The sequence below is a fragment of the Elephas maximus genome, chromosome 3, assembly GCF_024166365.1.
Source record: "Elephas maximus indicus isolate mEleMax1 chromosome 3, mEleMax1 primary haplotype, whole genome shotgun sequence".
NCBI classification, from domain to species: Eukaryota; Metazoa; Chordata; class Mammalia; order Proboscidea; family Elephantidae; genus Elephas; species Elephas maximus.
In genome coordinates, this window is record NC_064821.1 from 169677799 (window position 1) to 169730800 (window position 53002).

Here is a 53002-nt window from a genome sequence, read left to right on the forward strand (position 1 = left end):
ACTCAAATTTACGCACCAACCTCTAATGCCAAAGATAAGGCAATTGAAGATTTTTCCAACTTCTGTAGTCTGAAATTAACCAAACACACAATCAAGATGCATTGATAATTACTGGTGATTGAAATGTGAGAGTTGAAAATGCAGAAGGGTTGATAGTTGGAAAATATAGCCTCGGTGATAGAAACTATGCCAGAGATCGCATGATAGAATTTTGCAAGACCAATGACTTCTTTGTTGCAAATACCTTTTTTCAACAACATAAATGGCTACTATATATGTGGGCTTCACTGGATGGGAAACACAGGAATAAAATTGACTACATTTGTGGAAAGACAGGATGGAAAAGCTCGATATCATCAGTCAGAACATGGCCAGAGGCTGACTGTAGAACGGACAATCAATTGTTCATATGCAAGTTCAGGCTGAAGTTAAAGAAAATTAAAACAAGTACACGAGAGTCAAGATACAAACTTGAGCATATCCCACCTGCATTTCAAGACCATATCAAGAATAGATTTGATGCATTGAACACTAATGACCGAAGACCAGACAAGTTGTGGGAAGACATCAAGGACTGCATACATGAAGAAAGCAAAAAGTCTTTAAAAAGAAAGAAAAAATGAAAGTGGATAGCAGAGGAGACTCTGAAACTTGCTTTTGAATGTAGAGTAGCTAAAGAGAATGAAGGAAATGATGAAGTAAAAGAGCCAAACAGAAGATTTCAAAGGGTGGCTCAAGAAGACAAAGCAAAATATTGTAAAGAAATGTGCAAAGACCTGGAGTTAGAAAACCAAAAGGGAAGAGCATGCTCAGCATTTTTGAAGCTGAAAGAAATGAAGAAAAGATTCAAGCCTCAAGTTGCAATTTTGAAGGATTATATGGACAAAATACTGAACGACACTGGGAGCATCAAAAAGTAGATGGAAGGAATACATAGTCACTACAACAAAAAGAATTGGTCAACGTTCAACCATTTCTGGAGGTAGCATATGATCAAGAACTGATGTTATTGAAGGAAAAGTCCAAGCTGCACTGAAGGCATTGATGAAAAACAAGCCTCCAGGAATTGACGGAATACCAACTGACATGTTTCAATAAACGGATGCGGCACTGGAGGTACTCACTTTTCTGTGCCAAGAAATTTGTGCCCATTCCAAAGAAAGGTGATCCAATAGAATACGGAAATTATTGAACTATATCATTAGTATCACACACAAGTAAATTTTGCTGTAGATCATTCAAAAGCAGTTACAGCAGTACATTTGCAGGGAACTGCCAGAAATTCAAGCCAGATTCAGAAGAGTACTGGAACCAGGAATATCATTGCCTATGTCAGATGGACCTTGGCTAAAACAGAGACTACCAGGAAGATGTTGACCTGTGTTTTACTGACTGTGCAAAGGCATTAGACTCAGTGGATCATAACAAATTATGGACAACATTGCAAAGAATGGGAATTCTAGAACACTTAATTGTGTTCACATGGAACCTGTACATGGGCCAAGAGGCAATTATTTGAACAGACAAGTGGACACTGCATGGTTTCGATCAAGAAATGTGTGAGTCAGGTTGCATTCTTTCACCTTACTTATCCAAACTGTAGGCTGAGAAAATAATCCAAGAAGTTGGACTATATGAAGAGGAATATGACACCAGAATTGGTAGAAGACTCATAACAACCTTCGATATGTAGATGACACTACCTTGCTTGCTGAAAGCAAAGAGGACTTGAAGTACTTACTGATGAAGCCCAAAGACAACAACCTTCAGTATGAATTGCACCTCAACATAAGAATATAAAAATCATCACAACTGGACCAACAAGCAACATCATGCTAAATGGAGAAAAGACTGAAGTTGCCAAGGATTTCATTTTACTTGGATCCACAATCAACACCCATGGAAGCAGCAGTCAGGAAATCAAATGATGCATTGCATTGGCCAAATTTGCTGCAAAAGACCTCTTTGAAGTGTTAGAAAGCAAAGATGTCACCTTGAGGATTAAGGTGTGCCTGACCCAAGCCATGATATTTTCAATCACCTCATATGCATGTGAAAGCTGACAACAAATAAGGAAGGCAAAAGAACTGATGCCTTTGAATTACAGTGTTAGCAAAGAATATTGAATATACCGTAGACTGCCAGAAGAACAAACAAGTCTGTTTTGGAAGAAATATAGCCAGAGTGCTCCTTGGTAGCGAGTATGGTGAGACTTCATCTCGCGTAATTTGGACATGTTATCAGGAGGGACAAGTCCCTGGAGAAGGACATCATGCTTGGTAAAGTAGAGGGTCAGTGGAAAAGAGGAACACCCTCGATGAGATGGATTAAAGCAGTGGCTGCAACAATGGGCTCAAATATAACAACTATTGTGAGGATGGCACGGGACGGGGCAGTGTTTCGTTCTGTGGTACATAGGATTGCTATGAGTTGGAACTGACTCGACGGCATCAAACAACAACAATCTTTATGAAAGCAAACTGCCACATCTTTCTTCCAGAGAGTGGCTGGTGGGTTTGAACAGCCAACCTTTCAGTTAGCAGCTGAGTGCTTTAACCACTGCACTACCCAGGGCTCCTCAGGAAACCAGGTAGGAGCACCCACATGGTTCCTAACACAAGGTAGGCATTCATTAGGTGATTGTTAAATAAATGAATGAAGATTAATGAATAAATAGTTTGATACAGTTACACTCCCATAATATTTACCATAGGCAACAGCATCTGACCATAAGCTTACAGGGGACAGGGACTTCGCCCTCTCCCTTTCTTCCTTCCAGCTGTGACTCACCTTTTACTGGAAGGATACTTCCTTTAAAAACCAACCAGGTAGGAGGTATTAAAAGGAGGCATCCTTCCAGTAAGAGGTATGTCAGAAGCTGGAAGGGAGGAGGCAAAGTCCTTGTTCCCTGTAAACTTACAGCCAGATGCTATACCCACTGCCATGGAGTCAATTTCAACTCATAGTGACCCTATAGAACAGAGTAGAACTGCCCCATAGAGTTTCCAAGGAGCGCCTGGCAGATTTGAACTGCCGATCTCTTGGTTAGCAGCCATAGCACTTAACTGCTACACCACCAGGGTTTCCACCAGATGCTATAGCCTACAGTAAATACCATGGAAATGCATCTATATCAAACAATTTATTCATTAATGTTCATTTGTTTATTTGACAATTACCTAATGAATGTCTACCTTGTGTTAGGAACAGTGTGGTTGCTTAGCTGCATGAGTAAATAAGACATAGGGCTCACCATCATTGGTGAAAACAGATAAACAAATAGAAAATTATGATCTGGTGAATTAAGTACTCTAGGAGAAGTTAGTCCAGAGTAACTATTAAAGCAAGTAGAAAAGGAATCCTGCTTGAGAAGTGGGCAGCAATGCGTTTGGATTTATGGATTCCAAAGGAAATAGATGATCAGAGATAGGGAGAACATTTTTTTTTTTTAATTGGAAAAGATTGTTTCCAGAATAGCCAACATTTAATGTTGAGGTATGGTAAAAACAATGGAGAGAGGGGAGCAAGGGAAGTTCAGCAAAGTGATAAAGTGAAGAGTCACCATAAAAGAGAATAAAGTAGCTCTGATACGTTGATAAGATAGGAAGGTATCTGAGAAAGTGAAAGAAAGCAAGATACAAAACTGTGCTTCTGTGCATGTAAAGTACAAGAAATGGGGTTATTTTGAAAATGAGACTACAGGACAAATGTGGAAGCTTGTAAAAATGGCCATAATACTTTTTAGCTTCTTACATCAAGAGGTGGAGGCTCTCCACCCCTTGGATCTGAAATGGCCTTGTTATTTGCTTATAACCCATTGCCACGGAGTTGATTCCTACTCATAGTGACCCTATAGGACAGAGTAGAACTGTCCCACATGCTTTCCAAGGCTGTAATCTTTATGGCACAGAAGAAAGATGTGGCAGCCTGCTTCCATAAAGATTATAGCCTTGGAAACCCTACGGAGCAAGCAGACTGCCACATTTTTCTCCCGCAGAGCGGCTAGTGGGTTTGAACCATCAACTTTTCGTGTAGCAGTCAAGGCTTAACCGCTGAACCACCAGGGCTCCTTGCTTAACTAATAGAATGTGTAAGTTCCAAGCTTTTGCTCTCACACTCTTGGAATGCTGACTGCCAAGTAAACGGGGCAGTCTGCTGAATGATGAGAAACATGTGGCCCTACCTCACAGCCAGGCAATCCCCAAAAGCAGAGTCATCTGGTTGATCTGTATGTATGCATCTCTATGCAAGAGTAAGCCCCACCAAGACGTACCAGCTAATCTCAGCCCAAGTTGCTGGCTGCAGAATGGTGAGCTAAATAAATTGTTGTTGTTTTAAGCCACTGTATCTCAGGGCTGTTTTTTAGGAACAAAAATTAACTGACACAAAAAGGTGGCTTCAAGGGATTTGATTTATAAGTCTGGGTAAGGCCTTACTGGTGAAATACTAGTCTAGATATTAGTTGGAGCGAAAAGGCAAGAGAAAAGGCTGGAGCGCTAAACCACAACCAGAGCGCGATGAGATTTATGTGCCAGAGTAAGGCCTGCAAGCTTTATCCCCTAGTCCACTGCTCCCTAAACTGTCCTTCAGAATTGTGTTAATGGGTCTTCATTACGAAAAGGGTTCCCTGGTTGAATATGTTGGAGAAATGCTTTCTTGGAAAATCATAATTTACCTTATATTGAGAGTTCTGAGAAGTCCTTTATGCTTAACCTGGCATTTCCCAATTATGTTTAATGCAGGAAATTTTTTCCAAGGCTCTCGTATTACCATCCTGCAAAACACTCCTGGAAGGAGCTATAGTAGGCAATGTTTCTCAAATTCTTGAACTATTGATATGTATATTTATTCATATCTTAGAGTATACAGTGCAGGAAACATTGCAGCCCTGTCCAAGAGAAAGGTAATGTGAGTCACATATGTAACCTAAATTTTTTAATGGCCAAGTAAAAAACAGAAACAGGTAAAATTAATATTTTTAATTTAACCTGATCTATCTAAAATATCATTTCAACACGCAATCTATATAAAACTATCCAGGTATTTTTTCTTTCTTTCTTTCTAAGTCTTCAAAATCTTGTATGTATTTCAACACTTAGAACACATTTCAGTTTGTACTGGCCACCTTTCAAATGCTCAGTAGCCATCTGTGGCTAGTGGCTACTGTACTGGACAGCACAGCTCTAGAGAGGCCAGCAGAGAGCTAAAAACCGTATCTTATTTTACGGGTTCCCCATGAATTGCTCTGACTGATTGCGTTTTGGACTTAAAACACTCTTTCTTTCTTTTGAGGGATGTTATAGGGAACATCCTTATGAAATAGGTCTTTGTGTCTACTGTAAGGATGGTGATTCTTACATTACAGTGTTCTCTTTATGAAAGTCCTGGAGGGGAGTATATTTCTGGTCTTAGAGTCTAGAAGATTTGTACGTGTCTTATTTGTTCTGATTTTCTGGACATTATAAATTGTGTGACTAATTTCATTTCCCATTTGTCATTGGCTACCAGAAATATAGAACCAAATTTGTGGCCCATACATAGCAAGAGTACAGTATAGGATAGCATTTCCCAAAATCTCTTTGATGTATTACTAGCTTGTGGAACACTAGTATTACTTGGAACTCGTTTTGAGAAATGTTGCCCTAGCTGATGGAGGAGTCACCAGTCAGATCCAAACGGTGACTCCCAGAGCAATAAAAAAAGATATAGAACGAGAGTGGAGAAGTGACCTTCAATGTGAGAAAATAGTGGGCTAATTCTGGATGTCCGGTTCCAAAGACTTGCCCACCTGCCATATGGGCATCTAGAGCTTCTTGAAGGGGAGGTTTGAAGACCCTGGGCATCACCCATCTGCCCCGTGTTGCTGGGAATGGTGGAGCCTTCCCCATCCCCTGTCCCTGGCCACAGCCTGGTGGAGAAAGTGAGTTGGGGGGAAGCAGCCGGTGCCTGTGGCGGCCTGCACTCCCCTGGCGAGTTTCCCAGTCCTGAGTGGAGCGCTCCGTCCAGCCGGCTCTGTGCCTGAAGGATCCTATGCACTCTTTCCGTTGGATTCTGGCCTGCATTTGTCTTTCTTAACAGCTCAAAGCGCCTGAGGGATGTCACATGCCCCGCCAGAGCCAGTTTTTGAAAGTCTCTGTCAACCTTCAGCGGTGAGGGAAGGGGGTAGTTATGAGAATCGTAGATTGCAGAAGGCGCTGATCCCGGACATCTCCAACGCGCTGAGTATCACTTGACCGTCAATCGCCCCGAGAGTAAGTCCCTCCTTCAGGGAAAAAGGCTGGGGGTTTCCTCCCTGGGCCCGCCCTACTCGGTCGGATCCTGTCCTTGAGGGCCAGTAAACAGGCGGCTTGCGTTCCCCTCATCACCTAATTGGAGATTTCGGCGCCTCTTTCTGGTCACTTCAGCTCTGCTCTCCTCCACCTGGCCATCCATAGCGCCGCCTAAGAGAGGGAAACCAAACCAAACCAAGCCAAACCCAGTGCCATCGAGTCGATTCCGACTCATAGCGACCCTATAGGACAGAATATAACTGCCCCACAGAGTTTCCAAGGAGCGCCTAGCGGATTCGAACTGCCGATCCTTTGGTTAACATCCATAGCACTTAACCATTATGCCACCAGGGAAGAAGGATGAAAAGGGGCGGAAACGGGAGGGAGCGCCGAGGCTCCAGCGCGCGCGCTCGCCCTGCACCTGCGTGGCGTCGCGCTGGCTGAGGACCAGTCCCACTGGGGGAAAGGGGTTGCCTCCAGTCAGCTACAGTCGCAGTCGCGGTCCCGCACAGAGGGTACGGGTGCGAATGGTTCCAGGACCTTCCTGCCCTGGCCCTCCTGGGACGCGCGGGTCTGTCGCCACCTGCGGGCAATGCTCTGTCCTCTCCGCACCGCCTCTGGGCCGCGGTGGGTGAACCAGACATTAGGGACGGCGTCCTGGCTCCAAGGTCTTGGATGGAGTGGGTATTGAAGTCACAGAGGGGCTCTTGAAACATCAGATGGTGCCGTCTGTCCTGCTTCACTCTCCTTTCCTCTCCCTTCAGAGTAAGATCCAAAGGCTAGTGACTGGGCTGGGTATGAGGAGTGATCTGGTGTAGTTGGGCTCAGAGAACAGCAGAGTGTGGGATAAGATCACAGACACCCGGAACCAGACTCCCTGCTTTGAGTCTCAATTTTCGAGCTGTATGACCCTTGGCGAGTCTCTTAGGCTTTCTGTGCCACAATTTCCTCATCTGTAAAGGAGTCCCTGGGTGGGGAAAACGGTTAAGCACTCCAGGACTACTAGTCCAAAGACTGATGTTGGGAGCACACCCAGAGGCACCTCGGAAGATAGGCTTGGCAATCTGCTACCGAAAGGTCACAGCCTTGAAAACCCTATGGAGCACAGTTCTACTTTGACACATGGGGTCACCATGAGTTGGAAGTGACTCCACAGAAAGGAACAACAACAAAGTGGACGTAATAAGCATGACTACCTCATGGAATGGTTACAAATATTTAATGAGTTGTTGATTATAAAGTGCCCAGGACTGGACTGCTCATAGAGGAGCTGTGTATTTGCTTGTTAAATAAATATATTCACAGAAAGGGGACTGGGGGAATAACAAAGGTGATCTTGCCAGTCTTCTTTCCTGCCCAGCCAAGGAAATGAGATAAGGAGCCCTCACCACGGTGGCAGGAGACTCAAGATGAAGACGTTAATGGCCCAGACACTTGTACAAATAACTAACATGCAAGCCACATGGGTCACAGTGCAATCTGGGGAAACCCAGGGTGGAGGAGCTAGGCAGGCTCCTGTTCTAGGGCCAGATATGCAAAATAGGTAAAAATCCACAAGAAGCTAAGTTCAAGTTCTCTTTTTGTAGCTAGCTTACAAAATGACTGGGCCAGCACTTCGTGCAAATCTGGGTTCCTGTTTTATGCTGACTGTTTATGAGAACATTGAATATATAATGAAATATTTGATCACAGCTGAGGGCCCCTTCTCCAAAACTTGGACACATGTGAGAGTAAAAAAGTGCATCAAAAATAAGGTTTTTCATTTTGGAAGTATTTATTTTTTATTGACTAACTTTTATTATACTAATGGATTTATAAAATAGTACTATTAAAAGTATTTTCAAAAATATTTTTCTGACGTATAAAATATATACCTGTACACTAAGCAAAATAAAATAATTCTGAATAATTATTCTTGCTATATATTCATATACTTTAATCAGTTTCTTGGCCGTATTTCTACAACTATGCCACTGACAGTTTTCTCAAGAATGGAGTTTTTTCAATATGTTTTTATTTTTTGATATTATTTTCATAATAGTGTCTGCAATTTTCTAAGCTGTTTTTCATGGTTAATCAATTTAAAAGGGCTGATATCTTCTACTGATTTTTCTTTGTAGATCAGAAACTTTTCATGGAGAAATTTTAATTGGGAAATACTTTCCCTACAAATGTTCAGAGCAAATTCTGCTAAGTGGGGGATATCTTTGATTCTGATTTTCTTCTATTAAAATGTTTAAATATTTCAACTCAAGTATTTTCACAGATTCTGTCTTTTTGCCTCTACCCAGAGCACATTTTTTTTATCAAATAACCTTCATAAGGCAAAATTTATCAAGTTAACTGAGTTTATGACTCTTTTGAATGCTTCATCAAATTAAGATGGTGCTAAATCAGAGAACTCTTCAGTTTCTTTCCATTCTGAGATAGAAAATAAATTTATCTAATTAAAATTGTAGCTGAAAAAATTCTTCCCACAAATTGAAATATTCCAAAGTATAATTACAGAATTTCAAAATTATATTGTATAGTATTTGAGCTCTCCTCCCTTGATTTGCTCAATTATTTCCAAAGGAAATGTTTAAAAGTTCTTCTCTTACAAACATTTCAAAAGTTAAAATTTTTTCATGCTTCATTCATTGAATATTTTGACTAAAGATTTACAATGGATTTTGAATAAAATTCAACCAAAATTTAGAAGATGTATGTATTTTTAAAAAAATTTAATATCATAATGAGACACTCAGATTCATTACAGAATATTTTTATATACACGTAATAGTCAACATCAGCTTTGTCAAAAAAGTTACATACATTAGTTACCCTGTGTATATAAAAATATTTAAAATTTTAACAGCCTTTATTTTGAATAATAGAATATCACAATTTCTTTGCATGTATTCGTGAATGATTTGTGACCCACAATCAATTCCAAGGACATTTCTGCTTTGTAAGTTTTTTTTTTTTTAATTTGGAAAAAACACTGTTTTGACATATTGTGCCCCATCAATATTTGAATTCATACTATCATCTCAAAAGTAATTTTTAATTTTCAATGTGCTTTCTTACTGAATTTACAGTATCATTTATGACAATATCAAATGTTTCATTTTTGATGGCATAAACCACCAAAAGCTTTGCTTCAATTTCAGGAACTGGATAAAAAAATCCAACCATGATTAGAATGAACTTATCTGATATTCTGTCTGAAGCATCCGATGACATGGATATACATTTGATATTATTTAAAAGCTTGTGAAGTTGGCTATTGCTTCAGTTTTGTTCCTATACACAAACACACCCATACACAAAACTTGGAAAAGAAAAAGAGAGAAATTCATTTGGAACGTCAGCCATTTGATCTATCTAAATGAAATTTACGCTTCACTGAGTGATATGAAGAACACCTTTGGCACCCACCTTTGTTAAATCATCCTCTTTAGGCAAAATCCACTTAAAATAATTACTGCTTTTGAAGTAGATGCGATGTTTATTCAGCAGATTTGTGTTGTCTGGTTTTCACGTAGCATCAAACAGTGCCCATGGGGAGTGGTATATATCTCATGAAACTTACACGTTCATTATCAACTTTCTCGGAAAATGGGAAGTCAGTGTGCTTAATTTTTCATTGTGTAGGCACTTTTATTTTCTTGAGCTCATTGCTGACAAGAGTACACTTAAAAAATAAGAAGTGTTGCCAAACAATAAAATAAGGGGTGGCAGATTTGAACCACACAATAAATGACAAAACTCTTGTACCAAGTACATTCAGACTACCCTCTATAAGCTCAGCGGTAGGCCTGTTTGGCTTCCAATTCCCCGAACAAGTTTCACATACTCCTAACCCATAATTTCCCACACATCCTTCTGGGCCCTCTGACTGGTAGCCTGATGGTTTTGTGCATCTCGCAGGCTATGGTTCAGCCCATGGCACAACTGGTTGGTCCGCCAAGGGACTGGCAGGGGAAGCATCATCAATACCACCCTTGTAGTACTAGAGACGAGAGGAGATAGCTGTCCCTAGCTGCTTCTATTACAGCACACTTCAGCTTATCAGTGAGCACCCTATAAGCAGTCATTGAGAGGGAACTGTAACTTAAGCATTTTCAGAAAAGGCCAGGAAAAGAGAGATAGGTTATCATTGGTTGTCTTAGTTTCCTAGTGCTACTGTGTCAGAAATACCACAAGTGAGTGACCATAAGGAACAGAAATTTATTTTCTCACAATTTAGGAGGCTAGAAGTCAAAACTCAGGGCACTGGGTCTAGGAGAAAGCTCTCTGTTGTCTCTGGAACAAGATCCTTGTCTCAGTTTCTATAGCCCCAGTGTTCCTTCGCTTCTTGGCAATCCTCACGTGTACTTCTATCTTTTCCATTCTATGCTGGCTCATCCTTGTGTCTATATCAAACCCGTTGCTGTCAAGTCAATTCCGACTCACAGCAACCCTATAGGTCAGAGTAGAACTGCCCCATAGAGTTTCCAAGGAGGGCCTGGTGGATTTGAACCGCCAATCCTTTGGTTAGAAGTTTTTGCAGTTAGCCACTGCACCACTAGAGTTTCCCCTGTGTCTACGCTGCTCCTTGTATTCCTCAGAAGTGATTAGGTTTAGGACACATCCTTCACTGATATAGCCTCCTTAACATAACACAGAAAACCCTATTCCCAAATGGGAGTACATCCACAGGTATGACATTAAGATTCCAACACGTATTTTTGAGGGACACAATTCAGTCCGTAACCCTGGTGAACGTTCAGATTTAACCATGTGCTAAAGTAAAAATTCTGTGTACAGACCATGGCAGAAACTGAAAGCATAAAGTGCAGGTGTACCAACCCCATTCTACATAACTTTAATACACCTGAGAATAAAAACATTTGATAATAAAATTTAAAAACCAGCAAAGTTGCTAAATGACAGGGATAGTGGAAACAACAGTTGAAAACCGGGACTGTCTGAGATGTTACAGACACCCTCCTCATACTTCAACTAGTGAGACAGGAGGAAGGGCGATTAGCCTCCAGAGGTTCTGCTCACTGTTGGTGCCAGTTTTGTAGAAAAGGTGCAATTCAGACTTCCCCCAATAAGCGGGCATAGCTTTCTTGCTCTGAGAGCTACAGTCTTGCTCAGCATCTTTAGCAGTGTGACTGTTTTGAGGAAGAGTGGGCCGTGGTCTCCTGGAGATGGTAGGTGTGAGATATATAACAATGTGCATGATACATAACAATGTGCATGATACATAACATAGTAATTGCTGCATAATTATGTTATTCTTTTTAAATAGACTAGTAACATCTGTCTCCCAAAGTGCCTGTGAAGATTACACAGAGTCTAAAAGAACCTGCAGACCTGATACAAAGGCCCAATGGTCAGCACTAGCTTTTCCCCAGCTTTCCAGCACCCCTTGCCCTGGCCCTTGGGACTAGGGCAGAATTGTGTGCTGAAATCAGCTGTAACTCTGCTTCCTGCTTCTGGGCAGGTACAAGATGGACACCTTCAGGTTTTTCCTTCTTCCCATCCCTTTCCTCACCTCTTAACTTTTTAATCCCTCGCTTGCTTTGTCCTCTTTGCTCTGCAAAGTTTATAATGGCTGAAACTGGGCGGGTAGGGAATAGGAGACAAGGCACTTCTGAACCCTGGTGGCACAGTGGTTAAGAGCTACGGCTGTTCACCAAAAGGTCGGCAGTTCGAATCCACCTGGCGCTCTTTGGAAACCCTAGGAGCCAGTTCTACTAGGTCCTATAGGGTCGCTATGAATCGGAATCGACTCAATGGCAATGGATTTGTTTTTTCTCCCCCTCCCCAGGCTCTGATCTGTTCAGACCACTTTATTGAGGCTCCGCTGGGCAGGTCCCCAGAGGACAACCCTCAGGAATATTGATAGGTCCTCCCTCTCTCAGTAGGGCCATCACCCAACAGCTGCCCGAGGCAGGCTACCTGGGTCTGTCTTTCTGGGTCCTAAATGCAGCCCCCACAGTCATGTTGGATGGGTGGAAGATCTGCAGGGAGAATTCCTTGAAGCCAGGCTGGGAGGAGCTCTGGATTGTCTTTTCCTCTTTCTTAACCATATCTGATGTGTTATGTCATGGCTGGTAGGCAGCAATCACTACTTACTGGGAGTGGAGACACCAAGGGCAGATTTGATGGCATTCATGAGAGGGTATTTGCCTTGTCTACAGAAAGTGCCCATGAAATCATTTGGGTCAATGACCCAGACAATGACCCCTCCAAAGCTGTTTTTTAGCAACCACTCACCATGGGGGAGAGGGGTGGGGGCCTGTGAGGTGTCCTTGCACAGGTGCAGTGAGTGACTGCAGCAGGCTGACAAGGATCATGACCACTCATGGGGAGAAGGGAAAGCGAGTGGCTTTCCTGAGCAACTTTCAGGGATCAATGGACATATTTTTATACAACAGAAGATTTTAGTACTAGAAGTCAGGGGGAAAGAAGGCCTTAAGCTCCAATCAGCCTTTTTTCTTTGCCCTCTGAAATCACAAACAACCTTCTGAAAAGGCTTGTCTGAGCTGGGGCTTGGGTTGGCTGTGATGTCATAAGAGATATAGAACACTTTACACAGCAAAGTGTCTGCGCAAAGAGAGGATTCCAGACATGAAGGCATAGATGGAAAGGGCCCTGAGGTTTGTAAGCAGTAGTCATATCCTCTCCAGACATGAATATGTAAAGACCAGTGGGCAGAAGCCTCAAGACGCAGGGGATATCTGCCTCCTGACTTTCCTTGACAACCCGTAGGAATTTGCTGTAAGCAAACAAGGAAACACTGTGATCTACGCAGTGGCCTTTGGCAGGAGGAAGAATGCATGCCTGAGGAAGGACAAATAGGAGGGTTGGAATAAGACCAGAACGGAGCAGGTGAGGGAGCCAAAGGAGAGTCTCAGGGAATGGGAGGAGGAGAAGGTGCAGGAGCGAAGGGAAGGAAGGAAGGAAGCCAACTGCTACCAAATAGGACAGGAGGGGCTGCTCCAATTTCCAGGCTCTGTAGCTGGGCCATTGGATCCTGGGCCTTGGCTTACCTCACCATGCCTCTCTTAGATGTCTTCTAGGAATGAGCAGACCTGGGGCAGGTACAAGAGGAGCAGTCTTGACTCAGATAGGCCCCTCTCTGCTCTGGTAACCTGTCTCTCCCTCTTCCCTCCCTTTCCTTCCTGCTATATACCAAGGCCACCACCCCCTTTGCTAGGAATAAGAAAACATAGTTTGAGTCTCACCCCAGCTCTTCTGACCTGATTTTCAGTCTAGTGAGCCAGTGCAGCATTCACTGGACGGAAAGATGAGCCAGGAATTCCAACCCTGTGTCTGCCAGTAGCCATCTGTGTGACAATGGACAAAACAGCCTCTTTGTGCCTTGCAGCTCAAGGGCACCATGAGGGCAGGTCCCTAACCCTCTCCCCAGCCATGCAGACAAAGGGCGTGGAGGGCCTTACCTTAAGGGTAAAGCTCTTGGGGTTGTCATACTGAATCCACTGGTTCCCCTTGTAGGCGTAGGGGACCTCCTGAGAGGTGTTCCACATGTCACTGGTTACTTTCAGGAATGAGCAGATCTGGGGCAGGTGAAAGAGAATCAGTCATGACTCAGGTGGGCCCCTCTCTGCTCTGGTCACTGTTCCCTCTTCCCTCCCTGTCATGAACTGAATTATGTTCCTCCCAAAAATGTGTGTATTAACTTGGTTAGGCCATGATTCCCAGTGTTCCGTGGTTGTCCTCCATTTTGTGATTGTAATTTTATGTTAAAGAGGATTAGGGTGGAATCGTAACACCCTTACCAGGTCACATCCCTGAACCAATGTAAAGGGAGTTTCTCTGGGGTGTGGCCTGCACCATCTTTTATCTCCCAAGAGATTAAAGGAAAGGGAAGCAAGCAGAGAGTTCGGAACCCCATACCACCAAGGAAGCAGCACTGGGAGCAGAGCACGCCCTTTGGACCTGAGGTTCCTGAGCTGAAATTCTCCCAGAACAAGGGAAGATGGATGACAAGGATCTACCTCCAGAGCCGACAGAGAAAGCCTTCTTCTGGAGCTGAGCCTCGAATTTGGACTTGTAGCCTACTAGATTGTGAGAGAATAAATTTCTTTTTGCTAAAGCCACCCACTTGTGGTATTTCTGTTACAGAAGCACTAGATGATTAAGACACACCCTTTCCTTCCTGGGATACACCGCTGCCACCACACCCTTTGCTGGGAATAAGAACACATCATTCCAGTTTCATCCAGCTCCTCACCCTGATTTTCAGTCTAGCGAGCCAGTGCAGTGTGGGCTGGATGGAGAGTCGATCCATGAAATCCAGTCCTGTGTCTGCCAATAGCCTTCTGTGTGACAATGGACAAAGCAGTCTCTTTGTGCCTTGTGCCCAGTTTCCCTTTGAAATGTTCTTATTTGAGAGAGTTTTTGTCTCAGAAGAGTTAACAAGGGGATAGCAGAGCATAATGGTTGAGATCTGAGATTCTGAACCTGGGCAACTTAGGTTTCAACTCAGTTCTGCCTCTTACTAGCTCTGTGACCTTGAACACCTTGAGGGCAAATGAGATGATATATAAAAATCACTTTACAACAGAGCCTGGCTCTCCATTTCCACTCAGTAAATATGAACTACCACTAGTATTAAAAATGCACATAGACTTTGAAAGGCTGATCTTCAAGACGTTTTATCCCTACCACATACTCAAGCACAGTAACACACTCAAAGCAGCCAATCAAAAGGGTACCCTCTATTAGAAATCAGAGTCTGGATTCTTTCTCCATGGAAGTGTCTTCAATCCTTTGGAACAGAGAGAATGGATCTCCCTGGTTCCCTGGGCCTTCTGAGGCCCTTACCTCAAAGTAGGCGAGAGTTCCTACTTTGGTATACGGCCTGGCTGTTCAGGGGCCAGAAGTGGGAGCATCCAGGCCATGTGGTTGGCAGGGTTTATGAGAGTGAAGGTGCGGGCATAAGCACCAAAGCCCACCATCAGCTTCTCAGCAGGGACACCTTGGTTCTTCCAGTAGTTCAATGCATATTCCTGGAAGCAAGTTAAGGAGGTGAGGTGATACCATGAGGAAGCAGTTTAGCACATGCCCAAAGGCTGGTAGAATAGCCTGGGTTTTCTACACAATTTCCTGACAAATGCGGATACATCATCCTGTCAAGCTCCTTCCACAATCCAACCCAGCAGAAAGGAAAGGAGCACCACCCCCCTTCTAGAATGGGTGTCAGAGGCATCCTCAGTCAATAGGCCCATTGTTTAGGTAGCAGAGCCCAGTGTCAACTGGGAATGAATTGTTCTCTCATATCTTTCCTCCCCTCATACTGGACTTAGCATTTGGAGCATGACTGGAATTCAGCCATGTATCATTTGTCTCCCTACTTGGCTGAAAGCCACAGCTCAGAGTTATTTGAGCATGAGATGCCCACCTGGGAGATTTTTCTGTTTCAATTTTTAAATCTCTGTTTGAATTCTTTACTGAAATCATATCCAGTCCTCTTAACCACCTACTAATCATTAGGCAGACATTGTTACAGCTGGCTAAGCCATACAGATTAGAAATATAAACCTCATGGGATAAAAAAAAATGGTGGCGAGAACAGGAAAAAGAGTGGGAATAGAATGGATCATAAAATGTACTTTTAGCACAAATGACAATCATATTTTTAAAAACTTCTCCAATATTTGGGATTATCCCAAACACTATTCTACTTCCTTTGGTGTAAAAGATAAATTGATACACTTAATCATAGGAACAGGGAAGTAGGTAAAATGAGCTAGGTTAAGAGAGAGGAGAAGAACCAGGCCTCTTAGTTTTCTCTCTGATCAACACTTGTCTTCTTCATTCAGCCCATCCAACTTCCTTGGCTTCCCCTTTAGTCCTGGATTAGAGGTTTCATGACTTGCTTTGAAGATATCTGCTAGGACTTGCTGTCTTGAACCTATTTTCCTCACTCACCACATTAAAGTATTTGTAGACTCCCTAGTCATTGAGTTCTGCAAACAGGAGGCTGTCCTCTCCCGTGAAGGCTTTTCAGGAGCCCCTTAGGTCATAGGTCATTGCGTTGATGAGGTCCGCATACCTTGGGCAGTTGGAGAGAAGGAGAGAGGAGGAGAGAAATGACCCAAAGGAAATAAGGCTTTCCATCCTACTCCCCACAAAAGCTTTTAACCTATTGAGGTCAAGTCAACTTCAATCCATAGAGATCGTATAGGACAGAGTAGAACCACCCCAGAGGGTTTCCAAGGAGCGGCTGGTGGATTTGAACAGCCGACCTTTTGGATAGCAGCTGTATCACTTAACCACTGTGCCACTAAAGCTTCTGAACCTACAAAATGTGTTGTTTGTGATTATGCCATAGGGAGATGTATTATTATTCTTTATTCCATTAACCCTTACCCTTATTCCAACAACAACTTGTACATAAAAGACACTCAATCCATAATCAATACCTGCACTCAGACCTTCAAGATTTGTAGACGTGTAAGATCTAACCTTCTCCAAATAACCTTTCACCACAGAGAGCCTTGGAAACAGACTTAGAAACAAGGTCAGGGTTCATGCTGGCTTACCATGCCTCTCCCTCAGTCTCTGGGGTCATCTTACTCCTTTGGGGTAGAACCATCTCCATCCTGAGTACCTGAGCATTGGCCACTGGTATCTGGGCTCCAGTCACTCTATGGGGAGGGTCTCGGGTTTGCTGAACTCTGAGCCTAGGATCCCCGGCTTGGGGTTTACTTACTTAGACATCTCAGGGATCTGGTAGGCAGTCTCAATGGTACCTTTGCCAGCCAACACAGCAGCAGAAATCAGCAGCCTGGGCTTGCTCCTCTGGAAAGCCTCTTGATCAAAAGCCTCATATGTTTCCTGTGAAATGGAGGACACTGGATTCAGGTTGGAGGTTCCCAGCAAGCAGGTGACAGGGTCACGATTCTTATGAAGAAAGCTTCAGAGTGCTCAGTTTAGAATTCTTTGTTCTTATCAGCTGTTGTTGGTCCCTGTGGACAACAGAGAGCTGTCTCCCAGGAACCTGGAAATGTGGAGAATTTGGTTATCCTCCAAGAGCTAAACTTGAAAATTAACAAATAATAGCCAGAGCAGAAAAAAGATTATATTATGAGATAAAAATTGCTCTCAGCCATTCAAAATGTGCATGATTAACTTAATAACTAGAAACCAGTCATGGAAGAAGAGGATATAAAAGAGTATCAAAGGAAACATCTCTGCTCAGTCAGGTTCTGCCCAGAGAAGAGGGAACTCAGACCCAATAATTTTACATCTGGTCCTGGCAACAGGAGTACCCCTACCCTGGCAATACACACATCCACCTATCTATCTGAGTCTGGAGGAGTCCCTGGGTGGGGCAAATGATTAATATGCCTGGCTGCTAACCAAAAGATTGGAGGTGAGAGTCTACCCTCAGGTACCTCAGAAGAAAAGCCTAGCAATCAACTTCCAAAAAAAAACAGCTATTGAAAATTCTATGGAGCACAGTTCTACTCTGACACATGGGGGGTCACCATGAGCCAGAGTCAACTGAACAGCAACTGGATTTTATCAGAGCCTGGAGCAACATGTGTAGATGCCACTCACCAAGGAAATATTTGAGGGATATCTTACTTCCCATGTGGATCTGTACCTAGAGATAGAGAGGGTATGACTGTTTCAGTCCCTTTGTCAGTTATATTTCTCACTGTAAATCTATTAACTGTCATCATGTTATCGTGCACCAGTCTCTCTAACTTGCCCAATGTAAGTTTTCCCTGAAAGAATGATCTGATCTTGTACTAAAGAAATCAGGCTTTGGGCCAGGAAGGATGAGGGCCACACTCTGGGCTGAGGTGTATTCAGCCTCTCTCAGAACCTCTCGCCAGATAGAAAGAGACTTTATCCCTAGCACATTGTGGGCCAGGTCCTAAGTTCTTTGGACTAAGAGGAGAGGGACTCACCTTCAACAGGATCGTAAAGAGTTGCTGTGTGTCTGCTGGGCTGCCATGATTGCTAGGATACTCCCAATCAATGTCCAGCCCATCGAAGTTGTACTTCCTCAGAAACTGTATGGCCCACTGGATGTAGGTCTATTGGCTCTCAGCAGTGGTCACCCTGTTAGAGAATCTGGAATTAATGAGTCATGATCTTAGTGGCAGTGATGGGTTTTGACATGGACTCTCCCAAGAATGAAATTCTCCCACAGGGCACTTTTTGAGAAAAAAATAGTGTACTAATTCCTTCAAGACCCTGCCTTGTCATTTAGCTTTCTGACTATTTGCCTGGACACACATTCAGTTATTCAGTCATTCATTCAACATTTAGTGAGTGATGTAGTGACAGTGGAGAATAAAATAGAGTTTCTGCCCTGGAAGAGCTCATACAGAGGAAGGTAAAGAGGCAATTAAAGTACAGTGTGGTAAGAGCTACGATGTAGGAGCTCTGATAGCCCAATCTGCTAACTGAAAGGTCAGTTGTTCAAATCCACCACGCGCTCCAAGGGAGAAAGATGTGACAGTCTTCCATAAAGATTACAGCCTTGGAAAGCCTAAGGGACAGCTCTGCTCTGTCCTGTAGGGTCACTCTGAGTTGGTATCAACTCGACGGCATACAACAACAGGTATGATGGAGGTGAGTCAGAGTTCAGGAAGAGCTGATCAGAGAAGGATTTTTGAAATGTCTAAACTGAGGTCTGAGAGCCAGGGGCCATCCACTTCAGAGAAACTCAGAGCCCTTGGAATTTAGAAAAGACTGAGTAACCTGGGGCTGATTCAGCCACTAAAACAAGGTCTTACCCCTGGGTTCCAAAATTCCAGCCACCAACAGACAGCAGGGTTTTCAGTTCCATGCTGCTGGAGTGAGAAAAGTACCAATATGAATGGAATTCCACTGGCTAGGAGATGTTAGTCTCTCTGCCTTCACATCCCACACCCAAGCCCAGAGATGCCCCAAGGTCTGTTACTTTGTCTTGGGAGCAAAGCTTTCTATAGGAGCGAAATGCCCTCTTGCCATGGGTACCTCTAGGGCACATTATAAATGCTCACTGAGTGGATTTCCAACTCTGCCAATGGGCTGATTGATCCTGGAGTAGCAGTGAGCTTCTGGGGAAAAAGAGGCAGTATACCCAGGAGGATGTGGAACCTAAAAACAGTTCCTTAGCATAAACATATGTGAGCTGGAGCTAGAGCAAAGAAAGCAGAAAATCTGAGTCCCTCAAAGGAAAGAGCAAGGAGTAGAGGCAATGGAAGTGTTCACATTTTCTGAGTGCCTACTAAATGTCAAGAATTTTGCATGCTTTGTCCCTGTAATCCTTACAATCCTACAAGGCATGAACTATTAATCTCATTTTACCTTTAAGTGAGACTCGGAAAGGTTAAGTAACTTGCCCAAGATGACCTAGCTAGTAAGATAGCAGAGGCGGGATTCAAACCTCCTTTATGCCATGGTATCTCCTGGCAGGCACCCACGTCCTGTCAGCTTGACCATAAAACCTACCCATTAGATTCCCAGATGAACCAAAGTTTCAGTTAACCTGTCTGATGAACTGATCAGATACTCCTGGGTTCTCCTACCTACTAGTTTTGTGGACTAGGGAAAGCTTTTAACCTCTCTATAACTATTTCCTCAACTAAAAAATGGTTTTAATATGCCTAACTCATACGACTTATTGTGAGGGTTAAGTAAAATAATAAATGAAAAGCACCTAGCCTAATGCCAGGCACTTAAAAAAAAAATGCCAGGCACATAGTAACCATCTAATTAATATGCCAAGGTTTTTACTAGCACAGGGGATATTTTAGGTTTTTCTTCAATTAGTAGCTAACTTATAGGTTGCTGGAGGGCATGTATTTCAGCCTGACAAACTTCAGGGGGCGCTATTCACAATGAATCCCTTGTGGATGGTACCTTCTTGACACAGAAAATACAGTGCTGAGGACTTGGTGAGAAAATAATTCAGAAAAATGACAGCAACCTGTCTGCTCTGTGGATAACAATGCTGACAGCTCTGCCAACCAGGCACAAGAGTGATTGCTGACAGCACTCAAAGGCTAAGGTTTCTGGTGTCCATGTGTCTCAGGGAACTTCTGAAATGCCCAACTGAGAGCCTCCAACTCAGCACGGAGTCCAAGCCCAGAACTCACTAGTTCTTGAGGCTACTGATGCCAGCATAGAGGACCTCATCATTCAACTCAATGGTCTTGACTGGTTGCTGGCCATGCCAGCAAAGGCATAGATGATATGTGTGCAGAGGCAAGGGTCTACATTCTCAGGCATGTAGTGTATAATCCCAGGGTGGTACTGGCTCCAGTTAATGAAATAACAGACAATTTTGGTTGCTGTGCCTGAAATGTCAGAGAAGTCAGAGATGGGCCCTGCTCTGAACCATTTCTCCAACCCCCAAGTTACCCTGGCATTCCCACCCTCACATGGGGCACTTACCCAGCTGCAGCAGGAGGGCCAACCCTACAGAGGAAAAGAGACCTTAGTCAGAGGGTGCCAGGACCACCCTTTCCCTGACTGGGAAGGAGTAGGCCTTGGGCATCACTGGCCAGTAGATGGGGCCTGATGGCCACTGTGTTGTATAAATCATTTTCCAACATGGGCCCCCACGTGACACTTTTGAAGAAAGTGGCTAGTGTAGGCATTCAGTGAATGTAGGCAGCTCTGATGATGACGGGCAGCTCAGGAACCAGGAGGATTTGTTGTTATCCTTCCAACAAACCCATATTAAGTACTGGGCTCTGGAGGCAAAAAGATTCCTCAAGGAAATCAATGCCTAGTGGAGAAGTTAAGTCTATAAGCAAATAGGTGCAATGCAATCACAAGTGATAAAATTGTGCGATGCACAGAGTTATCATGGAAAAAAGAGATCATGGAAGACTTCCCGAGACAGGTGATGTTTGGACTGGGTTTCCTGTTCTCCCTCTCGGTTCTTCTGGTATTTGGCCTTCCTTATCTCTATAACAGCACCTGACACATTGAAAAATAATTGTTTACAGTTTTGCCCACCAGAGAGTGAGCTTCTTGTGGGCAGGGACTATGATTTACTTTTGAGTTCCCACTATCCAGGACAGTGCCTGGCCAACACTCCATCAGTATTTGTTGAATTAATGGGCTCATTTTTTTTTTTTTTAAAGATTGGGCAAATTGGTGGGAAAGGACAAAGGAGGCATTGAAGGTGGAGAACGGAGGTTTTGGGCAGATGGCACTTTCCCATAGTGGTCTCTTCACACTGAGATCTAGAACTCACCATTTCCAGAACCAACATCACTCTGCTTCTCAGCTTAGATGATGCCTCTAAATTTTATTCCCTTCCTAGCCACCCAGCCACAACCAGCATGTGCTGTTGTGCCCAGCCCAGCGATTGTTCTCATTGGGCTCCTAGCCACAGCTTGGTTCCTGGAAAAAAGTCAGCCCTTGGGAAACAGCAATTAACTCTTTAAGGTCTTCTCTTCCTCCCTCCCCAATCCCTTGGACTCGCCCCCAGACTACCACATGTAAAAAAAATCTCAACCTTATAATTTTTTCTACTAATTGCATCTGTTAGTTGATTGATCTTTGATCAAGTCCATGCATTGGGTTCCTGCTCTGTGGCTAACACTGAAGAGGAATCACAGAATGTTAGAATGGAAAGGGCAAGCCCAAGTCTTCCATCATTTTACATATGGGGAAATGGCTTTGTCTTGGTCCATCAGAGTTATCTACTTTTCCTCCATTATGGAGTCTTCAGATACTCAGTGGGTCTTCCTTCCTCCCCCACTGTTATGAATGGAATTGTGTCCCCCAAAAAGATATGTTAAAGTCCTAACATCTGGTACCTGTGAATGTGACCTTGTTTGAAAATAAGGTCTTTGAAAATGTAGTCAGTTAACATGGGTTCATACTGGAGTAAGGTGGCTCTTAATTCATTTGAGTGGTGTTTTTATAAAAGAGGAGAAAACACAGAGACAGACAGAGGAAGTACAGCTATGTGAAGATGCATCTACATGCCAGGAAATGGGAGGGGCTACCAGAAGCTGGGAGAGAAAGAAATGATCCTCCTCCAGAGACTTTGGAGAGAGCTTGGCCCTGCTGACACCTTGACTTGGACTTCTAGCCTCTAAAGCTGTGAAAGAATAAATTTCTGTTCTTATAAGTCACCCAATTAGTGGGGTTTTGTTATGACAGTCCCAGGAAAGTAGCATACCTACGATGTTATGAAGCCAAGGAGGCTGGAGAGAAGAAGGAGACAACGCAAGAGGCTTTGGAGCACAAGGAGTGGGAAAGGGGACAGTGAATAAAAGGAGAAAAAGTAGCTGCCCTGAAAGCTCAACTAGGTTTTCCTGGGAAAGGCTCACCACAAGGATCAACTGCTTGCCCATTTTGGTGGTATGTCCTGAACCTGAGTTCCAGGCCTGTCTGAGATCTCACTAGCTTTTTACAGGGAGCACACCAAGCGCTCCTGCCCTGTACCTGGCCCCCTACAGCAGGCAAGGTAAAGACTTAGGAATAAACAGGCAGGGGGTAACGTTCAACTTCCCTTCACCCTCTGAATCTTATCTGTGTTTCCCATCTTGGGTAATCAACCCAATGACACAATGGAGACTCCATGAGAACAACTTCAAAAGTGAACTGGCTATTGACTAAAGGTACATTTAGCAAATGGCATAGCTGGCACACAAATGAGGCTGGCCTGGGGTTCAAAGTCACTGCAGGGTCAGAACAGGCCCCACACGTCAAAAGAGACTAGCTGGATCCTTGGGGAGGAGTATGGGCAATGGAAGTCAGGCAGCCACCATTCCGTGGTTTATCCCTAGGGGGACAATAGTGGGGAGCCCCTGCCTACCTCTCTCCTCCTTGATTCGATAACAGCAATAGATCTTGGGTAGTAGCTAGAAGTTTGTAAGGTTCCAAGAAGTTTGGAGTAATAAAGCATTATTTTTCAAGCTGCTTCTATTTAATTAAAAAAAGCCCTGGTCGTTTGGGGTCTTAAACACTAGCAAGCAGCCACCTAAGATGCATCAATTGGTCTCAACCCACCTGGAGCAAAGGAGAATGAAGAACACCAAAGACACAAGGTAATTATGAGCCCAAGAGACACAAAGGGCCACTGAAACCAGAGACTACATCAGCTTGAGAGCAGGAGAACTATATGGTGCCTGGCTACAACTGATGACTGCCCTGACAGGGAACATAACACAGAACCCCTGATGAAGTGGGAGAGCAGTGGGATGCAGACCTCAAATTCTCATAAAAAGACCAGACTTAATGGTCTGACTGAGACTAGAAGGACCCTGGAAGCCATGGTCTCCAGACCTTCCATTAGCCCAAGACTGGAACCATTCGCAAAGCCAACTCTTCAGACAGGGATTGGACTGGACTATAAGAGAGAAAATGATACTGGTGAGGAGTGAGCTTCTTGGCTCAAGTAGACACATGAGACTATGTGGGCAGCTCCCGTCTGGAGGCGAGATGAGATAGTAGAGGGAGGCAGAGGCTGGGTGAATGGGTGCAGGAATACAGGGTGGAAAGAAAGAGTGTGCTGTCTCATTAGGGGGAGAATGAGTAGGAGTATATAGTAAGATGTATGTAAGTTTTTGTATGACAGACTGACTTGATTTGTAAACTTTCACTTAAAGCACAGTAAAAATTTAAAAAAGATTTACAGCCTTGGAAACACTATACAGAAGTTCTACTCTGTCTATAGGGTCACTATGAGTCAGAATTGACTCAACAGCAAAGTTTTGGTTTGAGATTTCTGTTTAACTGATGATTGCCCAGTTCAAATAAAACCAATAACCAAACCAGTTCCCATAAAGTTGATTCTGACTAATGGCAACCCCATGTGTGTCAGATTAGAACTGTGTTCCACACATATTCAATTGCTGTGACCTTTTGGATACAGATCGCCAGGCCTTTCTTCCGAAGTGTCCCTGGGTAGATTCAAACTGCCAATCTTTATTTAGTTGATAAGCACTTAACCTAACCATTTGCACCAAACAAGGACACCACCCAGTTCACATAGGATGGGAAAAATTCTCCTGGGATAAAGACATTTCTAATTAGGCTTTGATTCAGAAGGAAGAAGCAATAAGACCTGGGAGAAAGTCAGGAGTCATATAAATCAGAAATACCAGTACAAAAATGCACATGAATCAAGGCTTGGAGAATTAGGGTAGTTTAGGATCTGCCTCCCCCTACCCAGCTTCTGACTTTGCTACCCACACAGAAAGGGAAGCCCCCTACAGGCAGCCCACCAGGACACTACGTAACAGGTTTTCAGACCATGTCTAAGGTACCCTAGTCCCAGTCGGCAGTGAGAGGAGCAAAGGAGCAGGCTGCGTTCCTCCAAGGAGGCCTGGATTTACCTCTGGCATTGACACCAGCCACAGGGCATTACCCATACTGATGGAATCCCATCCAGGAGAGGGTGGTGCTGCTGGCTCCACTCCCAGTACACCCGAGAGGAAGTGTAGCCATACCTTCCACTTAGAGATCTCCACTGAGAGGTCTCCTCAAAGGGGTTGTTTGGGGGAGACTGCTGAGCAGGGTCCCTTCCCAATTCCAGACAAACAAGAGGCCCTACTTGCCTTAATCTTCTCCCGGATGTTTGCAAAGCAAATGGTTCTCTCCTCATAATAGGTATACAAGGAGGTTCCGTAGAGTTCAGGGCTTGGAGCCCAAGACACAGACCTTTCTTCAACGGGCTCTTAGGCTTCATGAAAGGCCAAGGGTAACGTGCTGAACAGTTGTCTATACTCTATCTTGTGCCCCAGTGCAACAGCAGGATAATAGGAGTAACTATAAACACTCCAATAATGTTCATGATGTGCTAGCAGTAAATGCCTAAATGTTTTACAAATATTAACCAACTTAATTAACCCTCACAGCTCTGGGAGGTAGGTATTCTTACTACCCTCATTTTACAGATGAGAAAATGGGGGCCAGAGAAGTTACTATTTTTATGCAAATAACATGCACCTTTTAGTTTATTTGCCAACTGTGCCCTCCCCCTGCGAAGCATTTTAGTAAGCATTGCTATGCCATCTTTTTTTTTACAGGTTGCTGTAAAGAAATTAGCAAAGAGTGCTTACCCCTGGGGAGGGGGGCACTGCTGGCAAACAAATGTAGAAAGTGCAAGTTATTTGCATAAAAATATCGTGAATAACTTGCCCAAAGTCATGCAGCCAGTAAGTTAGTGTCAAAGCCAGAATGTGAACCCAGGGAGTCTGATTCCAGACTATGCTCTTAATGACTTCACTCTTCCTCTTCTTGAGATCCTGGATTACCAAGGAACTTAAAGGATTGACCCAAGAGTTAGGGATCAGAGAGGTGCCTCAAGCAAAGTAATGCCTATCTTGAAACTGGGGTGGCATTTAGGAGGACTTTGGAGGCTAACTTCTCTCAGTCTCCACCAGGCTTGCCACCCCCACTCCTTTTTATGTACAACTGATATTTTTTCAGCCTGAAGGAAGGGGCTATTCAAGCCCCCCAAAAAATAAAATACTTGGGAATAAATTTAACAAGAGATGTAAAAGACCTGTACAAAGAAAACTACAACACTACTGCAAGAAACCAAAAGAGATCTACATAAATGGAAAAACATACCATGCTCATGGATAGGTAGACTCAAAATTGTGAAAATGACAATTCTACTCACAATGATTTACAAATACAATGCAATACCAATCCAAATACCAACAACATTCCTTAAAGAGATGGAAAAACTTATCGTTAACTTTGTATGGAAAGGGAAGAACTCTGGATAAGTAAAGCACTATTGAAAAAGAAGAATAAAGTTGGAGGACTTATGCTACCTGACCTCAGAACCTACTATACAGCTATGGTAGTCAAAACAGCCTGGTACTGGTATAATGACAGGTATATTGACCAATGGAACAGAATTGAGAACCCAGATGTAAATCTATCCACCTATGGTCACCTGATCTTCCACAAGGGCCCAAAGTCCATCCAATGGGGAAAAGACAGCCTTTTTTAACAAACGATGCTGGCTAAACAGGATGTTCATCTGCAAAAAATGAAACAGGACCCATACCTCACACCTCATAAAAAACTAATTCAAAATGGATCAAAGACCTAAATATAAAGCCAAAAACGGGGTAGTTCATAGAAGAAAAAGTAGGATCAACACTAGAGGCCCTAATACATGGCATTAACAGACTACAAACCACAACCAACACACAAGCTCCAGAAGATAAGCTAGATAACTGGGACCTTCAAAAAATTGCTTATGCTCATCAAAAGACTTCACCAAAAGAGTAAAAAGAGAACCTACAGATTGGGAAAAAAATTTTGGCTGTTACAAATCAAAGGTCTAATCTCTAAAATCTACAAGAAAATCCAACACCTCTCCAACAAAAAGACAAATAATCCAATTAAAAAATGGGCAAAGGAAATGAACAGAAACTTCACCAAAGAAGATACTCAGGCGGCCAACAGACACATGAGGAAATGCTCACAATCTCTAGCCAGTAGAGAAACACTAATCAAAACCACAATGAGATACCATCTCACACGGCATTACTGGCACAAATTAATAAAACAGGAAATGACAAATGTTGGAGAGGCTCTGGGGAGATTAGAACTCTTATGCACTGTGGATGGGAACACGAAACGACACAACAATTTTGGAAAATGATATGGTGCTTCCTTAGAAAGCTAGAAATAGAAATACCATAGGATCCAGTAATCCCACTGCTAGGAATATATCCTAGAGAAATAAGAATCATCACAAGAATGGACATATGCACACCCATGTTCACTGCAGCATTGTTCACAACAGCAAAAAGATGGAAACAACCTAGATGCCCATCAACAGATGAATGGGTAAACAAACTGTGGTACATACACACAATGGAGTATTACACAATAATAAAGAACAAAGATGAAGCTGTGAAGCATCTCATAACATGGATGAATGTGGAGGGTATTACGTCAGTGAAATAAGTCAATCACAAAAGGACAAATATTGCATGAAACCACAACTGTAAAAACTCATGGAAAGGTTTCCATACATAAAGAAACAATCTTTGATGGTTACAAGGGAGGGAAAGGGTGGGATGGAAAAACATTTAATAGACAATACATAAGTGGTAACTTTGGTGAAGGGTAAGACAGTACACCATACTAGGGAAGCCAGCACAACCTGTACAAGGCAAGGTCATGATAGTTCCATAGGCACATCCAAACTCCCTGAGAGAACAAACTATTGGACTGAGGGCTGTGGGGACCATGATATCGGGGAATATCTAGCTCACCTGGCATAACATAGTTTATAAAGAATATGTTCTACATTCTACTTTGGTGAATATCATCTGGGGTCTTAAAAGCCTGTGAGTGGCCATCTAGGATAATTCACTAGTCTCACTCCTTTGGGAGCAAGGAATAATGAAGAAAACTAAAGACACAAGGGAAAGATTAGCCCAAAGGGCTAATGAACCACATCTTCCATGGACTCCACCTGACTGAGTCCAGTACAACTAGATGGTGCCCGGCTACCACCACTGACTGCTTTGACAATGATCACAATAGAGGGTACCAGTCAGAGCTGGAGAAAAATGCAGAACAAAATTCTAACTCAAAAAGAAAGACCAGACTTGCTGGCCTGACCGAGACTAGAGAAACCCTGAGAGTATGGCCCCCAGACACCCTTTCAGTTCAGTAATGAGGTCATTTCTGAGGTTCACCCTTCAGCCAAAGATTGAACAGGCTTACGGAACAAAACAAGATGAAAGGGGCACAGTAGCCCTGGGACAGGGACTGGAAGTCAGAAGGGAACAGGAAAGCTGATAATAGGGAACCCAGGGTTGAGAAGGGAAAGTGTTGGCATGTCACAGAACACTGTGTGTACTAACTGTTTTATGATAAACTAGTTTGTTCTGTAAACCTTCACCTAAAGTACAATTAAAAAAAAAAGTATGGGGCCATTCAAAAGCCATTTTAGAACTAATTCTCTAGTATTCTTACCCTCTATTTCAGATCAGGTCACCGCCTCTAAGCCTGTCTTCCACAGAACATGGTGCTGCCATGTTCTGAGATTTGATCTAGTTGCCACTGCTTATTAGACATGTGATCTTACATTTCCTGAACCCCAGTTAGCTCATCTGCATGGGGGTTACATAACCTAGTTCACAAATCATGAGGATCAAATATACGCATGAAAGTGTTGTTTCAGTCATTAGGATAAAAATGATTTTTTAACAAGGAAAGGATTGGAAGGGAAAGGAGAGGATGGGAAAAACACAGATCATCCTGAAATTAGAGCGTCTGAACCCAGAAACAGCCTTATGCCTGAGCAAGAGGAATCCCTATCTTGGGCACCATACTTTAGATCAGGGGGTGGTGAACTTTTCTATAAAGGGCCAGAGAGTAAATAATTTAGGCTTTGAGGGCCATATGACCTGCAAGTTCTCAACTCAGTAGTAGAAAAGCACCCATACACATTATGTAAACAAATTGGGTGTGGCTGGGTTCCAATAAGGTTTTATTTACAATAACTGGCAGTGGGCTGAATTTGGCCCGGGGCATAGTTTGTGGACCTTTGCCTTAGAGGGTTCCACTGTGGTCCTCCTCCAGCTGCACCCTCCTCATGAGGTGGGGAGACTTCGGGGCTGGGGCATATCCACCTGGAACTCACATCCATCCCCTTCTAAAACGCGATCCAGATACCCAGAACTCCCTGCCCAGACAGCCCATGCCCACTTTCAGGGCCTGCACAGGATTTTCCCTGGTTTCATCCTGAGGGTGGAGCACACCACTGGCGGGCACAGACCCAGCCCTGAGGCTCTTTGTCGGGGGTATAGACAAAGTGCGATGCAAAGGCTGAGATGTCCACAGTGTGTGTATGTGAGATCCCTGCTCTGCAAGTCAGAGCTGGAAGAAGGAAGGTGTCCCAGTTATCTAGTGCTCCTATAAAAGAAATACCACAAGTGGATGGCTTTAACAAAGAGAAATTTACTCTCTCCCTGTCTAGTAGGTTACAAATCCAAATTCAGGGTGTCAGCTCCAGGAGAAGGCTTTCTCTCTTTGTTGGCTCTGGAGGAAGGTCTTTGTCATCAATCTTCCCCTGGTTGAGGAGCTTCTCAGTGCAGGGACCTCAGGTCCAAAGGATGGGCTATTCTCCTGGCTCTTGTCTCTTGGTGGTATGAGAGTTCCCTATCTCTCTGCTTACTTGTCTCTTTTATATCTCAAAAGATACTGATTTAAGACATAACCTAATCTTGTAGATTGAGTTCTGCCTCATTAACATAACAGCCTGTAATCCTGCCTCATTAACATCATAGAGGTAGGATTTACAACACATAGGAAAATCAAATCAGATGACAAAATGGTGGACAATCACACAATACTGGGAATCGTGGCCTAGCCAGATTGAAACACATGTTTCTGGAAGACACAATTCAATCCATGAGCGAAGGGAATTCTGGTGCAGAATTCTGATAAGCCTGAGAATTCTAAATTCAAATCAGATCTTTTAGGCTGTTATGAAGGCATATTTGTCAATGTTAAAATATAAATAATATTTTAACAGCTCATTAGCTCTTTTAAATATTTAGACATACGACATACAAGACTCCGCTTGTACTCTAGCCTTGGGTTCCACGAACGGTAGGGGTAGGACTGCCTTACACCACAGGGTAAACAAAAAAAAAAAAAAACCAAACCCATTGCTGTTGAGTTCGGCTCACAGCAACCCTATAGGACAGAGTAGAACTGCCCCGTAAGTTTTCCAAGGAGCAGCTGGTGGATTCAAACTGCCAACCTTTTGGTTAGCAGTCGTAGCTCTTAACCAGGGTTTCCCCACAGGGTAAAGGATTGCACAAACGAAGCCACACTTGCTGGAGCACAAATATTTTCTTATTGTGCCTCAGGACAAGTCAGTAGCTGCCGGAGTCCAAAGCCAGGCCCAGTTTTTGGTCTGGGAGAAAGTCAGGGGAAAGCTTGGAGAACAGAGATCTTGAGGTCAGTCTGGCAAGGTGAACCCCACACGAGAATTCCTGGAGAATGAGTAGGCAACAAGGTCTCCTTGCCTGCTCAGCTGTAGATGAAGCCTAGAAACAAAAGGAAGAATACTTCAAAGGCCAAGTCAGTAACCTGAGGCCTGAATCAAGTTACTGAACCACAGATGATCAGAGTTAGAAAGGAGCAGCCCAGTCATCTAGACAAGGAGTTTCCTTGCTGTCCTGGGCCCTTTTCCAGGAAAAGCTCCTGTGCTGGAACAATGGATCTCACAAAGGCTAGCTGGTTAACAATAGCTCTTCCCGTCACAAGAATGGATATATTCTCCACAAGAAGGATACACAGTGCACCCAGGGAACATGGAGCCCAGGTTTGGAGGAGCAGCAAAGTCACCTTCCTCAAGGTAACAGGTAGGCTTGAGCAAGAGCATATCAATAATGACCTTGCAAACATAAGACTAAGTAAGAACAACTGTGGATGAGGGGAGGGAGCATTCGTAGTGACTGAGACCGGGCTCCTCATTAGTCCAGCCAATTGAGGAAATGGTGGCAGATTCATTTTAATTTAGAAAATTAAAACAGACTGATGTTTTTTGTAACCAGAATTGTGGTGGAATCAATGTTTACCCCCATTACACATGTAAACAAAGTCCTTAGCTCAAGTATGTGCTCAATAAGTGATAGCTCAATTTATTTTTGTTAATATTCAAAAAGTCTGTGGAATACCTCCATTACCATGAGACCAGAAAAAATGGATGGTGCCTGACTACCATTACTGAATGTTTTGATCAAGAACTCAGTAGATGAATCCTGATCAAAAGGAGGAAAAGCACGGAACAGAACTTAAAACTCATATGGAAACCAAACTTACTGGATCCATCGAGACAGGGGAACCTCTGAACCTAATGCCTGGAAATAATCTTTAAACCTTTACTGAAACTTTCCCATGAAGCCATCATTAAGCTAAATAACAATTTAGCCCAGTTAATAAAGAATGTTTGCCTCAAGCATAGCACTCTTATGAAGAATTATCTATGTGAGTATAAACTGACAACAGTTAACCTAAAGTACAGAAGAGAACTTTAAGGGGCAGAGAGCCTAAATTAATGGTGATGTAAAAAAAAAAAAAAAATTTTTTTTTTTTAACAATATGGGTAGAGATAGAATGGTGACACAATGTGAAGTATGTAACCATCTTATTGAACTGTTCATGAAAATTGTGAATGAATGTATGTTTGGTTGAGTATATTCTCACCAAAAATAAATTTTTTTAAAAAAAGAAATTTTAAAAAATGTCTACGGGAAGCATACCAAACAGACAGAGCCAGCTTAGTTGATCAGAAAATAAGGCTAAAGGTCCAAGATGGCATAAGAAAGGGCTGGCCTAAATATGTGTAGATGATCTCCCCCAATCTCCTGTACTCCCTTCTCGCCACCTCTCTGACCACTCCCAGCCCCAGCCCCAACTCAGTTACCTTCATAGAGAGCCAAGGCTTCTTTTGACAGCCTGGACAAGAGGGTAGTGACCCTGGCTGCAGGACTTGCCAGTGAAGTCATCCATGTCAATAGACCAGATCATGGCCCCTCCCAGGTTTAAATTCTTTAGAAACTGAACCTGAGGGAAGCATAGACATACATCAGGAGGTTAGAAGAGGCCCTTAAAGGCCCATAACCCAAGTCAGGTTCAGAAAAGGGTCTGAGATTAGAGTTCAACAATAGACTTATAGGTTAGATGGACTTGGGGACTTCCTGAAGGGAAGGGTGAGCTCAGGTTGCTCAGGGTTGCTTATGAGAGCATGAGAGAGCCATCCACTATTAATGACCTCTTGTCGTGGCCCATGGAGCCACCACACCCCAGGTCCAGCATTCTTGGAATGTCTGAAAACCCTCCAGGATCAGAGGTAAAAACCAGAAGCCACGATTGAGACAAGAGAGCTGTATTTGTCAATTACACTGATAACACCTGCCTGCCCCAAGATTAGAAGGCAAACAAGTGTCTTAGAAAGGTCTAAGAACTGGTAGGTTCAGAAAGCTGAAGACTCCTTGTAGGTAGTCCATGAGGACTAAAGGACTTGTCCTCAGATGACTGACAAGGTAGATAACCACTCTGTATAGACAGCATTGTCTCCTTCATTCCTTTCACTCCTCACTTTTCTCCACCCCTCACTTCTCCATTTGTTCTCAAGCTCCAATTATTTCTGGCATCCCTTCTACCTACCCTGCCTGTACCGCAACTCCACACTAAGGTATGGCTTAGCGTCACCACTCAACTTGGGCTACGGAGCCTACTAGTTCCTTTCCTAGAGTCTGGGGTCCCAGATTCTTCTCTCAACACAGAGTACCAGGGCATTTCACCAAGCATCCCATTCCCCACTCAAAAGACTATTCTCCCACCCCCAGAGCCTCTTGCCTACATACCTTGGTCTCCACACTCTCCACATCATCATAGCCGACCCACTGGTTTCCTTTAACTGCATAGGGAACTTGCTGATCCTGCATTCTTGTGATGTTGGCTCCTTGCAGGAACTGGCAAATCTGAGGAGTGGGGAAAGAAAGGGGTCCGTGATGGGCTCTTCTTGAAACTTACTGAGGTAGAAAGGGCAGGTAAGCCACTAGGGGGCTGTGGAAAATATCAGAACCTTTATCCCAAGGACCAGACAATGAAGGAAATGACCCCATACACTGTACAGAATGAATGGTTCGAGGTGAACTACCATTAATTGCTTATGCTAAGGCCTCATCAGGAAGAATCATGAGCAGCTAAAAATCAGAAAATACTTGAGTTCCAGATCAGGTTCTAGCACTGACCAATCAACCATCTTATTTTTTTGTTTGCAAAATGGGAATAATTATAATAATGTCTCCTTATAGTATTGCTATTGGGATCAAATGAACTAATACATGTTAAACACACACACACAAAACTTCGAATACAGTGAAGTGCGGTACGTATGTGAAGTATTATGATGACCATAAACATCAGTTCCCACCTTGTAGATTATCCTTATTTTAATCCCAACCACTCTGTCCCATTCCCAATCTCCCCTATCCTGGGATACCTCCTTCCATCATCAGCCACTTTCTCTTTCTAATAGCATAAGTAAAAACAACTAAAAAGGATAAATCTTCAGTGAAAAAAAAAATATATCCCCATGTGACATAGAGAATTCATTTTGGAATGTTTTTAGATTGTCTGTCCTATAGGGTCACTATGAGTCGGAATCGACTCCACAGCACTGGGTTTTTTGTTTTTTATACTGTGCTTACCTTAGTTAGGGTGGAAATAGACAGTTGAATACTTACATAAATATCAATTTATCAAAGTTATAATTAAGACCTAAAGTGATAAACTGAGCAATACAATTAAACTTTCTGTGGGATGGGGAAGTGCATATCCAGTGGTCCATGGTAAAACTCTACCAACAGATTGTGACCAGTGACCGTTCTTGACCTTTATATTAAGAATGTTACCACTATCAACTTAGAACTACCTAGTGGTGGGTCATTCTCTCTCCTTCCCTCCCTCCAATCTGTCAGGGAGCCTCAGATTCACTGAGGACGTTCATGATGACCCATGTCCCTTTCCCCTTTGCCAAATGAACTGATGGTGCCTCAGTCTTCCGTGTGAATGGTGAAGTGAAAGACCGAACAGTACAATGACTGAGTCCTTGAGTGGGTGCCAAGTCACTCAACATGGGCTCGTGGTATATCCACACCCATGATGACAGGTCAAGTTAGGGCTGCAAGGGGAGACAATGAAGGATCCTTGGATGTAGGATGATATCCTTTTATCCGCCCAATCAACTCCTACCCATCCTTCAAGGCCCAGCACAAATACCTCCTCCTCCATGGACCCTTCCCCAGTCACCCATCACTGAACTCCTAGCCGTGTGTGCCACTCATTGGCCACTTAATCACATCTTATTCTGAAATACTTCTGTAATTTTATTAAACATTATAGTTATCTTGTTTTTAAATTCTTGTTTGACTAGTTATATTTATATTCTGCATTCTTCCCACGTTGACGGTCAGCCCTTTGAGACAAGAATGGAGAATTACTTATCTCTAGCTTTCACAGTACCCAGTATTTGGGATATAAGAGCGCTCCCAGGGTGTCTGTTGATTGAATTGTTGGTTGATTTCCAGTATTCCCTGTGCCTTTTATTTATTTCCTTAGAATGAGGAGATGGTCTAACAGACTGAGCAATTTTGACAACAATCTCAGTGATGCCAAATCTATCTGCCTACTGGGCAGAATCTGATCCAGATTGCTGAGGGCCCAGGGAGCTTTCAGGTACCTCGTAATAGGCTAGGAAGCCTGGAGACTTAGTGATGGGGCCAGCAGCTCCAGGCCTGGAAGCAGAGGCCCCCACAGAGTTTTCTGCAGAGGCCAGTGTGAAGGTGCGTCCATATGTGGGGATGCCCATGACCACCTTTTCTGACGGCATTCCTTTATTTATCCAATATCCCACAGCATATGCCTAGAAAAGGAAGATAAACTGAGGCACAGGGTGTGAGTGTCCATTCTTAACCCCCCCTCCAAATTCCACAGAGGTGACTGTTTATTACCTTCTGCATCAGTAGAGTGTAGACAGTCCCACCAGGACCAGAGTGCTTTATTCTAATGATTTAAGGTTTGCTGGCACTAAAAGACTAGTTCAGCTTTTTCTAGGTCATGAAAGAAAGCTGAACAGTGGATCACAAAAAAAAAAATTAGGCAAGTGACCTAGAAAACATGAAATCAAGGTTGTCAACTGTCTGTCTTTCTCCTTCGTGTCAATTGCCATGGAATTTGCCTATACTGTGGCTAATGGTGCTTACTGAGAAAGATGGGGTAAGATGACTGTCAGACTCTTAGCCTGTGAGGCCTCACAAAGACCTTGGACCCAAGGGGTCAGATCAGGAAGTAAAAGACTAGCTTTGGCCATCTTGCCCTCAAGAACAAAATAAGGTGCTAGACAATGATCTCTCTCTTGATGTTTAAAAATAGCCCAATATTGAGGAAGGAGTGAGAGAGGCTGATGTGATTTCACCATGTGGAGTCCTAAAAAACCCAAACTAGAAATCAGAAGATCCACTTCTGGACTGACCAATTCTGTCACTGTAAATGTGAAGGCCAGGAAAAATGCAACTCAGAAAACATTTTTCCTCCCAAAATTTTAGAAACACACAACCATGTATATGTACCAAAACAACAGCAACACTAAAAATTGCTGAGGGTGAAATTTTTTGCTTAGACTTTCCATTTCCCATCACTTTCTGGGACCTCCGTGGCTGTATGGGTGACCTTGAGCTGTCACTGAATGTGCTAGGCTTCCTTTTCATCGTCTGTGAGTGGGAGTAACATTTTCTGCCCACTTGGCCTCACAGAGTTATTCTGAAGATCAAATTAAATGGGGAATATGGACAGGCACTGAAGGGTACCAAGTTCTGTACATCTGTGTAGGACCAGGAAATGTACTGAAGAATCAGAACTCAGAGAAGACTGGGATGGGTGACACACTGAGCCAGACACAGAGCTTATGGCAACTACCAAGTCTTCTGACATTTTCTGGGTGGCATTTTAATGGCATCTGGTTAAAGCATGTCTCCTGTACGTACTAGTCCCCAAGGTCACCTGAGTCCCTCCTGGGCACTTCCTCAGTTTGAGAGGAACATGACTCTAGATGTACAAAGCTCTCCTCAACTCCTCCTGAGCACCCAGGATCCCACTATGCTTCCTCTGCACAACTCACCACATTGTAGTAGGAGCTTGTCCCTCTGTCTAGCTACCCCTTTCTCAGAGGGCTGTTGTGGCCAGTGACGAGGGGCTTTTCCCAAGATCCATGGAAGTCAAAGGACAGGAGGTTGATGAAATCTAGTTCTCTGAAGTGCCGAAAGCAAAGGAGGAGATGTTGTGATGAGCAGAGCTAGAAACAATTTTACACAACAGGTTTCGAGTGCAGTTAAACCAAAATCAAACTCGTTGCTGTGAAGTTGATTCCAACTCATAGTGACCCTACAGAACAGCAGAGAACTGTCTTATAGGGTTTCCGAGGAGTGGCTGGTGAACTCGGACTGCCAATTTTTTGGTTAGCAGCCCAGCTTTTAACCACTGTGCCACAGTTAGAGGACTGAAAGTAGTCACAAAGAAGAACTTCCTGACTGAATGGTGTGGGATTAGGGCAGTGACCTTCATGCTCCCCCTCCTCCTCCCATTCCTCAGGCATACCAATGAGCATCACTTGCATGGCCCAGGCTGGAGACAAAGGGATGGAGGTGTTCCTACATACTTACTTTGCCAGTTTCTCTATTTGATAGCTGTTATCAATCTCCTGCCTCCCTGCAGATACTCCTGCAGTCAAGAGAAGCCTCTCTTTTCTGGATTTTATGAAGTCCTTCTGAAAGGCCTCTGCTAACTCCTGTGAAAAACAAGGCATCAGATCCCCCTCCCAGAGTACAGAGCTAACATTCTTGTGTGGGATTATGAAGTTTCTCAAACCTCATTAGACATAAGGGGTCAACCATTTCCCCCCTACCCCCAGATGGTGATGCCTTGTGCCTGTATCTGCCCAGGAGTGCTCCATATTGGAGAGTGTGGAAGAGGACACCTCAGGCAGAGGGAGGGAGGAGGATGCCCCAGCCTCACTGTATCCAGAAAAGTGAGGACACCCAAGAAAGAACTGTCTGGGTCTTCTGATAAATCTGCTGAAGCAAACCCTCTTCTATGAGGCTATCTCAGCACCCCGGGAATTCATTCTATGGCCCCATACTGTTATATGGGTGGTGTTTTGTCATTATAGAAGGGGACTCTGTTATTTCGTGTTGTCTCTAAACTGGGACCAAGGGCTTTTCCTCATCAGTGGGGGCTTCTTGAAGGCAGAGGCTGTGTCTTCCCACAATGCTCAAGCTCTTCTTTTCCCCTCTCCTGGTGTGTTCATATTAAAGGCACTGAATGTACCTTTACATGAATTTGGCTTACATGAATCAGCTCAGTGAAACGAGTGCTGTCTCTCAGACCTGGGTAGATCCAGCTTATGTCCAGCCCATCAAAGTTATGGCTCCTTAGGAATGGAATTACAGAGTTGATAAATTCCAAGCGTGATGCAGAAGAATCAACCATGGGGTGGAATCTGTGTAGAAGCAATAAAGGTGTTCTTTGGAAAGAATAGGCAATACCTCTAGCAAAACAATTTTCACAGAAATTCTAAAATAGTCTTTCCTTCCCCAATATCCTCTCACCGTTTGTCTATCCCATCTCTCTCCTTATCCTTTTGATACAGATGGGGAGACAAAGGCAAGCATTATGGGCTTATGGATGATTCTTGGGACTGATAATTGATTAGGTCATGTTGTGGATTGAATTGTGTCCCCCAAAAGTTGTATTGAAGCTCTGGACTCTGTACCTGTGGGTGCGATCTGTTTGGAAATCTTAATTTCTTCTGTTATGTTAATGAGGTCATACCAGATTAGGGTAAGCCCTAAACCTAATCACTTCTGTGTGTTATACATTTTTTATATTCTGCATACCACCCACCACAAAGCTTGGTTTTAGCAATAATATAACCACAGTTATTCCAACTATTGAGCCCTTATTGCATACCAGCACTATGCTGAACAGTTTATATGTGTTGCCTGGCCTCACAACATTACCCTAAGGTAGTTTCTATTACTATTCCTATTGCATAGTTAAAGAAAACTGAGACTTAGAAACTTTAAAGAACTTGCTCGCGGTCATATGGCTTGCATATATGGCTAAAGGGAAACCCAAACCCGATTTGTCTATCTACAAAGTCTAAATCTGGCTTTAATTACTAAACTGGCACTCAATTTATCAATAAATCATCTATTGAATGAATGCATTGATGCATGCATGTAAGAATGAATGATGAAGACTTTTTTTAATTGAATAACAAATTAAGCAAGTATTATAACAGGGAAAAATTTGAGAATTAGAAGGATCATTGCCATTGAAACCCATTCATAATTGAAAGGAGTTCATGATATGGTTGATGCAGTCCCAAGTAAGTCAGGTAACCTCGTCCTTCTTCTTTCTGCTGCGGAAATTGAGTTGCTAAGCATTCCATAATCTGAGAACTGGTAGAGACTTCAGAAATACTACTACAATTTCTAATACCATCCCTTATTTCATAGATACAAATATTCAGGACCAAAGAAGGAGAAGAAAAAGGAAGAAGAGTTGATACTCATTGAATGGTAACACTGAGCCGGGCACACGCCAAGTATTATCTCATTAGAAATTCTTATAACCACCTTATGAAGTAGTTACTGTTATATACATTTTGCAGATGGATAAACTGAGCTCAGAGAGGTTTGGTAACTTTCCCTAGGCCAACCATCTAAATAGGTTTTATAGCACCTAGTTCTTTTTTCTGCCTACTCCTGTTGTAACTGAATACTGACAAGCCCCGTGAGGAAGTTGTACTATCAGAAGGCTACTTTTGAAATCTGAAAGCCTCTGGTGGCTGAATTTAAGATGCCTGGATTTTTTAAAACATTTGCACCTTTTTTTAAATTAAAGCAGAAAAATTTTAAATTAGATTAACTGTTGTTGAAGGGTGCAAAAACGTTGCCTTTCATCCTTCTGTAAATCAAAAAACCAAACGTGTTGCTGTTGAGTAGATTCCAACTCAAACCTATAGGACAGAGTAAAACTGCCCCATATGGTTTCCAAGGAGCAGCTGGTGGATTCGAACTGCTGACGCTTTGATGAACAGCCAAGCTCTAAACCACTGTGCCACCAGGTCTCCTTATCCTTAACCAAAAAACCAAAACCAAACCCAGTGCTGTTGAGTGGATTACAACTCACAGCTACCCTACAGGACAGAGTAGAACTGCCCCATAGAGTTTCCAAGAAGCGCCTGGCAGATTTGAATTGCCAACCCTTTCGTTAGTAGCCATAGCACTTAACCACTACGCCACCGGGTTTCCTCCTTATCCTTAGGTACTTGTATTTATTTAGCTGTTGATGTAAATGGAGTATCATTTCCATATGTTAGGAACTATAATTTACAATGTTTGTTTCATGTTAATGGCTATTTACTTTTAAGCAAAGTGGACTTGATTGTCTGGTATGCCATTCTGTGCTCTTTCTGGCCATTGGGCCACACAACCATGACCTAGAGCTTCAAGGGCCATAGGCTCCTGCTGGCCAAGGCCCAGTTTTTAAGTGAAAATATCCTACCCCTTTCCACCTCCATGGTGCAGTCAAACCCTCAAGTAATTTAAAAAATCGCATTTCTCAATTAAAGTAATTTCCCTATAATTCACAAGGTAAAAAAAAAAAAAAAACCTTCATATAAATTACTGAGAGTTTACTGAATTCTGCTCACCATTCAGTTTTCCCCAGGCCTTAAGTGTCTGGGCATATGCTAAACTCCTGCAGAGTTATTATAAAAAAAAAAAAAATTTTTTTTTTTTTTTTTTTAATATAGACACCAGAAAACCTAGTGTTGTGCCTCAGCGTGGTGACAGAACTCGGACCAGTTTTACCACCTGGGCCAAGGGAAGACCCCTCAGTGCCTAGTTCAATGTCTCTTTTCCAGAGGAGGAAAAGTGGTGATGATAAGAATCACCCAGGAGAATGAACAAAAAAAACAGAGATTGCAGTCTTACCTTTTGGAACCAAATTCGTACCCCCCAATAGACAAGAGAATTTTCAGTTTGGGATTCCTGCAGCAGAAGAATAAGCTGATTATTATTATCATTACTATTTTTTTACTGACAGGGAAACCTTTGCCTAGAGGTTTGAGTTCCTGAAGTGAAAAATGTGGCTGCTTAGCAGCTAAGTTCAGTGAAAGAATGGAGCATTGGGGAGAAGAAAAGACTAGGTAGAATCAGGATTACACCCAAGGAAATACATTTAAATGAATGAATAAATAAGGTGGTTGGTGGGTTGGCCTTAGGCACTGGTGTAAAACTGACTCCCCTCCCCAAAACCCACCCTAGATGCTCCCACCCCCAGCCTACTGACTCAGTTTTGACACTGTTGATGGTCTGGTAAAGCACTGCATCGTTCTTGCTGGTGATGACGATCTTGTTGTTACTGACTCCCGCAAACGAGTAGATGAGGTGAGAGCATAGGAAGGGATCAATGTTCTCAGGGGTGAACTTTCCTGGTTCCTGCCGGTCCTGGGACCAACTGGTAAAGTAGCAAACCAGTCGGTAGGCAGATCCTGGAGTAAAGTGAAGAGAGCCAGAGATTCTAGCGCTGTTGCCTTAGAGCCCAGAAAACCACAAGCTTCTCTCCAAAACAGCCATTGTTTCCTTTGTTTATTCAGCCAGAGCCTCTGATGGTCATTCAACCTGAGCCGTTAGTACTGGCTCTCAAACTCCAGTTAAGAAATACATTGAGAGATAGAGATACCTTCAATATGTAAACCACCACGGAGCACTAAGTTTCGGTGTGTACGTTTGGATGAATGACACAAAGATAAGCAGAGAAACAGAGAGGATCTATGCTATGTATGTGTGTACACACACATACACATACAACATTAAAGTTATATATACAGGGAAGAGAGAGACAAAGAGAAAAACAGACTCAAAAATTGAACCAGAACCACAAATGCACAAGAAGTAACAAAATCTCAGAGGCATAAATATATTAGTGTCAGAGAGTGATCAAGAGAAAAACAGAACAAAGCAGAGACAGAAACCAAACATCAGAAATGGTAAGGGGACCCAAGCAGTAGTGACTCATAGGCTACTCACCCCCTTGAAGCAGCAGCAAGACCACTATACCTGTAGGAGATGGGTAGAAAGGGAAATCTGTTGAGTTATATCTGGTTCTTCTCTCCCAGACAATGGTGGTGGGCACATGGGTGTGCCCAGCCTAATTTCCTCTAGGCTTTTCAGCCACAGCTGCTGTGGTCTTTTTACAGGGCCATGAGGTCCCCAGCCCTTAGGTGCCTTTCCTGAAATCCTAGGCAGAAACATTTTCCAAACTGTTATCTAATTTGCTCATTCACTTATTTAACCAACAAACATTTATTGAATCATGTGCCCTGTGTGTGGTCCTGGGCATTGAGGAAGTTAAAATGAAGTTGATGCCATCCTGCAGTCAATGAGCTCACAGTCTAGTGAGGAGTTGGATAGGTGTATAGGTAAAGTGATCATACGGTTTACTGTCCACTGGGACACTCTGGAGAGTAAAAAGGACATTATTAACAATTACCCTGGGGCAATAGCTTAAGCCAGGAGTGTTTTAGGCAAATTGAGATGAATGGTCAACCTGCGTAAAGGCAACTAACTCAAAACAAGGCAAGATGAATTGAGATGTGTGAGCCAGCTCTAGCAGTGTTCTAAGCTAACATGTTTGAGGTCATACCCAGCCTCTTCCCCACAGGACACCTCTCCTAGAAGGACCAGTGAGATCATTCTATCCTTAATTTACCCTCCTAAACGGAGGGAAAGAGCAGGACTCTGAGTCCTGGACACTTCACCCAAGGGGCACGACTCCTTGAACTGTGTGGTTCCTTTAATGGGAACATTGTTCAGACTTACTCATACTAAGACAACTTGGGGGTCTGAAAATGGAGAAAATGGCAGTTAAAAAGGAGAGAGAACTTCACTTGACACAGTTGCTGGAACTGGTGTCTCCTTCCCAGAGCACGGGGCTGGGAAACAGGGATCCAGGCTTCTCTCCTGCCTATTCACATCCCTTTTAGGCAAAGGCAGGAATCTCTGGGTGGCACAAATGGTTAAGAGCTTAGCTACTAACTGAAAGGTCAGTGGTTCAGATCCACCCAAAGGCATCTTGGAAAAAAGTCCTGGCAATCTACCTCCAAAAGATCATAGTCATTGAAAACCCTGTGGAGCACAGTTCTACTCTGACACACATGGCATCTCCATGAGTCAGAATTGACTAGATGGCAACTAGTTTGTTTTGTTTTTCAGGCAGAGGCCAGAATAGGTAGAAAGCCGGTTCTCCATGCACCGGTTAAGTGATCAGGAAAAATTCTGATTGCAAAATCTGCTCTTGAGCCAGCTTTTAGAACCCTTCCCCAAAGTGCCGCTTCCGTACAGGGCTGAACACATCGACAGGAACACCAAAGGCTCTTGCCACTACCAAGTGGGCCTCTCATGGCGTGAGAGTATAAGACAAAGTGAAAGAAGAAAGAGGTAAGGGCAAATGAAACTGAAGTAGAGAAAATACATTTTCTCTAGTGTTTTAAATATTAAAAAAAAAGGGAATATATTTTCTAGTTTGTTTTAGTATAGCTGTATAAGCTGTGATTAATCTCTAGCTTTTAAAAAATGGCGCAGGTTCTGTTCAAGATATAGCTGAGCAGCCTGTTCCACTCTTAAACATAACAAAAACCCTAATACCTTACAACATGTTTTCTCCTATTCAAAATGGGTGATTGAGAGCTTGACATGACTAACATAATGATGCTGTAAGTAATCTCTAAACATTTTTTTATTACACCTGCTGCGCCGGTCTCTTCCAAAGGGGTGCGGAGCTCTCTCAGCTCCTGTGGCCTTGGTCTCTCTTCTTTTTTTCTTCTCTTGAGAAATGGCCTTCAGCCTGTAAGATGGCAGCTAGAAAAGCTGCCTGACATTTTTAATCTACATCTTTCTTTCTTGCTCCCTATCTCAGCCAGAGTGGACTTGGCAGAACAGTTCCACTAAATGAGAGATTCTTATGAGTTTTTTCAGCTTGTAACAAACATACTGATTAGAGTCCAGATGCCTGACATGCATATCTTTAGTTTAATAAAGAGTTTCTTGTAGTTGTTTTGTGATGTATAATACCATCTGTGGACTACGTGCTCAAAACATTAGGTAACCCTGACCTTCCCCCTATGAAACTCTTCCACTAGCTCTTTAGAACTAGACAGAATTTGGGAGAAATTTAACCCCCTCTGTCTCTTCAATACCCGTATTCAGTAAAGCTCTTACTGCTTACCTCCTCCTGTCTCAGTATTGTCTTTGCGGCAGGTGGCTTGAACCCGCAATTTGTGGTAAAAAAAAAAAAATGGCTTCTTTGTCTCTACTGGTGGTGTAGTGGTTAAGAGCTACGACTGCTAAATAAGAGGTCGGCAGTTCGAATCCACCAGGCACTCCTTGGAAACCCTGTGGGGCAGTTCTAGTCTGTCCTATAGGGTTGCTATGAGTTGGAATCGACTTGACAGCAACGGGTTTTTTTTTTTTTTTTTCCTCTATTAGACACATCTCTTTCCCTCCTTGTTAATTTCTCTTATTTACCCATAACCAGAACCCAAACCCATTGCCACGGAGTCTATTCTGACTTATAGTGACCTTATAGAGCAGAGTAGAACTCTCCCATAGGGTTTCCAAGGCTGTAAATATTTATGAAAGCAGACTTTTGCATCTTTCTCCTGCAGAGTGGCTGTTGGGTTCAAAGCTCCGACCTTTGAGTTAGTGGCCGAGCACTTTAACCATTGCCAGTAGAGCTCCCAGCTCTGTTTATTTACAACCTCATCCCCACCTTCATCCAAATTCTCAGCCATTCTGTAAGCCAGAGAGTTTGGGATCAGAACTTTTGAACCAAAAAGGGGATTTTAGAAAACATTTAATCCAACAAACCATTAGCTGATGAGAAATATGGGGCTCCCCTAAAGTTCTAAAATGTACCCAAAGCACACAGGAAAGATGTTGGAACAGGCTGCTCAGCCATATCTTGAACAGTACCTGTGCCATTTTTTTTCCCTTCCCTAGCCTGTCTCTGTCTCCAAGTACGATTTTGCTGTTAGCTCATCTAAAAGTTAAAAGTTAACCAATGTTTCCCCTAGGACCATGGAAAAACAAGTGATATGGATCTAAGCCTGTCAAACAGGACGATGCTCACCAGGATGGCGCCAGTCACCACCTGGGCTGATGGGATACTGGCAGGAAAAGATCAACATGTTTGAGATGTGACCACTGAAACTGCACAGAAAGAGAATGGACATTCCATAAGTTCCTAAAACCCATTTCCCCTTTTCCCTATAAAACCCCGGCTGGCCTCCAGTTTCTTGAGACAGGTTTAGGAGGAGATCATTCCCCTCTGTCTCCATATATCTATATATAACAAAGCTCTTGCTACCCACCTCACCCGTTTCAAGAATTGGCTGTTTGCAGCTGGCGACTCTATCTTGCGAAATTGCAATAACAATGTGACTCCCAAGACAATACTCATACATCAAGAGAGCTTGGTCTCTGTCCTGACTTGAGCTCCAGTTTGGTCAAGAGGCACTTCAGTGAAAATGAGCTCATCTCAGGTGCCCCAAGGAACTCTGTTCACTGCTGATCCTTTATCCATTTAGGAAAGATCAGATGGTTTACCTAGGACAGTTGCACTAACTCAATAGTTTTGGGTAGGAGGTAAACAGAGAGGCTGAATTCTCAGAAGAGGAACAAGATCACTTCTTCCAGAGGTCTATCTACCCCTTGCCTCTTCACTAACGTCCGTCCCCATGCTCACCTGCCCAGAGAGACTTTTGGTCCATGCTGATTGCCTCCATATTCCTGGCCAGCTGCCTCTGGGATGCACATACCCTGGGCCTTTTATGCTCTGAGGTTGCCACAGCCTGTTCTATGGGAAGCAAGCAAGAAGTGCAGGAGATTGCAGGGACTTCCCAAAGCACAGCTGCCTTGTGCAACTTCCTGGCAATGAGACCCAGGTTTGAGCAGATCAAATTTTACCTGTCAGAAAGATGCGATGGGGGCGGCCATTGAAGGGCCCTTTCATCCGGTCCCACCCTGAAAGGTAGCTAGTCGCACTCGCACTCGTGGCCCTTCTTCCTTGTATCACCCTCATGCCCTCAAACCTACCTTCCCTATCATCCAGGATCTGTCCTCTTTCCTTCTCCTCCCTCTGCATTCACATCACCTCTGGCCTGCTTATTCTCGGTTATTTAGTCAGACATCTTATCAGCCTAGATGGTCTAGCCCAGCAGCTATTCGCCTACCACCTCCTTTTATCACCTTCTCTGTGTAGCCTTTTAGGCTTCTCACCCAGGCAGAGTTAACTGGTTCCTCTACTCAGAGAGATTTCTTTTCGTATCTTCATTCTAACATTTACTACATTGTATTGGTGTTTATGTCTATTTCCCCACCTGATTGTGCAATTAAGTACAACGAGTGGGGATGGGGTAGGGTGGGGTATCCTCGACAAACGTTTATTGAGGACACTCCTTAACTTGTTAGAATTGAATCGTACTCCAGATTCAAAGATTCAGATTCTCAAGGCCCTGCATGTTCTGGTCCATGCCTAGCCCTCTCCAATCTCCTCTTAAATTGGCTCTCTTTCTTTGTGTGTGTGTCTCTGTGTGTGTGTCTGTGTGTGTGTGTCTGTGTGTCTCTGTCTCTCTGTTTTTGTTCTCACGCTATACGCTAGTCTAACGAACCTTCCCACATTTGGTTTCCCATTACCAGTTGTCTGTCAACTTGAGAGAGAAAAATGACCTAGATCTGTTTTAAATCCTGCCCAGGGAAGAGCAAGGCGTCCCCAGCATTGAAAGTTTGCCGTTCGGAGGCACAGACCAGAAAAAACAGGGGCTTATGGGGGAGCTGTGGCTGGTTATTTTTAGATTTTCTGTGTTGTTGTTATTTAACAATGCTAAAATGAACATCGTTGAAAATATCTATCCTTTACATATGTATGAGCCTCTCTATAGGACAAATCCCTAACAATGGAATTGATGGATTAAAGAGCCTTTGCCTTTTTAATTTTACTAAAAAAAAAAAAAAAAACCTAAACAAAATCCACTGCTGTCAAGGCAATTCCAACTCAGCGACTCTATAGGCCAGAGTAGAACTGCCCCATAGGATTTCCAACGCTGTAATCTTTAAAGAAGCAGACTGCCTCATTTTTCTCCCACTGAGCAGCTGGTGAGTTTGAGCCACCAACCTTTAAGTTAGCGGCCAATTGTTTCAACCACTTCCCACAAGGACTCCTTTTAATTTTCATAGCTACTGCAAAACTGCCTTCCAAAGAAGTTGTACAGCATTCAACTTTGCTATCTTGGCCAATCTGACAGGTGAAGTGTTGCCTCATTGTTTTAATTTGCATTCTTTGAGTAAGTGTGATCATTTATGTTGATGCGTCATTTCTTTGTCAGGGCACTTACCTTCGTATATTCTTTGCCCCTTTTTCTATTGGATTTTTCTCCTCTTTTCTTTATTTGGAAGAGATCTTAATACAATAAATAAATTAGCCCTGCTTTATATATTAAATAAAACTTGTCAAACATGATGCAAATATAGATTTCCAGGTTGTCTTTACCTTTTGGTTTTGGTATTCGTGGCCATAGCATTTTTAACTTGTATATAGTTAATAATTAGTCTTTTTCTTCATGGCTTCAGGCTTTGGTGTCTTGGTCCAAGATTTTATATATATGTGTGTGTATATATACATATATGTATTATTTTTTAACTTGTGATTCCACCTAATACTTTCTGATTTATTTTTTACGTTTTAATCTTTGACCTATGTGGAATTAATTTTTAAAAATGCAAGTGGATCCAGCTTTTTTTTTTTTTTAATAAATAGCTATCTAGATGTCTCAGCATCACTTATTAGATGTTCATCTTTTCCCTACCAATGTGAAAAGCCACATTCAATGCTACAGATTCCCATATGTACTCAGGTTAGTTTTTTTTTTTTTAATTCTCTGCCTCTATATTCCATTCATTGATTATAGGTGCATTTTAATTGTATACATACTTTACATTGTATACAATGCTTTACATTGTATATATAATTTTGTTTCTGTTTGTTAAATTTTTAACATTGTATTATTTCGCACACATTTCCTGAGAACATTTTCTTTTGCATAGGACCATATCTAAAAGGGTCCTCCCAGATGCGTTACATGTGACATAAAAAAAACAAAACAAAACAAAAAAACATTGCCATTGAGTGGATTCCAACTCACAGCAACCTATAGTGTTACCGGAATAAGGTTCTTGCCTCTTACTGGTCAAAGCTTTATCGAAGAGGCTTGAAAGCAAAGACAAGGAGGGCCTAAAGCAATGCTTACCCCTGTCTCACAGAACAAAAAACCCACCCAGGTTTTTAAAAATTCTTGGGTGGGAAAAGATTCATGTTTATTCACAGGCATAGGTGGGGATATGTTAACTGCAGTGCTCACACAGCGGCTTTCTAAGATGGCGCCTGTCCCGGAGGCTTCTGGGATTCGTAGCAGGACTTACTATGGGGTATCGCGCCTACGCTGTCTCTCTCCCCGTTTGATTCTCAGCTGCTGCTGCAGCCTCTCACTGCCCCTGGTGGAAGATCACACAGCGGTCACAGGTGGATGTTCTGCGCATGTCCCTGGGGCTAGTTTTCTCCAGCTGTTTCTGAAAGTCAACTTTAAAGAAGTTTGTGGGCTGTTTTTAGATACCCTGCCCCACTGTTCTGGGGAATGGCTTTGTTTCTGGGCTCTGGGCCATTTCCTGTTACTTCGTTTGCATATTTGGGGGCCCCTCTGTTCCCTGTTTTCTGTTCCCTGTCTTAATAGGACAGAGTAGAACTGCCCCATAGGGTTTCCAAGACTGTAATCTGTACAAAAGTATCTTTCTCCCGTGGAGCAGTTGGTGGATTCAAACCGCCAACCTTCCAGTTTGCAGCTGAGCTGCTTAACCACTTCACTACCAGGGCTCCTTATAGCCTCAAAATAATAAAATAAAATAAACTGTTTAATTAAGTCATTTGGTGTGATTACCTAATCACAGAATACTAAAGCTGATAATAACCTTAGAGTTCATCAGGCCACTTTGGAGAAAAGGAGAGGGTATACCCTATAGGGCAATGGTTCCCAAATAGTGGTCCTTGGACCAGTGTCAAAACACCAGCTGCAGTCAGAGGTAGGAACCCCTGGGATTAGCTAAAGTTTGAGGCTATTCTGAGATAATCACATTTGCTGAGTTAGAGCTTGGTAAACCAGGAGGCTTACTACAATACTCAGGGTAGGATTTCAATAGTTTCTGAAGGAGGGAAAACAAACAGTTATTAACCCAATGTTGGGTCAGAAATGTGCTTTAGGGACTTGCTTGAGGAGGAACTGTAGATCCCAGTTCTGCCAGAAGAAGGCAATGCACATGAAGGATGGTTATTAAACTGAGACACTGTCACAGGTCCAGATAAAATCCTGGGTCCAGGTCCCTGCAGTGCTTCCCAAGCACCAAGCCTGGATTTGGGACTAGGGAACGGGCCCCCACAGCAGGAGGCCAGGAAAGTAGCTCCCTCTGGTGGAGGCTGGCAGGCGGCGCTGCACTTGCTGGGTAGGTACCGTCTTCTGCAACCTCTGGTTTCTTGGGTTTCAGAAGTCTCAGAGAAGTTGGGAGGATGGGTAGGGAGAGAGGGATGATGTCGTGACCTTTCTGACTGTGGAAAGAGGAAAGGCCCCAGAAGGAGGAAGCAGAGGGAGAACACCAGGGAAGGCCAAAGGGGAAAATGCAGGAAAAGGAATGAGATTCTCTGTTTTAAATATGGCCAAATGGGTTTTTCTTGTTTGCCCCAACACGCATACAAGCTCATATTTCTGCAGCTTGGCACCCCTGACCTCTATTCCTGCAGCCTGGTTCAGGTCTAAACTTCATGTAGCAGAACAGGACTTTTGTTAATGGGCCTCAAGGTAGAGAAGGAGGCAGGCTCTCTTAACGTATCTCAGCATAAGAACAGAGAGATCTGTGCTAAGAGAGGCCCATCTACAGAGACAAGGCAGGAAGGGGAAGGACCTTAAAAGAGGTCAAGTGTTCATGGGGGAGAGAGAAGCATGGGCAGGTCCTGAGAGAGGTATTTGCTCCCTAGTGAAAGGAGTGAATCTGTGAGGGACACAGGGAGTCTACACAGAAAGACCCAGGCCTAGTGAAGAACTACCATTGCTGCCGAGTCTACTCATAGCAATCCCACGTGTGTCAGAGTACAACTGTGCTCCATAGGGTTTTCAATGGCCGATTTTTTTGAAGTGTATCTCCAGACCTTTCTTCTGAGGCACCTTGGTGAACTTGAACTGCCAACCTTTCAGTTAGCAGAGGAGCACCTTAACTATTTGCATCACCCAGGGACTCCAGTGAAGAACTAAGAAGGAAGAAAGCAAGCTAGGAACCCTTTTTGCATGAGAAGATATTATTAAACCTAAACTAAAAAACTGTTTTGTACATTCTTCCGGACTTTGTGTGAGAGACTGCCCTGTAATGAAGTGGTTTCATAATGAACTGACCTTTCACCCTTCCACTACGTGGGATATGAGGTCAAGACTATTTCTTGCTGCTCACCATATCTTCAGGACTTGTGCTTCAAACAAAATAGAAGCTTATTAAACCCTTGTGAGTTGGAATTGACTCGATGGCAGTGGTTTTGATTTTTCTTTTTTTTACATGAACAAGTGCAAGGATTAATGGACGGATGATTCATCTGTACTTCCGCACCTGTTATGGCCCCTGTGTACCATCGGAACTCAGTCGATCTCTGATGAGCGATTGAATGACTTCGTGGAAGCCCAGATTGGTGGTTGCTAGGTTGGCTGCAAGCTGAAAGATCTTGCATAAAGGCTTGTCTGGGTTGAACCACCTGTGGGAACTTTGCTCAAATACAGGATGTGGGCTGAGAGCTTCTGACCTTCCTTTTTTCAAGGATGGGGGTTGGGGACTGAAAGTGCATCTGATTTGCTAGTCAGGCCTGAGCAGGAACTGCCCGACCTACAGAAATGAGAGTTGGAGGAGGAAGGAGAGAGAGAGGAGGTGAGCAGTAGCCAGAGATGAGAACAAAGCTGTCCTCAAGGGCTCATGCTGCAGAAGATGGGGCCAGGATCCTGGAAGAGGCCTGAGATGATCACACGCCATCTACCCACGAACCTCACATGTCAGATTGTCTGCAGCTATTAAATGTCACAATGCATTTGAAGCACTTAGCATAGTGCCTGGCTCACAGTGTACATTCAGTAAATATTATCTATTGTTTTCCAATACTTCCTTGATGTTTATTTCAATTTTCTTTCACATTGATAAAGAAGGGAGGTAGAGAGTTGTGAAGAGCCGAAACCTGTGGTAGCAGTGTGACCTTTCCCTAGGCACCATCCTCTGCCTGACCTTGAGGCCCTAGCTGCAAGGAATCTGGACTAGATGGTAGCTGCCAAAGCCCAGTGGCTATTCCCTATGTCACAGATTGGGTCATGCAGAAGCTGACTTGAGTCAGAGTTCAGGCACAAGTTGTTTATCAGAAATCAACACCTGAAAAAGGAAGAGGGAGGGAGCAGAATTGGGCAGAGGGAGCTGAATCATGATGCAACGCTAACAAAACTTCGGCCAATCTGGTCGGGAGCTCTAGAATAAGTGCTGTCCATCAGTGTTGCCCCACTTCAGCAAAATGCCTGGGGGTTTATACCCCTACTTCGCTTAGTCACCAAATACTTGACCTTGGGCAAGAGAGGGTGTCTGTATCTGAGGCCAAAAACAAAACAAAACCCAGTTGTCATCAAGCTGATTCTCGCTCATGGTAACCTCTTGTGTTTCAGAGTAGAAAATCCTGTGGTGGGGGCGCCTCATCTTCTCTAACTTCACAAGGGGGAAGGAGAACCATTATCAACATCAACAGCCCAAGGCTGATTCCTATGAGGCGGAGGTCAGACATACCTCTTCTCTCCGACCTTTTTACCAGTTCTGACACCAGCCGTCCCTCTCACAGTACTCTCTACTTCACTGCTGAGTTCGATAATTCATTGCAGTGGCCACATAAAACTCACAAACAATATTCACCATTATGGTGTTTATTAAGGAAGTAACAGGTTACAATTCAGGATTAGGGAGCATTCAGGATACAGTTCTTTGATCAGGACAGCCTCTTTTCAGCCATGCCTGCAGGGGGGCCTCTCTCTCTGGCCCAGCCCGTGTCCTGCTCAGACAAGTGTTACAAAGCTCTTTAACTCCACCAATAAGTGCCCTGAGGCATCCCACTCCACCACAAGCCTCCTGCCCGAAGGCACTCAGCTCTCTCACTCCATGAGCTGGGAAGCCCACCATGTTGTCTCCTATCAGTCTCCTGGTTCTGCTCCCTCTGCTGCCACCATTTCTCTGCTGCTGCTTCTTGCTGTCTTGTGCTCTCTCCAGTGTTACAGTTTTCTATCTCTCTGTCTCCTGGGTCCAGGAGGATCTCAGTCCCAGGTCCAAAGGACACACTCCACTCTCATTTCTTCTTCTTGGTGGTGGTGGAGGTCCCCTTCCACCTCTGGGATGGTTCATTTTAAGCCTAGAGGGACAACAAAACTGACCAACCCATTGCTGGAGTTCCATATGCCTTATTTGTATGGTTCCACCCCTCACAGTTCTATGCACCTTATTTGCATTATTAGCAAGCAGTCCAATCCACTTGGTGGACCACAAGCAACTTATCTGCATAATTCCACCCAATCATTGTGTGGGAGTAACAAAGACTATGGTTAGAAAGGCCATATTAAGTAATTCACTGCACCGCAGCTCTGTAGGGTTTTCAGTGGCTATGATCTTTCAGAAGCAGATGGCTAGCTCTTTCTTCCAAGATGCCTCTGGGTGGATTCAAACTGCCAACCTTTCCATTAGTAGCTGAGCACTTAACTGTTTGTATCACCCAAGGACTTCTGCATCTGTGGCATACTCAGAAAAACTGGCAGCAGAAGGCTGTCTACTAATTGCACCCATGCAGCTGGGCAGCAGGTCCCTAGAACGAGTGCTCCTTGAGAGAAGAAAGACCTTTTATTGGTGATCCTCAGCCCCTAACGCAGCTTATCACTGCATTTAATCCTCACAACAACTCTATAAGGTAGATGCTATTATTATTCTCCTTTAACAGAAGCACACAGAGGCAGATGCTTAGTGCTTTATGTTTTTATGAATCCCATTTGCTTAGGTGCTGCTGTTCACGACACACTTTCACAGACCTGGGCCCATCTTATTGCATGCTGTGGAAGGACCATTGGGACCAATCTAAAGCAGATGTCAGAGTGGAGAGAATCAGAAAGCCCATCTCACCGGCTCCTGACAGGGTGAGTGGGTCTTCAAAACCAAAACCACTGCCGTCACGTTGATTCTGACTCATAGTGACCCTGTAGGGTTTCCAAGGCTATAAATCTTTATGGAAGCAGACTGCTACATCTTTCTTCCAGAGGGGGTCTCATTCCCTCTTAAATGTCTGGTGTATTTGGGTCTGAAAGACCCTTTCCAGCTAGTCTGAATGGAGCAAATGGAGGTATCAGAAAGAAGTTGGCTGAAGAGATCAGAGTCCCAAGTGCTAGAAGGCTGGGACTGAAGAGGAGTAGATAACTGGGGAAAGGAATTGCTCAGAGGAGTTAAATTGGGGGAGGGAAGATGTGGCTTGAAAGTGAAAGAACAGCTTGAGAAGGCAAAACACCTGGATTCTCCTCCTAGCTCTGAAGACAGCTTTGTCTTGGTCAAATTATTTCCTTACTCTGAGTTTCAATTCCTCTACCACATGCTAATGTACTCTAACTTATTTTGGCATCGTAGTAACTAGCATGGAGGCTGAAATGCATTACACATTTAGTGTTTGTGGCTACTCTCAGTCATGACAGAGTAACCGGTACCAGGTTCAACCAGAAGTCTCACACCATAAACTACAAAACTAGATTAAATATATGAAAAAAAAAAATTGGTTTTGAACATAAGGTAACATGCAGTGCAGGACAGTGATCCCTGAAAGAAGAAGAGCAAATTAAATAGACCCTACTGCTACCCTGTATTTCTGCCTGGGAAGAGTTTCCAAACTTCTGCATGAAGAGGGGGATCCGAAAGCATGAATCTCACTGAGCTAAGGAGACACGATTAGAGTTTGAAGAAGCTGAGGTGTATAGAAATTGTGCAACAGAATAC

General features: G+C 43.4%; 1 protein-coding gene and 1 pseudogene across 1 annotated transcript; both read right to left on the bottom strand.

Annotated features, from left to right (window-relative positions):
• Window positions 1–6303: 6303 nt before the first annotated feature.
• Window positions 6304–19080, bottom strand: LOC126071401 (acidic mammalian chitinase-like; annotated as a pseudogene).
• A 9569-nt stretch (window positions 19081–28649) lies between these two features.
• LOC126073435 (chitinase-3-like protein 2) lies at window positions 28650–44938 on the bottom strand. Its single transcript, XM_049880093.1, is given in 12 exon segments — window positions 28650–30283; window positions 31666–31805; window positions 32609–32725; window positions 34489–34671; window positions 35926–36055; window positions 36467–36591; window positions 37152–37302; window positions 39806–39862; window positions 40164–40365; window positions 40904–40933; window positions 44619–44729; window positions 44840–44938. Coding segments are annotated over 11 exon segments (1290 nt in total). The 5' UTR covers window positions 44886–44938; the 3' UTR covers window positions 28650–30283; window positions 31666–31667.
• Window positions 44939–53002: the final 8064 nt, after the last annotated feature.